Below are 60,948 nucleotides of genomic sequence, written 5' to 3'. Positions count from 1 at the left end.
TCAAGAAAACACCCTCCAGAAGCTGTGTTGTGTGCAATGCAAGGAAGAAAAAAGTGACTCGGTATGAGTTTGAAAAAGTGCCTGGGGTGTTACACATCCCTTAGTGTTTTTGGGTATACCACGCCAACAAAAACTTCTAAATCACTATTATCATCACTCCTCATTACTTCAATAAATAATAAGGTAAGAATTATAAAAAGATTATATAATTGTGAGAAAAGTGTGTATGACAAAGTATGCTTATTTAAAAAAAAAATTAAATAGTAAATACAGTCTCGACTATGGGGAAAAATATTAGTAGGCAAATGGGTTAAAAAAAGTTAATATACTTAAATATAGATATTATTTTTCCTAGAATAATTTATTTTTAACAAAAATATAATAGCAAAAACAAGGAATTTTTAACAATTTAAATGTAAAAAATTTAATTTAATTTATGCTAAAATTATCTTTGATGAATTAAACAGATTACACTTTTTCAATCATAAATAAATAAGACTTTTTTAAGTCTTAATACATAAATTTACAACAATCGCGTTCTATAAAAACATTTGTACTTCTTTTAACGATTATGTAGTTTTATAATACACCGTAAGGTAACAGCACAACGCGATCTTTGTAAACTTCATAAAATCCATTAGAAAGGTCCCTCTACTAATGTACCTCAAAGAAAAACCGTCCCTCTGAAAATATTCAAGGGATTCTCCTAAAATTCATAATTAAAAATAAAAAGTAAAATATTATATTGTATTTGTGATTAGGCTTCTGTAAATTGTAGTAGATAATTATACACATAGATAATTAAAGATCAGTGTCCTTTTTTCTTAAAAAATTTTGGAAATAAACCAGATATCCATTCTACAGGAAAACATCATATCCTATAAAATATCTACATTTTTTAGAAGATTGTAGAAGATCATTGAAAAAAATACCATTTTATAAAGTTTAAATAGCAGAAACGGTGTCAAAATAAGGAACAAATTCTTCATTTATTATGCCAAACCAAAACATTCTCTTTAATTTAATCACAGGCAGTTGCTAATTCTTAATAGGGAATAATAAATTGTAAATTTAATTTAAATAACTAAGTTGAATTTTTTGTAAATAAATTTCTACATTACATTTGTAAGATAAAATTTAATAGTGGAAGAAAAAATTATGGACTAAATTATTAAAAAAGTAAATCATGGATTGAAATTATACAATTTAATTGATAAGGAAGACAGAAGTAAGCATTAAAAGAATATATCAAGATAGAAAGTAAAAGGGAATGGACTGAAAATAATAATGTTCAAGGGCAGTTAGTAAGCTTTCCAAGTAAAAGGAATGATATACCATCCAAAATTCTACTTGTGTGATTGGTTTGCTGAAGCTATAAATAGGTTAACAAATTGTGTACGAAAACCAATTTTGTTCATTATTTGTAGATGATTTTTCTATTTACATTGCATGTAGAACATTAACACCTGCCGAGAGAATGCTTCAAAACACAATAACCCGCTTACAATTTTGGTGTTAATCGACTAGATTCCTGTTTTCCCAGAAAAAAACGATGCATTACTTTTCCCGGTTGTGGGAACATGTTGCCCTCAAGGGTTTTTATACAGTGGTGTGATTTTTATACCATTTGAATCATGCACGCGGATTAGATTTCTAGGATTGTGATTTGACTAATGACTGACGAGAGTAACACATTTGAAATGTCTAAAAGTGTTGACATGCTGAGAATTCTACTTTTGCAGAGCCGATTGTATATGTATGTGTGCTTCTATTTAGCTCTGGTCCATTCCTGCTTAGACTACGGCTACATGGCTTATTTATCCACACAGAACATCGCTCTAAAGATGCTCGATGCACTCCATCATACATTTATCCATCTTGCTATAGGTGCATTTCGATCAAGCCCCATGGTAAGTCTACTAGTGGACAGTGGTGAGCCATCTCTTTGGAATAGACAAAACCAAATGACCTGCTCCTATGTAGCATACATTAAAGCAAAACCAAGTCATATATCTTTGAAGCGGTGTTCTGCAACCTGCATGTTAATCAATATGAGGAATAGTCACCATCTACTGCTTTGCTAACCATCAGAGCTCAGTGCCTTTTCTTAGCTCAAAATATACAATTACTTCCAGTTTTTACTTTGCTCCATGATATTACTCCCCTTAGCGGCCTTCTCTAGTAAATTACTGCTTTGTTCTTTGTTGGTGTCATAAAAAGAACACAAATCTGGTTAAATTACTGGAAAAATTCTGTAATCTTATAAATAGTGTGAATCCTGATTCTGTAGTTTATACGGATGGCTCTGTAAAAACATTAATTCTGTTGGTTGTGCTTTTGTGGTTGGCAACAGTACATACATGTTTGGCATTCCCAGCATCGTCAGTATTTTCATTTCAGTGCTGTATGGTATTAATAAGCCCTTAAATATATGTAGCCCAACATTTTGTCATGTACGCGTACTTATATGCCCAGATTTCATGAATGCCTTACAAACGATTAGTGACATGGTCTCCTAAGACACTCTATTGTCTGTAAAATTTATTGTGTCATTTCTCAAACATAATACAGCTATTAGCTTCAGCTGGATCTCCAGCCATTTTGAAATTTCAGGTAATGAGCATGCTGATAGTGTGGCAAAAGAGACTTGTTTCCAGCCTCCTTTTACTAATTGTGTTATTTCAAATGATCTAATCTGTTTTCTGAGTTCATGAGACAAGTGGCAAAGTGAATGGAATGCTACCATCAACAATAAAGTTCATCCAGTGAACAACACTGTGCCGGCCTCCATGGCGCGAGTGGTGGCGTCTCAGCCTTTCACCTGGAGGTCCTGGGTTTGAATCCCGGTCAGGCATGGCATTTTTCACACACGCTACAAAACACTCATCTCTTTCTGCGGAAAGAATTGCTTGACTGTGGACCCGGAGGTTAAACAAAAAAAAAAGAAAGTTAACACTGTGACACCGTGGAGCTCCTCATGCAGAAATAATCGTCAAGAGTAGGTTATTAATTGCCATTTGCGAATAGGGCACACTAGGCTCACTCATAGATATCTGATGACTCAAACAGATGTACCCATCTGTGCTTGCTGCAACTATCAGCTAACTTGCACCACATTTGTAGTACAAACAAACCTAAAAAAACTTGTTTTTTTCTCACCGAATTTTGTGTTTTACGTTGGATATCATAAAAACTACTGGAGTAAGAGTTCTGTAACCAGCATCTCTGACAGGGTTTACACCAAATTCAGTGAATAGCGGGTAACTACACTATTATCTTTCCAGTGTAGAGCACATATGTTGCTAATCTTTTTAACAAACAAGCCTTAAGTATCTCTTAGATTTGCTCATTTTTTTGCTACTTTGTAAAGGACATTTATTCTATTTTCCCTCACAGTCCCAGTATATGCACCCAGCTAATATCCCCTACTCTTACATTTGAAGTATCTACATCTGAAGTATTTCAAACGTAGACAGACTTCTAAAACTCCTAATCACAAAAATACATAATAATGTAATAAATTGTATTAATAGGTATGCAGTATACCTACAGTAATAAAAAATATAAAACTATTTTTTATAAAAAAGAACTTTAACAAAAAGTAATGTGTATAATCAATTTTGTATTTTAATAGTTATCACTTCAGTAATGTGTACAATACAAGCGTGTCTTTTATACTTGTGAAATTTAACTTTAGCACATCCAATTCTTGACACACCATCTAAAGCATTACAATAGCGAATAAGTTGTTAATTCTTTGAAGACATTTGTCTACCGGGTCCAACCAATGCCGGGTCCATTTGTACCGTTAATAACCAATGCTGGAATTGAACAACTGCTCTGATCACCAGGTCGTTACTGACCCAGGCTAAAATACATTTATTGTGTATGTACATACATCGAAACATTATAATACTATTTATTGATACTGTTATTTAGATTCATTGCAGATTAAATAAACATACCCCACCAGGTTGGTCTAGTGGTGAACTCATCATCACAAATCAGCTTATTTAGAAGTTGGGAGTTCTAAGGTTCAAATCCTAGAAAAGGCAACTACTTTTATAAAAATATGAATACTAGATCATGGATACCGGTGTTCTTTGGTGGTTGGGTTTCAATTAATTGAAACCCACACATTTCAGGAATGGTCAGCCTGAGACTATCAAGACCACATTTCATTTATATTCATATATATTATCCTCATTCATCCTCTGAAGTAATACTTTACGGTGGTTCCAGAAGCTAAAACAGAAAAAGAGAGAGAGAATTAGATAAATATGAAACATTGAACATACTAAGTAGTATATCATCATCTACTTACATTTTTCAATGATGATGCAACTGCAGTCATTCAAGTACACAACACAAACATATAAAATAGCTTTACAAAGCTAAAATAGCTTTACAAAATGCAGACAAGAAAAATCAGTGCTGTCTGTTGACAAAAACAGACTGATTTTTCTAATTTTTCTTGTCAAACTTATAATAACTTGAACTTATGATAAATTCAAACTTATGGCAAATAAAAAATATTGTGTAAACAAGCGTGTCTTTGCACAAAAAATATAATTATCCCCAGGCAGGAAATAATGGGTCAATATTCAATTTGATGGATCTCCAAGCTTCATCCTCAGAAATTGTGACATATCTGATTATTTGATGTAGTTGATCTTTTTTGCTGATGTCTTAAATTTGTACCTCTGTACAAATTTAATCTGATTCAGAATTGCCTTTTCAATGTTTTTAGATAAAAACTGAGTCAGTTCATTTTGAATTTTTGTACTTTTATAGTTTTCATTGTTGTTAGGAGCATTGATTATTTCCTTCAACACTGGATTATACTCACTTAAAAGTTCAACAATTGTCAAAAAATATCCACTGTTGTGCTAGACTATCTTCTCTGTATGAGCTCTAAAAGGTAAATTTGATACTTCCACTATAGTCAAAGTAACATTTACAATACGATCAAAAATTTAAGCCCATTTAGTTTCTTTTTTCAATTCAGATTCCAAGTTAATATCAACAGTGTGATTTTTAGCCCTAACAAAAATAACATATACATTCAAATGAGCAATTTCTGCTTCATGAGTTGTCACATTTTTTGGAAAGCCCTTTCCAGTCTTGAACACCAATTATTCAGGAGGAAGAAGATGATGTATTTTTACTTTCAGAAAATAGCCAACAGGCTTCAAAGAACATAACATCCATTTTTAAAGAATAACAAAGTCTCACTCTTGTACTTTTTTAACCCTGTTTTTATGTTATTTTCATAATATTTATTGGAAAATGATGTTATTTTGTTCAGATCTTTTGGGAAAGGACTTTTCAGTTTACAAGGACTACTTTTAAGTACACATTTTTTCATATCATCATTTAATACATGGGGGAAGTTTGTACGGTCTGTTGGATAATCTTGTATTTTATTAAATGCATAATATCAGTTTCAATTGACTCATCATGCAAATTAATAACAAAATATTTATTTTTATCTTCACTTATACTTTCCAAAGATGTAACTGCCATTCATTCTTGCAAAGATCCTTTATTTGAATTAAAAACACCATTCAAATCACATGCAATAATTTCTCAAAGGACTCAGCATCAGCTTTATCATTAGTTTTTTGGTCAATGGAAATCAAGAGAACAGGCTGTCTTAAAAATGAGTCTAATTTTGCAAGCGTCAAAGCAGCCTCTGTTTGTTTTCTTTTTAGTTTCCTCTATGGAGTACCACTTAAATATTCAGAACATTTTTTGAAAGGCTTCATTTTAATATAGGCTATCCCACAATATACTAAAAAAAAATTATAACAATTAAAAAAATATATAACAAAAAAAAAAGGAACATAAGACAATAACAATTGTAAAAATTAATAGCGGTAATTTAAATGATAAAAAATTGATGGATGTAAGTAAAATAATACACACATCAGTAAAACAGCTGCACAAATAATATAATTCTGAAGTCAATCAAAAAATACTGACAACTAACCAAATGTTTGGGTATGTGAACAAAAGATATGCAGTTTGCAAAACTGATGGAAGGGACAGAGAAAAAGACAGAAATAAATAACAATTCCTACCTCTTGCCACACGTCACCATTGCTCTTTTGGACATGTGTCCAAAAGAGTGCCACAAGGTCTATCACAACGTCACTATCCCGAGGTCACATGTGTGCAGGCAGCAGCCCAATAATTGCTACAGGCCCATAAAATACTGCTCTACTTTTCACTAAATTTAATGTTTGTTTTAGAGTACACTATCTGGTTTTGTAAAAACTACTGTGAAAATAAGTACTTTACACTAAAAAAATTATAAAAACTTATTTTTAGTAAAATTCATTGTTTTGAGAAAATTCTTTAAAAAAAAAGAACCTTCTTGCTCAGTGGGCCTCCCAGCATGTTAGGGTCTATGGGGGCAGCAGTTATATCATTGTTAAAAGCCACACATAGAGTGAGGTTATACAATTTAATTGAGAAGAGACGGAAGTGAACATTAAAAGTCCATATCAAGATAGAAAATAAAGGGGAATGGACTGAAAAAGTTATGTTCAAGAGCATTGACTGATCTTTTCAAGAAAAAGGGATTTTATACACCATCCAAAATTCTATATTTTTATAATTGATGTGATTAACATTTAGAAAATGCCTCATACATGCATATCATTTCTAGTTTTTAATGTGTTTGTAACTCAGTGTTTGAATTTTTGGGTGATAGTAATTTCTTTGGTTGTTTTCCCACAAAAAACATAACTTTTATTAAAGAATTGTTGGAATTAGATAAAATGTTTAAACGATTAAATAATTTTTAACAATTAATAATTGTTATGAAAATATGTAACTTAGGAAACATGTTAAAAGGTCATAATATCTTATGTTTATTCACATAGATTCTTAAACAAAATTATAAAATATAATGGCCTGCAAGAAATCCATAAATGTGGTAAATCTGGGTGCTAAAACTATAAATATAGGAAAGGAACCGCTGAATAAAGGTGGTGTACCTTTAATACCTCCGCCACCATCAACACACATCAAAGTTTGCACTCCAGAACAGGTAAAAAAAAATTAATTTTCAGTAAATATCATCAAGTTTAAGGAAAATGATATGCATTTATTTAGGTTAATGCTTATGGCTAACAAATCTACAATCTAGTCATCACATAAACTTCATACTGATGACACTTCCATTCAGCAACTAAATCCAAGTAGTATATTATAGTATACCTGGTTGTGTGATTGAGTTATCAGAATAAATGAAGTATTAGATGGGTAAATTGATGCATATTATCAGCTGTTATAAATGCCTTTAGATCCTATGTAAGGTAATTAATGTTAGTGGCTAGTTCCTTTCCTTCTTATAATTATAAACAACCAGACTGATGTATTAGCCAAAGTAATTGAACAATTTTTTTCCCAAAATAAATATAATTGTATTTCAAAATTAAATACCATATATGAAAGCATAAACAACCGACAACTTGTTAATTTATGTGAAATTATAACTTTCCATTTATAATTTATAGTTAACATGCCACACAATTCTTGAAATGGGCAGGGTTGTTCTTTAAAGAACCTGTATTTTCCTCTACTAAATCTTAAGATATGGAGGAAGAGCAAGTTTTATTGTAGATATTTTGTCTTTTTGTCATTTGACTGGTTTGATGCAGCTCTCCAAGATTCCCTGCAATATAAGTATAATACTGATTATAAAAGTAATTTTGAAATTTTGGAAATTTGTAATAACAATATAAAAATGAATATACTTGAAAAACATAACATTTATAAATTTAAATGAAAGTATGAAATGGACCAACAGGTCATATTTGAACAAGTTTTAACTAAACATCTGGGTTCTTTAATTTAACATAGTGGGTTACAACCCATTATGTCTTTAACAATTTTTACCAATGTAGATGTGTGACATTTTAAATTTACATCATTCCAGTATTGGAATGACTAACTGAGAACGACTTCTCACTCAGAATGACTAAAGAGAATTAGTAGATCTTGATATGATAAAGTGGCAAGGCTGCCTGCAGACTAACCTGGATGCCCTCTTTCCTATTTGACTACTACACAATCACTCTAATAGCTATTGATTAAAGCTAGACCATAAAATACAACAGATGTTTTAAGACTGGTTGGTTAACTACTAAATTAAACTGCTACATGCTTATGTATTGAATTTTTATACTGTTGTAGGAATGCAAACTAAAATTGCATTTATAGCAAAATGTCTATAAATTCTGTTTAGATACTTTATTTTTTCTTTCTCTTTAGTATGAGTCATTTTAAAAGAAGTGTAACACTGAAATAAAATCTCCTTTTTGATGCAGCTCTCCAAGATTCCCTATTTAGTGCCAGTCGTTTCATGAATAAATTAATATAATTATTAATTTATTCATGAAGTAATTACAGGCAGTTACTCAATAAGTTATATATTTTTTAATGAAATATGAATTTTATAGCACATAAAAATGTTAAACATGGCCAGTGAAAAGCACATAAAAATCAAGCATTACGTATGTTAGATCAGAAAATGTATGGAATTCTAAACTACAGTATTTTCTCTTGTATCATCTCATACCATCAACATGGAAAAGTTATAATTTGGGGAAATTTAAAGTATGTAGATTTAAATAAAGCTTTATTATCTGATACTGTTGATTACATCTTCATCTAATTTGATTATATCTATATCTTATATTTCAGCTGCGTTCAATACGTCCACTACATCCATGTGAGCCTCCAGTTATCCCAAGACCTTCCACAACAGGAGAAAAAGCTGTCAGAGGAATTTTATTTTTTTCAAAAATTCTGTTATTAATTCATGTTATTAAATGGACTGATGATTTGGGTATATGGGGAAGTACTGAAGAATCTATGCAAATAATTAATGATGCTTTTGAAAGATTTTTACCTCTACTTAGGGAAGGCAAAAAAGATGATACCATAAATGGTGATAATTATTCAGGACGTGTAAGTTTTAAACGCTTTTATTTATACTAATAAATTATAATTATTTTTCATATTAATGATCAGGGAAGTATTATCCATAGATTAGAAAAATTTAAATATATTGAAAATATTAATCTCTTTTATTTGACTTTTTTCATTAAGATACATTATTCTAAAGAAAAAGATAAGTTTTAATTAAATGAAATTAGTTGCATTAGTAATTACTGAGATTCTAATGAATAATAATGGTTTAACAAAACAGTTTTTAATTAGATGCTGGTACAAAATTGAAGTGAAGTAATAATGTATAATTCATAATAATAATAATAACAATAATAATAATAAAACATAATAATATTAATAATTAACAAGTACTATTCTTATTAAAGAAAATACCTTTGTATTATTTCTCATTTAAAGTTTACCTAAACCCTAAATTATGTAAATATCTGAATTGGTTTAAATGAAATAATAAACCATTTCAAAAAATAATACAGGTTTGCTTACTGCTTTTAATTTTTATTAATAATTACTTTCTGAATAAAAAGTCACATTACATGAAGACCATAGACAAGATGATAGATTATTATACAAATAAAAATAATTAAAAATGTCAGTAATAGTTCTAGAATAAAGGCTCAAGATACACATTTTATGAAGCTACTTTAATGGAATTAAGATTCATGACAGGTTGAGATCTGGTCATAGAAATCAAAGCCTTAACTACATTCTGATAAATCAAATTCAACATGAGAAGCACCACTGTATTGCCAAAAGACTTAATTCCTCTTTACTTATCACCAAACAAAACAATACCTCACTTATCTTTGATTTGTTTTGACCTTCAGTATTCATCCATCTTCTAAGCACAGTAGATGTAAACTCAGCTATCTGTTCCACTTTCTTTCATCGTACATTCCTTTCACAGCTAAGTTATTGGCCATATTCTAAAGCCATATTAAAGGATAAAAATTTTGAGGGGAAACTTCATGATGTTTGTCTTGAGACAGAGTCCTCAACAAAGTGAGCAAAATAAAAATAAATCCTTGCCTATAAAATTAAATCTAGATCATAGAAATGAAATAGTCAACAATATTACTGAAATGGTAAAACTAAAAATTCTTTGATTTATTCAATTATTTGTAAAGGCAGAAGGAACATCTCATAGTTTATGAAATAAGTGAATTTTTAAGAAGATTTTATTGGAATTTATAAACCTGTAATTTATGTTCCAAGCTAAAGCTTGAACGTACACTAAATATCTAATATTAAAATTGTGGTTCTTCTCCAATAATTAAAGTTGGCGTACCTGTTCTCATTTCATGATGTCACTTAGGTGTGTTATTGCCCATATTATGTAAAAATTAAAAAAAAAGAAGAGATAAACTACTTCTGCGTTAAAAATGTTTTTCTAAAACTGTAAATTATCAAGAGTACATAAATGTAAAAAAAATTTATCATTCATTATTCTATATTCTATTTGGTATTAAATATTTTCCTTCAGATTTTATCATAAACAGTATTAAACTGGCCAGCTGGAGTTAATTCTAATCCTGGAAACTTTCCCCCAAATTGTTTCATCCACATCTTCTCACATACACATTTATAAACTGCACATTTGGTGTGCAAAGAGTACTAAGAAAGATTTATAATACAATGGAACGGATAATCACAGGCGGTTACAAGTTAATGTATGTTTAGACAGGTCTTGGTTTTTAGCTATGTTAGTGAAATTAGATAGTGATGTCATTGTGGTCGATAACTTAATACTGGGAAATTTAATACTATTATTTTGCACATCAAGTGTTGATTGTGTTTGTAGGAAATGATTCTTGTGCTTGGAGAGGACAGTTCTCATCAAGCAATATATACTTAGGTGGTACTGAGAGTTTGAAAGAGGAAATTTTGGCCTTGAGGATGCTCCAAGGTCAGATCGACCATCTTTGTCTATGACTGAGGGAAACATTGTTGCACTACCAAAAATGCTTCAGACGGACAGGATTGGCACTACCACCAAATAGGGTGTCCTTGAGCATTTATGCAACAGCAGTTTGTACTATTCTGCAGCATCACCTTCAACTAAGAAAGCTTTGTATCCTTTGTTACAAAGCTACATAACTTGACCAATGAGCAGATGGCACATTGTGTTTCAAAGTGCCATGAAATGCTGAAAAAGTCTGAAAATAGGAAATTTCTCTATGTAAACTGCATTGTGAAAGGTGAAGAAACTTGGCTATATTATTATAACGTCCTGACCAAGACTCAGAACAAATTGTGGATGTTGTTGATGAGGACCCCTGTGGCTGTTTGAAAATCCACATCAGTGAAGAGAATGGTGGCTGTATTTTTAGTGTGAGAGGAATTTTAGACTGAGTTGTGTTGGATACTCAGAAGACAGTTACAGGAAAATGGTATATCAAGGAATGTCAGCCTAAAGTTGTCAAAGCTCTCAAAAACCTGTGCCGAAACTCAAGGATGACACATGGTTTCTTCACCATAACACCATGATGACACTCCAGCATACCACTCCAATGTTTGCTCCGAGTATTTGGCCAGCACGGGAATAAAACAATTACAGCACCCTCCCTATAGCCTGACCTCATTGTAGTATGACTTCACGGTGTTTCCCAGCTGAAGAAACACTAGGGAGGACAGCTGAACGATAGGGAGGAAGTTTAGCAATGATGACCTTATAAGGGCTTGAGAAGATTTGTACTCAGCTCTGTGATGAAATATGGCAGGGTTTTTTGAAGACTGGTTTCAAAGGATGGAAAAGTGTATGTGTTACGTAAATTATTCTGATAAATTATTAAAAAAAAAGTGTATTACAAAACTTTCCTAGTATCCTTTGTATAAAATAAATTTAAAAAAAATATATATATATAAATTCAAATATATATATATAATTCAACTTAAAAAAAAATATATATATATATAAATTCAAATATATATAAATAATTTAACTTAATCTACCCAAGTGACAACTCTTACCTTATTTGCAATTTGTGGTGATCACAATTTTAATCTTTTAGTCATTTAATATGTAACTATAATTATCACACCACTGATGATGCGGGATTCCGTGAAAGTATCTTTCGTTAAAAATTATAAATTTATAAGTACTTAATCATTTTATCATATGATTTGATTTGATAAAGCACATTAAAGTATTATGTTCTGTGGCAATTGTGAATCGTTTGCATAATTATAACCCTTACAAACAAGAAATAAACTGCAATTTATAACAAAAACAACATTTTAAACATGTAATATCACATAATTTTCTATATACTGAACCTTTTTTTTTTGCAAAACAGCAATTAAAAGATGTATTGTACATGAACAAATAACATGAAAGCCTTCATGAACTGAAAACTTTCAGTTCATATTTAAGAAATTTTCTTAACTGTTATATTACAACAGAAAATTTTATTTCCATATATTTTTTTGTATCTCCCTGTCTTGAGAGGTTACAAATTTGACAGATGTGTTGTCACATATACTATTTCATTTTTATTTCTCATAACTTAGTTGAAAATAAAACATTTTCTGCTTTTCTTTGTCTGTTCAAAGAAAGAAGAAATGCATATATTTTACATCCACTCCATTTTAAATAATAAAAATGTTGAAAAATTATTCTTAATAATTCATGAGGTGCCTCCATACTAAATTCCTAAACTCAAAAAACAAATAATTAGGTGATAAGAAAATTTCATCCCCCTATTAAGTTTCCAAAATCCTAATTCAGTATATAAAACTAATTCATATCTGTTATTAAAAAAGATTTCTTGAGTGCTCATTCATGTGGAAACATGACCAGAAGTGAGTGAGTCAGTCTACAAGAACTTCTGATGTACATAAATTTCTCTGTAGTCTGTTAATGTAGTCTTCCCACTGTGTATTCCAACTAAATGGCACCTAATATGTCTTCTTCTTTTTCTTCATTACAAGGATTAGACTGTCTAGACCTGTTGCGGTACCCATCGTTTCCTCAGTCACCCCACATCTCTTCTCCCACAGGTTGATAAGCTAAGATATCTGCTGGTATCCTATAACACGTCATCCTACTCAAGTGGTTGAATCACCTTTGTCTATTACATTTTATTCTAAAATATAAAGGTTGCACTAAAAGCTGTCTTTGTATGTTCTCATTTCTGATCCTATCCCTCTGAGTGCAACCATATACACCACATAAAAACCTCATCTTCGCCACCTGAATTCTGCTATCCAGCTTTTTGGTGTGTACCTATGATTTGCTACTACATAATAAAGTGGGGATGGCTATCATGTTATAAAATTTAATATGTGTATCTTTCCTTTTTTTATTTTTCAGATGGCTGTGTAGTTCCATATTTAAACCATTTAATCCTGAAACCTTCAGGGTTATTTTTGTTTATTATGTTAACATTATATGTACATAACTGTTTCGTGTTGAATGTACTCGTACAATATACAAGGGCTTTAGTAGCTTTGTACTAAATAGATATAAAAAAAATAAAAAAATAATTTTTTTTTCCTTAATATATACAACCATTATTAAATCATCATAAATTATTACTATTAGCAAACTGATAAATTTGTTTTTCTATTTCAGTCTTATGGATTAACATACAACCTAGCAACATTGTGGAACAATACCGTAAGCAACATTTTCTATGCGCTAGGCATATTTCCAGTTGAAGTGTTTAGAAAAATATTTCATCGAGAGGAAAAAGAAGAAGACGAGGAATTAGCAGAAGCTGCTCAAAACGTTTCACTGCAGAAAACAGAATTAAAAGTTCAACAACCAAGTTGAACTGTTTACAGAAGTTAGAGAATAAACGCATAAACGCATACCAAAATTGTTACTTTTTTTGCGAGAAGAATTTGCATAACATTAAAGAGAATAAATAGAATAAGAAATAAATTTATCAAGATCATAAATTTTACTTTTTTTGCGAGAAGAATTTGCATAACATTAAAGAGAATAAATAGAAAAGAAATAAATTTATCAAGATCATAAATTTTAATAAAAATAAAAACTTTTTTAACAACTTTTATTAAGAAAAATTATTCTCACAATTTTTTTTTTCAATTATTTTTTGTTAATTTTTATTCCTTACGTATTTTTATATTTTTCTAACAAAAATGCATCTAAGAGAAAAGATTTGTTTTTAGAAAAAAAATCCTAATACCTTACAGAAAGGCAAATGCTTCTTATAATCTAAATTAAAAAGTGCCCAGAAGAGAGACATGTCACAAATTAAATAATACAAAATTATTATATGACTGCTTTTAAACTAAATTACTCAGTTCAATATTATAAAAGCAAGTCTATATTTAATGATTTTAAAGTGATATCCTTTTTTGTGTGGCTGTTTAGTAAAAATAAGCATCATTGATTTTATCACTTTCTACATTTTTACAATGTTGGGCATAGATAAATACAATTTGTAAAAGTGTTTTTTTTTTTTTTTATAGAATAGAAACACAGCTTAAAATTATGTCTAATTACATAATAGAACTATTACAGATTAAATTTTACAAATTTATTGGTCTATTCACGTGTTTGTTTTACAGAAGAACATAAAAGTTGCAGATTTTACGCAATAAACGACAAAGTATTTTATGTTGACTGGAGCTCATATATTTGTAATATGTAGAAACGTTACACGATTGATTACAATTAGTCTAAGGTATTACAGTACAATTTTCTTTTACCGGTCCAACTGAAAAAAAATCAGGTGTTTGTATCAATTTTGTTAGAACACCTATGTTTATGACGTGTAAACTATCTACTTCGATCGCTTTCTCACTTTGAAATTCCCTTTAGATCTCATTTACTCTCTGAAACTTACATTGTATCTGCGTTGTCTTGCAAGCATACACAAACTTGGAAGTTTTTAGAAACGAAAACTGATTTTGAAAATTATGATTTTTTTTAAATTCTAACTTAAAAGCGAAACATGGAGCATATGTAGAGCAAGTATAAATTAATCTTTAATAGAGATATACTTGTATACGTTCTGTGTAATACTTCGACCCACAAGGCTGTATTACGCTACTTTTTTTGGAGAAGTAATAATTCTATTGATGAGGTTTTGCGTACTCTGTCAATATACATTAATGAACGCATTTAAAATTATTTTATTATATTGATGTTTTATTTTATTTTACCGCCACAAAATTACACCTACATTATTTGATGCTAATAATATTAAGAATTAATATAAATTATAACGACGTCTTGTTTTATTAATAAAGTACTTTAATAAAGTCACCTTTAATTTTTTTCTGTTTCTGTTATCACATATTTGCTACATTGTTGTTTTTTTTTCATTGTTCTAAATTGTTTTAGCGTAATATATCTGTTGGAAAAATAATAAAATAAATTCATTAAACCTTAAATTACGCTCGGTTGTAATCTCTTTATAGTTTTTTGCATTCCTTTTCTTACATCAAGATGTAAGTTTTCATTTTCTTTTTCACTTTCCTGAGAACGGCTTTTTTCATTCAGGTAGTATTTTTTATGGGCTTACCCACTGGTATTTAAGTAATAGCAAAAGTATAAAATGAAATTTAAAAATAATACAAACGTAATCATATTTAAATACACTTTAAAGATTTAAAGTCAATCCAAATTTCCCAAAAAGTCAAATTCTAAAGAAGAATAGAAAAATTTTTTTTTTTATTGTTCTTTTATAAGTCGGTTTTATTTTTCGGTTTTAAGTTTGTTTTTTAAATATATCAAAACATTCATCATATCTCCGTTAATATAAATTTTAATACAGTAGTTTTCCACTCAACGTAAATTTAACGTATGATAAATGAGTGAATTTGGTAATTATTTTCATACTGGATGAAATTAGATCATTAAGAGAGGGTTTGTAATTTAAATCGTAGTTAATCAGTTTACAAACAATATACCATATCAAGCACTTGTTATTCTTCATTGTTAAAAGTGTTTGATTTATGTGGATATGTATGCATGTATGTATACATACACGAGTGTGTGTATGTTCTGTAAAGAGAGACTCGAATATGTACAGTTCACAGTTCAGTTACAATTGTAACACTGTTGTATTACAAACTATTGACTCCATTAACATACCACAATAATTTAAATGAATTAGACTAATGCCATTACAAATTATTACAAAATATATTATACCAAAAGAAAGACATTTACACTATAAATAACTATACCTCATACGGTAAATACAATCTGATCATAATTTACAGATTTATGAAAAATATTATTTTAATTATTACAAATAAAATAATATGAGTGTTTAATATCTTTTAAATAATCAGTGTTCAGTGGCTTTTTGGAAGACTAGAAAAGACGAAGACAACCAGCTATTTAAAAAAAAATGAAAAGCGTATATCTAAGAACTCATTAGAGATTTTTGATCAAGAGTAATTTTTATGAACATTGTATTATCTGGGCAAAGAGAAATTATCTGGGCAAACATTAAAAAAGAAAAGCTAGCAGTCTTTTTTACATCTTATTCAACCAATCAGAACCATGAGTATTTCTACAAAAAACACGAATCCAAAATTTGAGTTGTATTTTTGTGGAACTACAGGGTATCCCATATAAAACGCAACCCAACCTTATATTGGTAGGTATTGAAATAATAAAAAGGCATGTGTAAATGTTGGAAGTTCCAACATTTAGAGTAAATGTTGGAAGTGGCCGCCATCTTCTTGAATACAAGCTTCAATTCTTTTTACAGCGTTTCTTGCAACTTTTTTCAAAGTTTGTGGCTGGATATTTAATACAGCTTGTTCAATATTGACTTTCAATTGTTCAAGTGTTCGTGGTTTGTTGCTGTAGGCTTTTTCTTTGAGGTAACCCCATAGAAAAAAATCCGCCGCAGTCAAATCTGGAGATCTTGGTGGCCGCAAGCCTCGACCGATAACGCGATTACCAAAGAATTCTTCGACGAAATCAGAAGTTGAACCTGCGTAGTGCGATGTCGCACCGTCATGTTGTATCCAGCAGTGTCTGTCTTCCTCTTCCAAGAGTGCAATGAACTGAAATAAAATATCCTGATATCGTTCTGCATTAATGGTGTACTCGAAAAAAATAGGACCGATTATTTTCTTCCATGATATCGCGCACCACACACCCAACTTCTGCGGGTGTAATTGTTTTTCGTGATAGACGTGGGGATTTTCAGCATTCCAAGTTCTACTGTTTTGACTGTTTACGTAGCCATCCAAATGAAACCGTGCTTCATCTGTGAAAAATAACGAATCCTTAACATTAATTCCCTCACGCAGAAATATACGGAACCGTTGACAATATTGTAGCTGTTTTTCTTTGTCGGGCTCAAGAAGTCGATGAACCGTTAGAATGCTATAAGGTCGTAATTGTAATCGTTTGGTCGCCCGATGAACAGTTGATTTAGACAAATTAATTTCAGCAGACAAACGTCTGATCGATTTATTTGGCGAGGCGAGTAATCGGTCTTCGATTTCAGTGACTGTATCTGTATTCAACACTGACGCAGATCTTTTGTGTTCCTTGTTATTAACAGAACCAGTCTCTCTAAATTTTGCAAATAACCTTAATACTGATGTTTTGTTAGGAGCTGGTTTATCTGGGTACTTATGGCGAAACAAATCTTGTACTGCAACCACTGATTTCGTACTGAAGTACGACTCAACAATGAAAACACGTTCATCTAGCGAAAACACTATCTTGTCTCTAGCAATACACTGAACGTTATGATTGCATTGTTGTTACTATCGGTAGTGTTCTACTGCGTCGCCGCGATGTTCAGATGTTGGACGAGTTCATTTCAGTAACGAGTAGGGGAGTAGGCTTGACTTTTGAAATTTCATGGATGAGTGATTGATGGGTTGCGTTTTATATGGGACACTGTATAATCAATTCGTATTGAATTCGACTTTTTAAATCAGTTGAATTTTTTATGGAACTATAATCAATTCAATATGGAAATTCAAATTTTTAATATACAAAATTATCAGCTAAAAACTCACATTTTGATCCATTTCCACTATTTATAAAATCATGTAATGTGATATTTCAAAATAATTGTGATTGAACCGAAATGAGTATGGAAGTGAGTGATGGAACAGAAGTCATTTGGAGTTAATAAACACTAGAAACAAAACTAAAAAAAAAAATCTCTTAAATGTATAACGTGAAACTGGTTACTAGGAACGTTTGTAATCGTTTTCAGTCCAAGTCTTTGGACACAAACAAATGGTTTGTGCAGTGCTTGGGTTCAAGAAAAATTATTATGAACAATAATCAAAATTTTTTGATGAGGCACACGAAAAATGTGAACGTGGAAAGTTTCATTCATAAGCTTTAATTCAAGTTTGTCTGATTATCTCAGGGGAATTTTTAGACAGGGGAAGTCCGCAGGGCTCCTTTCTCGGTCCCTTGCTGTGGAAACCTGGTGTTTGACGCATTTTTGGGACTGACATTCCCGGAAGGGGTCACGGCCGAGGCTTTCACCGATGACTGCTCCTGTTAATTCGTGGTAATTCACGACCGCAGCTAGAAGACAGAGTGCCGGCGGCTTTGTCAACCACAGAGGGCTGGATGGACATGTCCAAGACGAAGTTTATGCTTCTCAAGGGTGCAGAATTATCATACAGTCGTAATCCCTGCATTAAGTGCAAAGGCTGTGTAATCAGCCGAGTTTGAGTTCGAGTTCATAAGTACCTAGGTGTTTTGTTTGATAAGTTGCTGTTTAGCAACCACATTAGGCAAGTAGCGGCGGACACCGTCTCTGTGATGCACAAGCTTAGAAGGATTCTCGGAAGGATTACGGGCTGTCGGGCCGTCATTTATACATGGTGTACCGAGGTGTCTTCGAAAGTATGACCTCTTTCGCGGCGTCCGTTTGGGCGCGTAGGTTGGAAAAAAATCGAGCACTTATTCAAAATTTAAGGAGTGCCCAGTGCAGAGCCTTAATTGTATGCACTAGTGTTTTTAAAACAACCTCCTACGAGGCTACCCCTGTATTGGAAAAGGCTCTCCCAATCAATCTAGTGGTGAAAGTTCGGGCGGCTATGTGGAAATTGCGGTGAGGCAGGGAGGCCGAGGTATTTGGGATACGGTTTCGAGCCGGTCCTGCACCAAAGCGGAACGGTGATCTCAATGCACCGGTTGTAAATTTTGAACAGTTGCCCATCTCCCGCCTGCAAAGGAGGTTTTACAGCCTCGCGATGAAAGCAAGGCAGCAAGAATGGCACGCCACGACTAAGGGAAAGTCCTTGTATAGATTTATACAGGATCTGGGGGGGATGATATACCTCTCCATCGTTTTTAAGGACAACGGGAGCCCAAGTGCTCTCCAACCATGTAAATTTAAACCAGTATTTGATTCGGTTCCACTTCGCAGCTGATGAGCTGTGCGTCTGCGGGGAGGTCCAGTCGAACGAACACATGATTTTCGACTGTCCAGCTCTTGGGAGGGCCAAAACTCAGGCCACCCTGGAACTTAGAAGTCAAGGGGAAAATTGGCCACTCACAAGCGGCGAGTCAATGTGGCGAGAGCCGCGTTATCGGACTGTGTAGAGTTCCTTGATGCGGTTGCTTTGTTCAACCGACATCAATAGTTTACCTAATGGAAAAGAATCCTACAGCGCTACTGTAGGAAGCTAACCGAGAGATATGTCTGGCTACGAGCCAGATTAAGGCTCCAAGCGCTTTAATGGTGGACAGGTACTTGCTGGCATTCAGTCGTCTAGGTGTGGTAGCGAATAGCTGTTCTTGATATGTTTTAGAAGTTGACGGGGTGCGCCTAACCATTTTAGTGATATATAACAAGTGAGCGGTGGGACACGCAAGAGAGTGGTGTATGGTACCAAGGTTATTCCGCTCACGCTTTTAGGTTAGCTGTAGGAGCTAGTTAGAACTTTGGTCGCTAAACTGTTTAGTGGCTCAGTAGCCGTTTGTGGCACAGACAATAGGTCTTAGGCTATAGGGGGACCGAATGGGGTGGTGGCGGGAGAAGTGCCAATCAAACCATTGATTTCGGATCTTGAAACGTTTATGTAATTCTTTATCAATCAAAACAAACATAAGAATAGTATCTAACCTTGTACCTTCCCAATATTCCCTCTTAGAAATGAAATATTAGAATGTTTTCTTTAGAGTGATATAACTTTTGATAGAGATAACTATCATTTGTTTTCTTTTGATGACTTTTTGTCATTTCAGATCAGTGAACATTGGCAAATGATAATAAAAAAACTAACGCCGCAACAACGTTTACAAATTGTGGAATTATACTTCCAAAATCAATGTTCTGTTCGCAAAACTAATAGAGCACTTCGTAATTTTTATCGTGCACATAATCGTCTATCAGATCAGCTTAATCGTCGAACTGTTGATAAATTTCGAAAAACATATACTGTAATCAATGAAAAACCAACAAGAAGACAGAGATCTGTACGTACAGACGAAAATATCGGCGTTGTCAGTGATAGTGTTGAAGAAGATGTCTATTCGTCATCGTTTTCAACAACTTGGACTTTGTCCATCCACTACACGAAAAATTATGCGTAGAGAACTTGGTCTACAGCCACACAAAATGCAATTGGTGCAAAAACTGAAGCCGCAAGACCATAATAAGCGTCGTTTGTTTGGTAAATGGTGCCTAAATCAATTGGAAACTAAAGCCAGTGGATTATTTTCTTTGGGAATATGTGAAGTCTCTGGTTTATCTGCTGATAAACCAGCAACAGTTGATGATTTGGAAGCAAACATAATTCATTTTGTTACGAAATACGTCCCCAGTTACTTGAAAAAGTGGTTCAAAATTGGACTGATCGAATCCGGTTCATCAAAGCTAGTCGTAATAGACATATGCCGGAAATTATTTTCAAAAATTAAATGACAGAAAGTTGTCTTTCAGATAAAAACAAAATTGGCTTCAAACTTACCTTTTTATGTGATTTATTTAAATTCAAAGTTCTATCACTAAAAAACCACTCATTTTTACATATGAAAAGAGCTGGCCAACTGACTTTCCCATCTATTAATAATAAAAATAAAAAAGTGGGGAATAAGTTTAAAAGAAACAATCCTAAAAATATTCTTATACTGTTAAGATTAATAAATTTTTTAAAATAAAATTTTCTCTATATTTAACATCCGCATCAATAAAAGCTAAAATAAGGGAAAAAAAGAATTTTTAAAAAACTTTTCAATCTTTAAAAAAATATTTAAACCAAAGGAAAAAGAAGAGCAAAAGAACAAAAAAACATATATTTCAATTTTGAGAAGTGGAAATTATTTTTTTTTTTTAAATTTGCTTTAATAAAATTTCTCTGAAGAAAACTGAAATTGGGTTTTTCGCGATATCCCCCACGCCCTAAACGATTTTTTAAAAATAAATTAGTATGATTAATGCATCATATATTGAAATATTTAAACCAATTTGAAGGAAACGGTTCGGTTAGTTGGACTCTAAAACGTAAAGATTTACAAAAATCCCGTTACCCCATTTTTTATATTTCCCCTTTAATATAGCTATTCTAACTAAATTCACCGGGAAAGTAAAATGTGTGGGTTTCAGGACTTACTGAGTTTCTTAAAAAAAAAAGTTTTTTTTGTTTTTAAAACTGAGTTTTTTATCAGTAAAAACTACTATCAGTTTCTTTGAGGATATTTTATCATAAAATATCGCGTAAATCTAATAAAAAATAAAGTTTTTTTTCTTAAATTTCTCATAAAACCTTATTATAAATCAACTATTTGTGTAAAACCGAAACAAACCTAAGATCATGAAATTAAACATAATTATTTGAAAGCGCATAAAATTGTGTAACTGAAAAAATAACAAATATTTATTTAAAAATTATGTATAATGATTTATATCTGATTTGCAGAAAACTTTTTCGCTTGATCTTCACAGTTATCTTAACGAAGATTTTTTAAAAACATCATCCAATATTGACTGGACGATTTTTACAATTAAATGTAGTTACAAAAATGAAATATAAGAACATATTATTTTTTTTTTAATAAATATAATCCAAAACAAAATGTGAAAAGTAAACCCATATATTAAGGAAATGTTTTGCGAAATATCAACAACAAGAAAAACTAATTATTAGTGATCAAACTGAATCATTCTATCATTCTACATTTCCTTTCTTATTCGTTCAAATGGTATTAAAATGGAATCGAACGATTTCCTATCAAAAAACCAAATAAATAAGAAAATATGGAAGGTAACAAAATAAAACAAATTTTCAAAAACATGTTCCTCATCGTTCTTAACCGAAATAAATTGTATCAAAAAGAAATTAGTTTAGCAAACTACTACAGTGATTTAACACACTACAGTTTACTAGCAAAACTTTTTGGCATCAGTAATAAAAACACAAAAACTGATGAAATGCAGTCAAGATTTTAGCAAGTTCAATTATGTTTTGGAAGTAGTATGAGAAAACCATTTTCCACCAATCAACAGTTGAGGAACATACTATTTCTCTCAATCTTACTTCTCACCTTATTTATTCAAATGTTATAAAAACTAAATAAATTCACACATTTTGAAACTGTAGAAACAGTAGAATGAAACTAAAAAAAAAATGTCATACGTTTTCAGTCAAGGTATATCATTTTCTATTATTTTGTATTTTCGCCCTTCTTATACTAATACATTAAACGATATTCGAGTAAAGGTTTTTTTGAGACTTCATTCAATATTGTAACTCTCTCTTTAAGAGTCAAACTCAACAGTTTCGTATATATGTGTTTAATTATTAAGATGTCATAAGCTTATCTCATATTCATAAATTAAGTAAGTATAAATGCTGATCGATTGATATTAACCAATGAGATTTTCAGGAAATTTTATAAGAATTTTTTGAATGATATGTGATGATTGATCTTGACCAACCAACAATCTAAATCAGCGCTGTCCAACCTTTTTTCAACTAGGGGCGCATTCGAATGATTATAAAGATTGCGCGGGCGTCAGGATTCATTTCAACTCTTTCTACACTACTGCTGCTACTAACAAAATCAATAATTATTAATTATGTTAATGACGAAAACATTTGAAAGAAAAATCAATTATATTTACTCACCACACAATTAATGTGAAATTTGACACTGCATGCTCGCTGCAAGTTGAGGAAAGTCTGGTGTGTAGCTGGAATAAGTTAACGTGTCATCAAGGTGAGAGTCTGTAAGGGAGGATCGGTATTTGTTTTTGATGATGTTTATTGATGAAAATGCAACTTCACAAAGAAACGTTGAACCAAAGCACGAATACAATTTCAGTGCAACACTAAGGAGAATCGGGTATTTCTCTCTGCCCATCAGAGTCCATATATTGCTACACGTTGCATATGAGGATTTTAAAGAAAGGTCTTCTTGAAAATTTAAAATTTCCATTTCTAATTCTTCAATTTTATACTTTCCGAATACTTCACGCACCCTATTTCCAAGTTTACTAACGTCAGCGGAATCTAGTAGCCATGATGTATCATCAAGTTTGTGATATGGACCTCCTCGGTCCATATCAGACTTTTTGAAATAAGAGACTTTTTGAAATCAATTCCTCATTGATTTCAAAAAGTCTCTTATTTCATCTAGCAGATAGCAGAATCGTTCTAATGTTTTCCCCCTACTAAGCCACCTTATATCTACATGAAGAATTACGTCGCCATACTGAGTACCTGATATATTCAAAATATTTCGAAACAATCGATGACTTGTAGAAGACGATCTGATATAGTTCACCACACGAGTTACAACTTTCATGATATGTCCAAACCTTCAAATCCTTGTGCATAAAACTTCCTTGTGGATAATGCGATGATAAGAAATAAATCTTGGAAATGACTCATTCTTAGCAGAAAGAGAAAGAAATCCATTATTCTTACCAGCCATAGAAGGCGCCCAACAACAATCTGTTGTTATAGCAACAAGCTTTGAAAGTGGAAAGTTACTATCTTTGACAAGTTTAAGGAACTATAGGTGAGTAGATACTCACCTAGTTTGTCCATGAAGTGGCAACAGTTTGATGAACTCTTACTTTACTGTGAAATCATAGAAAACCATTCTAATAAATACACACAACTCGGCAATATCAGACACGTCAGTACGTTCATCAAACTAGAGTGAAAAATATTCACATAATTGCAAATCCTGACGCAATTGAGATTCCAAATTATTAGAAATATGTTCAACCCGCCCAGAAATAGTTTGGTGAGAGAATTGTAGACCTTTAAAGGAAGACATAAGCGCAGATTTATCTTTGTGACCTTGGAGCAGAGATTCAGCGGCACTGATCATTGCTTCTTTTATTACTTTCACATCGCTAAACGGTTTTTTCATTTTAGTTAATACGTAACAGATTTTGTAAGAAACTTCTGTCACGTTAATGAACAGGTTTTCCCAGAACAGGTTTCGTAAACACGGATTGTTGCAATTGTAATTTGGATTTAAAGTCTTTCACTTTGTGTTTTCTCAGTTCAGAATTCACAGGAAATTCGTTATTAAACTATTTGTAATTAGTCAAAAAGGTCGATTTACATTACTTCTTTTAGAAACAGACACGCTAGCATTACACAATAAATACACAGATTGTCCCCTGTATTCAGTAAAACAATATTAGTTCTCCCATTCATTGTTAAAGCTGTAAGTTCTTTGCCTTTTAGCCATGTTAAAACTACATTAGATATTATGTTAAAATATAGAGAAATACTGATAACATGTGGAATGTGTAACACATCCCAATACGAGACAACGTAATAAATTCTACCAGCAGAACGTATGCCTACTTCACTTCACAACTACCAAGTTATACTGAAGTTAAAATACAAGAATTGGTTGGCACTCAAAGAGTCAGAATTGTTAAAACGTGTCAAATTCATCTCCTTATTGGCTGAAAACACTTAATTATGTTGAAAGATAGAAGCTCATTGTTTTTTTTCAAAGTAACAGAAAATTCACTGGCAATACTCACATGCAAATTAATTCAAAAACTCTCTCTCACGAGAAAAATCTGTTCCTATTTTAGGAAGGTCAGGTTAAAATTTATTTAAATCGATGTTAGGAAATACAAATAATGAAAGGGACTCAGTTTTACCAAAGAACAGAAAAGAATGTCAGTTTGAAATTTATTCTAGTAGCTTGAGTGGACAGCAGACCACCAAATGAGTGACAATTAGGTATTTTGTTCTGTCGAACTAGACCTCCTGCTAGGAGGGTCTTGTTTAATGTTATTTAAGTTTAAATAATACGATTCCATAAAATAATAAACCAGAGCCACATGTACTTCTATGCAAAGCTCAGTAGTCCTAGGTACCGCTACAGATAATAAACTGCATTTTATTTCTCTACAAAGCAAACTGAAATTAATTTAGTTACATTTTGTATTAAATTATTACAAAAGTTTTATTAGCTAAAGACAAATGACCGAATCTTTATGATCATTTTATGAAATTATTCTTTTTTTTAAGTGGTGAGTTTCTTTTTTATAATACTGTGAAAGGATAAAGACGTCTGATTCTTTATGGGAATCGAAAACAGTCAGATGTGTAAAAAGGGCCACATGTGTCACAGTTCAGATGTGTCATTAGCCACTATGTTTTTAAAGGGCAATCATTAGCCACTATGTTTTTGACGTGAAGGTCTTTAAAATCACACCGAAACATACGGGTATCAGAACAGAAACTTGTATCTTAACGAAAAGGTTTATATGGTCCTGCCTTAATAACTCCTTATCTATTAGTCTCAGAGACGTAAATACGGTGTCATTTTATAAATTACATGATCAGTTCTCCGATACGACTTTGAGTTACCGTCTTTGCCGAGAGGGTTGGCGGGGAGGGAACACAGAGCAGATCGGCCAAAACTGGCGCTCTCGCTCATTTCCATTCATGTAGCTAAGAACGTAAACGTGATGGGGTGGTGATTCTTGTGTTTTTGTTTAGAGTTTGTCAAGATAGATCGATTTAAGTAATAATAAGTGTATTTTGAACAATATTTATGCGTAAAAAATTAAACATGTAAAAAGAATAAAAATTCAATATGTCAGCCTCAGCCTGCGCAAAAGCCAGCCGGAAATATAAATTATGCACATCGTTGGAAAGGGGAGGTTATGGCCACGCACGGGTACCAAAATGTCCGGTGCCGGGCAAGCGAGACTGTTTCGGAAGCGTCGCAAAGCTGACACGTCGCGCTCAATGAACGACGCCGACGGCGCGAGTACCTCTACCGCTGCTTATTATGCCTTATGTCCCCTACTTATCCGATTACAGACCGATGCTGAACAAAATTGTCGTCGAATATTAGTCGAAATCAATGTCATGTACCATTTAGTGTTTTATGTTAAAATTACATTTAGTAAATAGTCAATGTCTCATTTTTATTTCAATCCAATACACTAAAAATGACTCGCTGACATACAGGACGACCAATTTATCTGAAGAGTTGGCCAAATGAAGGAACTATTACTTTCTACTGGAGACTTTCAGTTTTGTTGAACAAAACTGAAAGTCAAAACAAAAACTGAAAGACAAAACTGTAAATTTACAGATAAGTTGGTCGGTCTGTAGTTCGGAGGAACTTCAATCAAGGTCAGTAACGTTTCACCTTAAACCAACAGCCGTCCGTCCCGACACAGCCCCACCCGATTTTTTTTCTTTTACATACACGTATTTTTTATGTTTCTTAGCTCACGCAGGATCCAAAGCAATAATATTTGCATAAATCTTTTCAAACAATCACCATCATTTGTTGGTTTTTAAAAATTTCAATATGTATATATATATTCTATTCAGGATTAAGTATTTGTGTAATATTTATTGTTATTAATTTGTTTTTACTTTTATTTTTAATTAAAAGAAAATCATTTAATTACTATTGTATTTTGCACTTTTTAAATGATAAATTAGACTGTTGGAGAGAAAAAAGTTTACCTTAGATCAATTTTTAAATAAATTTAGGGACTTCCAAATTGGTATTTTGCTGTTTTACAGTAACTGTTCTTACGGATGATATTTTTAGTATCTGAGGTACAAATAACACTAGTAAAAGTTGCTTTCTCTGAGGATAAAGATGGTAATTATATTTCTGTGTAGAGTGAAGATGTGCATGTAGAACTGAATATCATTTGATTTTCAAAAGTCTTAGCACGCTCATATACAATAGCATATCCTACAATGTAGAGGAAAACGAATGCTCATTCCTATTCCTTAATTTCCTTGTTAACCCTGGTTTGAGAAGATTGTATCTTGTATTTGGTTGATCTGATAATACCTAACATACACACGCACTTAATTTGATAATTCGGCATTACCACGAAAATATCTAGAAATATTTTATTTAGAATAATGTTATCAAAATCTAACGTTAAGTCCAGGTAGTGTCCCCTACCCTACTGTCTACCCTAATAGTTTATGAATGAAATTTATTGCATTATTTCTTTCAGTTACAGTTAAATAGTAACTTACGATAGTATTTTTTGTATACTTGGATTTACTCGTGGAGTCACCTTAGACGTATCGAACTTGATTCATGACTCTCTTCGCTGGACTGACGTCTCGCAGACTCACACCTGTGACGCTCCTCGCTGTACCGACGTCGAAACGTCTTTCTGGACTGGTTTGCAGAATTCTGTCGAATTTACACAACTCTTCTGCTGGACTGACGTCGTAACGTCTCGCTGGATAGATCTGACTATTAGCTGGTATTCCAGAGCTATTTATACTTCTAATCTCTTTAAATGCCGAACCGGACCCAACTGGAAGCGTGAAAACAACTGAAACCCATTCCTTGGATCCTACAAGTCAAAAAATCTAGAAAATGCTCAAATAATTTTGACGGATATATTAGACAGAAGATTTTACAGACAAAAAATTGGGAAATGGGGAGTACAGTCAAAGAATGAGGTCCCGAAGAAACCAGGAACCAAGTGAACAGAAAAGAAACAAAAAGAGAACCTATGGATAAAAAAATGAAAGCTCCACGGAAACACAGAAAATTGAATCGTAATATTTTTTTCGGGTTCCATCAGGGTCCAATCACAAATAATAATAATTATATGTATAGACCTTTGTATGACATTTTGTGGCTCGAAAATAACTATTTGATCAACTTCATTGAAATTTAAAATGATGTAAGTAGTATATTTATGCACCCAAAAATTTACTGAAGTTGGATTTACTGATTGAGTTGTTCTTAAGTTAAGTTCAATTTAAAGTCGAAAAAATTTCAGCGGGACAAGTTAGAAGCGTGATGTATTATGATGCTGCAACTTGGAACGTTGACGTTTTGTTTATCTGCGGTGTCTATTGTTAGCAGTACTAAAACAAATTAAAAAAATATTAAAACATTAAAACCAATTTAATTAATGAAAAATCGATCTTCTTGCGCAAAATTGCACAAGATTTTTTTTTTAATTTATTCCCCACTTCAAACAAAAAATTGCCTGTTTTTTGTCTAACTTTTTATTTTATATTTTTAAAAAAATATTTTTTTGTCATTTAAAGGATAATTAAAATTTAAGTAGTTTTGGCCTATATAATATACCCCGGACCCAAAATAATAAAAAAAATTTTATTACTATCATAAAATTTATACTTAATTTTTTCAATATTTTTAACCAATTCTTTTTTAAAATGTATTTTGTTTTGTTAAAGATCACTTCTTTATAAAAAAATCTATTCAACAAATTGTCTCCAAACAGAATAAGGGAGCCCCTAAAGCAGATATTTTTTTATATGAAATTTGAAAATTTTATTGCTTAAATCTTATTTTGGTAATCATTATAATCAATAAGAAAATAAAATCATTGATATGAGTGCTCCAATATGGGGAATTTTATTTTACTTGTATTTAAACATTTTTATGAAAATAAAAATAATTTTTAGTGATTCAATTGCAAAGACTTTCTGGCGAAGCCAGAAAGGTATTGCGGTGAAAAAGTTGAATAAGGAATTGTATAACTGTCATGAAAGTATTAATACGCACTACTTGTATCACATACATTTTAAAAAGCAGCAAATATTAAATGACTCATTTTTAATATTGTTCTTTATCCCGTTTTTCTCGTAAGCGATACCGCTACGTGACATCAAGGTAGCTTTTAATTTGTTTATAAAAAAAGAGATGTGTTAAATAACAAATAAGGTACAATTATTTTATGATTATCTGTAACAACAACTTATTTTAAAATGAGTTTGTATTCTAATTGAAGTTATTCTCGTAGTGCCACTATCTACACGTCATGTAAGCAGGTCTTTACTTTGATTAAAATAAAATTACCATAATGAAATTAAATAATTGCATATTTCAATTACTTTAAAAAAATGATAATTCTGAAATTTTAATTGTTATTCTTAGTGGTCCTGCAAAATTTTATGCCTGGCTAGACATTAATTAATTAATTCCACATTTTCTATTAATTAAATTTAAAAAATTGAACTAGAGAAATTTTTTTAGCATCACATTTAATTAACAGCTAATTCTTCAGTGTTAATATTTCCACTTTTATTTATTTTCGACAAATATATAAACACAAGAGATAGGTAATTATTTTTTATTGATCAAATTCAAAATACATAATGGCAATAGTTTCCTCTTAAAAAATTATTTTTACTAAACGTATAACAAAAATTTAGTTTTATACAAACGAAACTTTTCTAAATATTCTTTGTTAGTACGTACTTGTATGATATATTTTTTTACGACTTCCATCCTAAAAAGTAAAAATAAATTATATAGCTATAATTAGTTACGTATAAATTTATGAATTTATAAAGTTTAGTGATTAAACTTTTACATTAATAGCATAATTTAAAAACAAAACATAAAATATCATTTTGGAATTAATAAAATATTTAATTAATGTAAAAAGTATTACAATAATTAAACTACTATTATAATTTATATCGTTTAATTATAATGAAATATAATTTAATCATATAAAATACTTGCACTTTACAAACCCACATTTCATTACCGTAAATAATTATTTTACCTGAAGTTTCAGTGCCAATGTTAGGAGAGCATGTTATACATTCAGATTTAATATCGCATTCATGCACGAATTGTTCAAATTTATATGATATATTTTTCTTTTGTTTTCAATGAAGTATTATTAGCAACATGCTAAATTTCAAACATTCGCCAGGATGCTTCGAAAGTTTGTAAAATAAAAAGTATTACTGAATACTTCGTTCGTGTTATATTTTAATTCTACTATCGACTATGGCTCCAATAGTAACGACTATGGCTACAATAGTATGTTGACATTACTAATAGCCAACATTATTGACAACTTAGTCTATGATTGAAGAGATATATTAAATTTATTCCTTTGCATACACAAATAATATCATAACCAGGACTTGCTTACGAAGGGAGGCAGGGATTTAACTTATATTCTCTAACTCTTGGCTTCGTATTTTTTACCTATCTACTAATTTCTGCTACTACGTAAGTTCTGTTACGGCCGATGAGAGCACTGATAAGGACAAAAGTAGTCCTTGGTTGAGAATATATATTTTTTCATTTGGTCTATGACTGGTTTGTGGATATTCTACATACTTCTCATTTCTCTAAAATCTTTTTATTTGTTAAATTCTTAATTATGTTTCACATTCTTTAATCTGTATCTTCTATTACAATTTTTTCCTCTTCCTAACCCCTTATTACCCCTTATTATTTGTTTTAATTTTCAGTTGTTGAATTGAAATAAAAGTAATTTGATAATTTTATTTTTATAAAAACTTCATATCAATTTAATTAAATGACTATCACAATTAAAGCTTTATAATCCATCTGAGAAATTTCCATCTTAGGATTTCATAAAATATAAATGATATATATTTTGACCCAAAAATTGTCAAAAAAACTTTCTTTTACTACTATTTCTTTTTAGCACGTGTTGTATTATACATCAGCAGTTTTTATGTAATAATCATTCATATAATTCTATAGGTCTAAGTTGAAATTCAATTAAATTTAATTATACTTCATTAGCATCCCTTGTCGCGGTTTTTCTCGCGTTATATGCGTATAGAACTTAAAACATTGGAAATACTTTTTGAGACGTCATTTGCAGACTGTTGCTCTGAGTTATTCGCAAACTTTCCTTCTCTTATCTCTTTATCTCCAAATGATGACATTTAAAAATAGGATATAGAACTGTCTACAATTACCTAAGACATTTTTAGATAAAAGATATGTTTCCAAAATAATTTTTTTAATGATATTAGAACGGTATTGAAGCTACTTTTCCACCAGCACAGCAAAATCAGGAATTTCATCGTTCCATTTTTTGGCATTTCACCTATTACATATTTTAATATCTTTTAAAATCAATTTCAGGGTGATGGTCAAAATCTGATTTGAGACTAACATATTTCTCGAATGTTGAACTCGATTTTGACCCGAGCGTATACGTTGCTCTTCAAGTCTTTAATAACGCCCTGGTGGATCCTATTCTGGGGGTTTGAAGCAGGCGCAAAGTCAAATCCGACCGGCGGGCCGAGACGTGGAGACCCGTTAGAGTGAAGGACACCCCCCTGGGCTGTATAATACTTAATAATCCAACTGACAAATTTCCATTTTAGGATTTCATAAAATTATAAGTGATATATATTTTGACCCAAAAATTGTCAAAAAGATTTTCTTTTATTACTATTTCTTTTTAGCACGTGTTGTCGTGTTATATATTTGCAGTAGGGATCCGGCTTGGGGGAGAAGAAGAAAAAAAATAACGCTCTGATGTAAATTCATGTTTTCAACGTTCATAAATTCTAGTAGCCCTAGAAGTACTTCTTCCTATCTGTAACCTCACTGACCTAGGCATTATAAAAATATTATTATCAAACTGGAAGTCTATGACAATTAAGCGTATGCCTTACCCCGATTGAACCTGTTATTTCAGGTTATAAATATATACAGAGTGCTACTTTACTCGCGTAAAGTAGACGAGTTCTCATGGGTCGCCAACAGATTAAGACAACCACATTAAATTTAGTAAAATACAAAATCACTTTCTGAATAGTTCGATATTGACATCAAAATTCAATATTCCTTACACCGTCCAAATTATGTTAAGTATATAAATAGTGTCATTCACTTTACTTATATTAACTTTTTTTTTTTTTTTTACGTATATTACAATAATAATATAAACTAGTATTTTATAGACACTTATAAGTCTAGTTATTTCTATTTCTAGTTTATACAATAGTGATGAGATTGTTGAAGTTTGAACTGTGATAAACACCGCGGGATCAAAGAAAGCTACAGTTAAAATTTCGTAATGATTGGTTTAGAAGTTTTCCCTGTTATCGGGAACAAACAAAAAAGACGTCTCTTTAAATAGAAGTGAGATGGGATATAGATAATCAAATATTAGCACAATTTAATTTTTGAGAATCGTTTGAGGCCATTTTCTCAGTACCGGTTTTGTTTGTAGATGTGCAACAAAAGTAGCATAAAAATAATCTGGTTATATTAAAAAAAGTAGTCGGTACTAAATTCTTTTATAACAAAACTAAGTAAGTGAAAAAGTGTGTGATTTATAGTACAATAATCATAAAGATAACGCAAAAAGTTTATTTAATTTTTAAGATCGCAGACTTATTCTCTTGTACGATACAGGCGCTTTGCAACCGGATATAGATCAGAGGCAAAATCTGATTAATAGAAAAATGGTATAAGATAAATCTGAATGTAATTACCATCTTGAATTAAGTGGAAATACCCCCGAAAAATTATCACGATAAAATAGTTGGTTGATTATATAAATAGTATAAACGAACTATTTAAAACTACGGGAAAAATAAATTCAATCACTTTATAATAATTGGTTTAAAATTTTTGCCGTACAGTTTTGTTCGTTTATTTATTCCTATGAAGTTATAGAAATAAAACGAACTATTAGGTTTAAGCATTTAAACCTAACTTTTATGAACCTTTATCCCGTGTGATAAATGCCAAATCTGACCGAGATTCAAACCCAGTATTTTCTCTATAAAAAGAAAAGAAGTTCTACTCAGCCATAGAGGTTAGTGAAGCATTTATTTGACAAAAAAAAAAAATGTTTTTCTTTATATATATCCTTTTTTTTCTTATGTTTCAGATTCTTGTTAAGTGAATCTGAGGACACTAGAGTTGATTTTTCTGGAAGTAATATTATTCACTTCAGAGCCAGTCGGTTTGATGAACCGAGTAAATGCGTCAATTTAATATCGAATATCATATGAATTTCGATGGGCGTGGTGTAAAGATGTGGTAAAGTACATAGTATTCGTCTCGATGAAAAAGGCAAGAAAAAATGATTACGTTTATCACTTTCCCATTTGGCATTTGATGAATGGAATGCTACGCCATTTTTAAGAATGATTTTATCATATTAGAATGTTTCCAACCTTGTCTTACCTAAAAGAATGTGATGTGGACACCAGATGACGTCCTTTACGCCTATTAAATTACATATACACATTTTTTGCAGCACTTCATTTAAACTTATTTCATTTGAAACTGAGATACGATCCTCTAATTTTTTAATAAAGTGGACAGTTACACAACTGCTGAAATATTAGTTTTTATTAACATCAAATATTTATACAATTATTAATCTAAAAATCTTGCGTGAAATATTAGGGTAGAGTAAAAGTCAATTTATTACTCGTATTACTAGATCAGTATTATTCGTATCTTCCTGAGTTGCTGATTAACAAATATTTCAGATTTCTGGTGTGTCGTATAAATCAAAGTTAATAATAATTAAACTATTCCGATTAGTGAAATCCTGTATGCTGATTACAAATGTTAATTTCGACCTTGCGGTGTAAAATATTCGGTTTTTTATTATTGGATTATTTGGTGAAAAATCAAAAATGAAAAAGAAACAATCATAGAGGAAAAAGAAAGATAACATGAAGAAATATATCTCAGAAAACGACAAGATGATGAATATGAAGAAGAAGGAAATATTAAAACCAAAGAAAGAATAAATCCATTAAGAAAAAATTATAAATATAAAGAGGAAGAAAACGTTAATACCAAGGAAAGAATCAAAAGATTAAGAGAGAATAATGAATATAGAGAGAAAATTTGAAAACTAGAGAACGTGTACACAATTAAGATCAGAAAAATTATATAAACCAAAGACCGATGAAATGATTGGCAAAAAAAAGCAAAAAATAAACGAAATGATGATCAATTCCGACTTAGGGAGAATACTGCCCGACAATATCAGAGGAGTAATGAACTGAAAGATAAGAATTTTTTTGCAACTTATTAAACATCGGGCATGTATGCCTCAGTGTATATGTTCTTGCGAGGGTCTATTTTTCAGTCATTCTGTAGTTAACTTTAATGCAGATAAAATTAAACAGAAATTCCAGAATAATTAAATAAAATTACACAGAAATTTAAGTGAAAAAACCAAATATAATACGATTCTAGATTAAAATTTTAAATTAATATTAAATAATCAGATGTTTTACCAGATCTATTACATATACACATATGTAGTAATACCTATTAAATTACACATGCACATTTTTAAAAGTATATAACATTTTATTTCATTAATTACTCCTGATTTTTTTCATATTTTTTTATTATTATTATTGAATAATTATATATTGTAAAAAAGTTTTTACAATCACGGGTTAACAATTGTTAATAAATCAATATATTTAAATTTAAAAAAATTAAAAAATAAATTTAAAAAAAATAGTTAAAAAAAGAAGATGAAGTCTGATTCGAACACCGATGTGCCTTCCCTTGTAAGATCCCAGATATTTCATTAACTGACATTTTATTTGGCTATAACTCTGGAACCAATTAAAATAAGTGCCACTTATGATATATCGTTGAAAAGCTCTCAATGACTTCTTACTACAGTTAAGAAAAAGTGCAAAATCCAACGTTTTTCTGGATTTTGAGTTATTTGGACACTTTTGGTTCAGTCGATTATTACAATCATAAGGGGAGTTTCACAGCTAGATCTTACAACAGCCCTAAATCCAAAATTTGAACATCCTACAGCTAATCGTTTTTGAGTTATGCGAGATACATATGTACATACTTACGTACAGACGTCACGCTGAAACTAGTCAAAATGGATTCAGAGATGGTAAAAATGGATATTTCCGTTGAAATCTGAAAACCGAAATTTTTCGCTATATATTACAATAGTTTGGATAACCAGATATAGGAATAAAACTTGACCCAAAATTGCGTTTTATATATATATATATATATATATATAAAACATATAATATTCTGTTAATTATTTTAATGGTTAATTTTTATAATTAGCACATAATACGTTATTTTTTTTTAAATTTCAAATCTGATTAACTCTGAAAAAAAATCTGAAAATTTAAATGGGTTATTAAAAAATGTAAAATTCTATAAACTGAATAATGAATACAATAAGGGAGATAATTTAAAATCAAGCTTTATTTTATAAATAATAAATACATCATTTTAAATTAATAATAATAACAATTATTTTTATTATATTGAACCTTATTTAGATTACATTTTTATGAGAAACATTCAAGCTATCCATTCATTTGCAGCATGCATTCAAAATCAACACAATTATTTTATAATACATTTATTTAATTTATACAATTATTTACAAATAATAATAATGTTTTGTTACTGATAAAAATTTTTAGCTTAATAAAAATTAATATTTACAATGTCTATCACGACACCAACATTGGTACGCACTGTAAGTCAATGATGACGAGCACACGAGTTCCTTATTTATTCTAATATTTTTTTTTTTTAATTTTTAATAAAATTCACAGTTTTCATAAGATAAAATAAAAATATTAAGTAATCTAAATTTCATTTTTAAAATGTTAACACTTAAATTTAATTTCACAGCATGAAAATTTTTTATATAGATGCAAAAATAATATAAAAAATCATTAATTACACTTGTAGTTTTTATGTAATTCAATTTTACTTTAAAATCGTCATTACTTTACATTATAACTTTTAACAATTCATTAGAACAAAGTCAAGTATAATAATAGTAAAAATTATTACAATCTCTGAACTGTAAATTTATTAGCTATTATTTTAATTTAATATATTATGCAGTTTTAAAGAAATTGTATAACTCTGTAAAATCATTTTACATTAAGTTTAGTCAACATTACTTAAATATTTCAAACTATAAAACCTATTATGAAACAAGCTATAGCCTATAGAGTGAAACAAGAATATTATAAATTTTAAAATCGCGTAAAATTTTAGCAAATAAACCGTTCACATAATTGCAAAATTAAAATAATAAAACTACGCGTTAGCGGCTTTCAGACCGCATCGTTAAATTATTGAATGAATATAAGAACATATTTTATAAAATTTTGTCGCCGAGTTACATAATTGTTAATTTTTTTTACATTAATTTTCTTTAAGTTAAAATTACGCAAACTTATTAAAACCTTTTTTATTATTTTTATCTTAACCTGATGATGCAGAATAACAGCTGTGAAAACCCATTTTAAATTTTTACGTAATTTTTATATTTATGATAGTAATTTTTTAACATGTAATGTTATAACTATAAATATATGATCGTTAAAGCTGTAAAAAAAACTTATTAGAAGGGATGTTAGTACTGAGTAATCAGAAAAAAAGCTCTCTCTGTGTTAATCGCATAGCGAGACATTAAGTTTAGACCTACTCGACAGTTCCCAAATTAAAATAATATAATTTTTTTAAAAAATGATATTTTTTATCTGTTTTTTTGATGATATTCTAAAATTACCCAAGAATTAAAGTGTTCCATTAAAAAAATTTTAATTAACAAAATTTCAATACCGGTAAAACTTTTTGTCGACTTTTTAAATTATCCAATTTACATCTAAGAAAGAATTTTAAATACTGCAATTAAATAATAATAATAATTAAATTTAATTACTTCATTAAAATTAACATAATTTACAAATAATATATTTAATAAAATTATGACACAATTTTTACTATTTCTGAAATAAAAAATATTAACTAAACATAATTACAATAAACTTAAGAAAGAAATAGCTGATTAAATTTAAAAAGTATAGAAATAAAATAGTCTATTTTTATAATAACATTCTACATAATGAATGGTATACTTTGTATACAACGTGTATCAAGTACTTATTCTGTACCATTTTATCATAACAATCTATCACTAAGAAATAATAATAATAATAATACTTAAAAATCAAGAGAAATATGTAATTCTAAATCATATATTTAAATAAATATATAGAAAATAAAATGAACAATGAAATTAAATTAATTAATTAGCAACAAAAAATACTGTAACATAAAAAACTAACACATTTTATTTTGAAGTTTAAAACTTCTGTAAAAGTGTATCTGAGATCATTAGAAAGCTTTTATCTAAAAGCTTATACATTTCGGAATACTGCAAAAAAAAAACACAATACATCTACAGAAAATAAATTAATAAATAAATGGAAAAAAGAAACACGCGCACACAAAAAAAAATATATAAAAAATAAAATTATTCTAATAATAATAATAATAATATAAATAATAAAATAACGACTTTTTTTTTAAACCGGTATAAAACACAGATGAATAGAAACAAGCTTTATAAACTATATACATTTTTTTTTTAAATTATTTGTATGAAAAATTTGGTATAACAGATTTTTACTAAAAAAATTACTCTATCAATAATATATAATAAAAAAATTAATAATTTCTAGATTTGAATGCCCATAAAAAATTATCTTTAAAATAAATTTTAATATACACAATTACAACCTAAATATTTTTTATTTATTTTTATTTTTAAAGAAATTAAATAAAATTACTTAAGTAAATAATGCCCAAAATTAAAAATTCTTGTAATAAAAAAAATAATAATTTTTCTATACATTATTAACAAGAAAAGAAATAATAGTAAAAAGAAAAATAAACATTTTAAAATATATATTGACAATAAATATTAATAAAAATATAATAAACTTTTGTGCCGTTTAAATCTAATTTTATTGGATTTTTACACAAAGATTATTTACAACAAAAAAATAATTACATAATATAAAACTATATTTATTATTTTCTAAATCCGTAGACAGTTATCGCTTAAATAATTTTATTAACAACTGTGTATAATATGTTTTACCAAAATAAAACCTATCATTAAATAGATTCATCATAAAAATATTCATCATTAAATAGATTTGTAAGTACGGTATGATTTTTTTTTTTCTTTTAACCAATTATTACAGTTTGCACAACGTAAAAAAAATTTCATCTTATGTTACATTTGTAATAAATTTTTTAGATTTTTTTTAAACGTAGAACAGATTACCATCAACCTAGATTTGGACTACCAGTCGTTCTGCACAGCTATTTAACATGTCGTCAAAGCATTATAACTTGATCGATTGTTTTGATAAAAGCAATCAATTGTAACGGGCTAAAATGCTAAGAGCGTTTAAAAATAAGATCGTAAACTCCTTTTTAATAGGAATAAATTCTAATGAACTATTTTAAAATCATTCATTCATTATATTTTAATAATATTTATTACTATTACAAATTTTATTTCCACAACCTAAAATACACTTAAAAACGATCAATTGCAGATTCTAATAAAATTATTTCAAAATAATAAGCACTTTGGCTGATTTTCGTTAAAAATTTAAAAACTGAATACTATTTCTTTTTTTAATTAAAAAAAAAATTAGAATTTTATTGTTATTATTAATATAACATTTTGAATTTCGTTTATACATAGTTGTTAACTAATAGATTTATCGTTGTTGTCTACGGTTCACTACTGTTTGACTAGATATCACTCTGACTGAGGCGATTTATAAATAAATTGCGCCTAGACTAGCATAACTAAAGACTAGAATAAAATACTATTTAAATAAACTGACAAGATTACAAAATAATAATAATTATATATTTAATAATAAATAATGATTTGTTTAACATTTTATTTTATTTTAAATCGCTTTATTTTAAAAATACTCTATACATATATATTTCATTGATCAATAAGAAGTAAACAAAACTAAAGATAATAAAATTTAAAATTTATTTAATGGTTTCTACTAAAACTATAATTCGTTAATACTAAAATACCAAAATATTAAACTTTTTTAATGGTATATTTAATTTTAAAGATTAATTAAAATGTTATTTTGGTACGGTAAAAATGTGCCTTATTTTGTGCGGTTTGGTTCATTTTTAAACAAGGTAAGAATTTTCTTTAAAATTATTTTAATAAAATATTTAGCTTTCTAAATTGACAGAATATATGTAAATTCCACACTAACTAAACTCCATAGTTTATTAAGTTTATTTAAATTCCGTAGTTTACTTCAAAAGTGATAAAGATTTTGTTTGTATTTTATTAAAATTTAGCCTAATTTTGCTTTAGGAAAATGAAAATAATCTATCTAATCTAAATATCTATCTTTAAAATGTTATTAAAAACGTAAATAATACTAATTTAAAAAAAAAAAGAGATTAATAAAAACTAAATAGAATTCATTAATAATTTTAAAATAAAAATACTTATTATTTAAAAAATAATAATTTTAAAATAAAGTAGTTAATACTTAATAAAAATATCTACTATATCGGAAATTTATCACAACTTGATAAATAATTTGAATTTATATTTAATTTTTGACAAAAATTACAATTTATTTTCTCTACATTTTCAGTGATATTCCATTAGAGTCTTCTGAATATATGAGAAAAAAGTTTAGGATAAGTATAATTTAGTTAACAAATATATTTTTAAATAAAAAATAATTACTATCAAAAATTTGTTTAATTTTATTTAGTTAAAATTTTATGTAATTTTAGGGAAGAGAATTTAATTTTTTTTTAAATATATATAATTTTATTATTATCTTCTCGTTTTTAAATCAAATAATATAAACATATTAAAGCCTAAAATTGTTGAACGGAAATTTTTTAACGATAGAATTATTGATACGATTTTTTTACTCCTGGGACCACCGTTAGGTATTGCTTTAGAGAATGAGATGAATGGCAATTTTTGTAGCGTGTGAAAATGCCATGCCTGATCGGGATTCGAACCCGGGATCTCCGGATGAAAGGGCGAGACGCTACCACTCGCGTTACGAAGGCTGGCTATCGATAGGATTTATCGATGTAAAGTCTCTCATCAATTTTGAGATTGTGTGTTAATAAATTAATAAATAAAATTTTAAGTTTAGTTTTTCTCTAATAAAAAAATAATCTAAAAATTGTTTTAACCACCTTACCAGCAAAAAAGATGTATTTTCTCAAGATTTTTCGGTTTTTTCAAACCATAATCAGGAGATTAAAAATATTACAATAAGTTAAAAGGTAAAATGAGAATAGTCATGACTGAATATTAAAATATACTCACTGCCTTTTATTTTAAACGAAAACAGTAGTATGCTGCTTACATTCAGTCATGACTGTATTCTCATTTTAATTTTTGACTTATTATAATATTTTTAATCTCCTGATGATAGTTTGAAAAAACCGACAGATCTTGAGAAAATACATCTCTTTTGCTGGTAAGGTGGTTAAAAAAAAGTTTTTAGTTATTTTTTATTACTAAAATATATCACCGGAAACCATGTTTAAGAAATTTATTTCTTCTATTTCATTGGTAAACTGGATGAGTACACTGAAAAACATTATTTTGTCCGTAAAATATTTTTTTTTATAAGCTAATAGGTGAAAAGAGCGTTTATTTATATTTTTAAAATCAAAATTGTGTAAGCTTTAGCTGTAATTTTCTACTTTCATCATTTTTATTTTTTAAAATAAAGGTCTGAATAGCACAATATTCATATAAATAATTAATTCAAAAATATTGATAAAAAATTAATTATTTAATTTTAAACAAGAATGAAGAGTAAAATTGTATTTCTCTTTTAAATAAATTGTTTAAATTTATATTTCATAATAATTATTTGTGTTTACAATTATTTAGTCTTTTCAATTTGGTCTAGATGACTGGTCAAAAAAACACGACGTAACGATTGTATTATAGATTTGGTCCGTTTTTAATTATTGATCCTTGATTGTGTTTGTTCATTCGAATGATTATTGTTTTCATTGTTCCGCTACTTAAATTTTTAAAAAATGAAGAACAAACCTCAAAAAATCAAAATTAATAATAATTAATTTTTTAAACGTGGTTCCGCTAGTATATTTTAATAAAATAAAAGTAATTAATAAGTTATATATCCACCTATAAGCATATAAGTGTTAAGTCCTCGAGATCTTTCGGTTTTTTCAAACCATCATCAGGAGTTAAAATATTAAAATCAAGTTAAAAGTTAAAATACGTATACAGTCATAACTTTTGCATGTTAACAGTAAACTAATCATGCAAACTTGAGTGTACTGTTAAAATGCAGTCATGACTATATACGTATTTTAACTTTTGACTTAATTATAATATTTTAACTCCTGATCATGGTTTGAAAAACCCGAAAGATCTCGAGGACTTAACACTTATATGCTTATAAGTGGATATATCACTTATTAATTACTTTTAATTATTTTATTAATAATAATTATAACTCAATCATCAAAAAAAGGCATTAAAGAATTTATATACGTAACATTGATAAAAAAGAAAAGATTGAGAGGGTTCAAAGAAGAAGCAGTTAATTACTCACATTTGTTGGCATTATTTTCGGAAAAATTATTAAATCACGTAGATTAGCTTTTTTTAAATAATGAAATGTAAAAATATACATCAATTTTTAATTGATATTATCCATTTTAATTAATATAATATCGGAATATTTTTTTTTATTTATAATTTTACTCAAATATTTACCGAACTGGTTGTGTTTCTCAGTTTTTCTTAATTGATAATATAAATTATTTAAAAATTACAATATATAATTTTAATTATATTTAGTGTAGCATTGTATATTTAATTATTTTTTTAGAAATATTTTGTTTTAGAAAGTAAAACAAGATATCTAAACTATAAAATTGTTAAATAAAATGTTAAACAAATGAAAAAAAAAATTATATAGATGCATAAAAGAAAAAAAATATTTATTATGACTAGTGGAACGACTAAATTGTAATACAATAACGCTATTAACTATTTTATACAGAAGGAATGTTTTATATGGAAAATAACCTTAAGATAGACAAACTATAAACATACATTTTTTACAAATATTAAATCATTATTCTATAATATAATATTATACATTAAATGTATATAATATTATTTACAAATACTAAGCTCTTGTCCCTTATAATTCTACACAATAAACAATATGTTTGTTTTAATACAATTATATATAGCTATATAGTCATATTTAATACAATAATATATATATATAAACATTTCTAGGTTTTTTTTTTTATTTTTAAATACTATATTCTAATAAATTACAACTTAAACACTATAATAATTTTAATATTTAAGATATCACATTAAATGCATTTCACCTTTTTTATATATTATACAAATAAAGTAAAATTAAATTTTAATAATTACAAAATAATAATTAATTATGAACACACATTTTTTTAAGTACGTTAATATAATTTAAAAAAAAAAAAAAAAAAATGATTCATCATTTCTTACATTACAATTAATTTTTTGTGGGGTTCATTTTTTTCGTAAATTTTATTAGAATTTTTATGAATCTTAATTAAAAATGGAAATAACTGTAAAATATGAATAATATTTTATTTGTAAAATTTCATCACGGCCTATTGTTTTTGAAATTATTAAAAAAAAAAATTAAATAGTGATACTAAATGTGAATAGTAATGAAATGTAATACAAATGTTTAGACACAGGCATCTCTATTTTTCTGTTTAGCTTCCGAAACCACCGTAAAGTATTTCAGAGAATGATGTCTATGAAGTGTATGAATGTAAATGAAGTGTAGTGTACAGTCTCAGGTCGACCATTCTTGAGATGTGTGGTTGATTGAAATCCAACCACTAAATATCACCGGTATCCACGATCTAGTATTCAAATACATATAAAAGTAACTTCCTTTACTAGGATCTGAATCTTTATAATTTCATATATGAAAATTCAATTAATTTGAATTAAACGAAAATGATTACCCGTTAAGATGATGCAATTATGAATTTAATATTAATAAAATTTACTGTTTTATAATTTATAAAACTTCATTTGAAATCCTTCGTTTATTTAAGCTCAACAGTTTTAAAATGTAAAAATACTGGACTATTTTTAATATGAAATTCATTATTAGATTCCTTTGTTTTAAACGTAGGATACTTCTTAAAAAACCACCAAAGAAAAGATTACTTAGAACGTTAAATTTTTCAAAATGTTTAAAACAAATAAACGTATACTGCAACACAATAACTTGAATCTTTTTTTTATATATGTATATATAATGTGCTACGATTTATTATATTATCTCAATTTTCTCTCACAACTACGATTTACGTTTCCTTTAACTCTAGAACAACTGAACCGATTCTGAATAAAATGTTTGAAACCCTTTACTAAAAGAATTAAGTATAAAAGTAAATTTGGTAGTAAAAATATAATAATATAAATTATTATATTTTTACTACCAATCATAGATAAAAAAGAAAGTTTTCGATAAAAAAATTGAGAATGTTAAATTCTCAATTTTTACGATAAATCAATTTTTACGATTTTATTTACGATAAAAAAATTGAGAATGTTAAATTCTCAATTTTTTTTTTAAGTAAAAAAAATAAGATAAATTAAGTAAAGAAAGACAGAAAGTATATGATTATTACAATTAATTTACTAACTAAATACAAAAGAAGATTTAGTATACGCTTCTATTGGTGTAGAATGCATTGGAAACCGATGTTTTTGTATAAATTTCAGGATACTAAATAAGAAAAGTTGGGGGAAAATGAGAATTAAAACAACCAAACAGTTAACCAGTCCTTGAAAAGTAGTCACTTTGATACTGCTATGGAAGGGGTACCCTACGTTACTGGGAAGAAACAAACAGTTCTGAACGATTAATTATAATAAAAAATTGTGAATTATTTTATGCTATAAATCTTGACCTCGTTTTAAATTTTTTGGGAGACTACGTTAAACTGAGTGTGTCTCCTACTATGTGATTTTATGACAGATTTGGAATTATCCGAGTAGCAAAACCTTGTTATTTTAAATTTCTGGAATTCAAAAATAAAAAACACAATCGTAGCTATATTATTTGAGGGGCTACTATTTCTTTTCGTCTGTAAATTATTTAAACGTAATAATAATAATTTTGATTAAAACAATAATAATTTAGTATTAAAAATAAAAATAAATTATTGGTCAATACAAACAAAAATTAATAAAAAATCTTCGAATTTAATTTTAAAAAATTAAGCAGTTTTAATAATATTATATCAAAATTCATAATAAAATAATGGTAAAGCCTTGCACCAGGCAGTAATTCTCATTTGTAGGCGTGGTATCTCTTTTTTTTCCTGTTTAGCCTCCGGTAATTACCTTTCAGATAATACTTCAGAGGATGACATGTATGAGTGTAAATGAAGTGTAGTCTTGTACAGTCTCAGTTCGACCATTCCTGAGATGTGTGGTTAATTGAAACCCAACCACCAAAGAACACCGGTATCCACGATCTAGTATTCAAATCCGTGTAAAAATAACTGATTTTACTAGGACTTGAACGCTGGAACTCTCGACTGCCAAATCAGCTGATTTGGAAAAACGTGTTCACTATTAGACCAACCTGGTGTGTTGTGAGTTGTAACCCAGTTATAAAATAAACTTACGATAAAAAAATACTTTTAGGTGATTATTTTTTGTAGCAATAAAACAGAATAACTTTACGAATTAACAAAGCAACAAAAAAAGTTTGCTAAGTTTATAGCTATTTTTTTTAAATCGACAACCCCCTCTTTTTTTATTTAAATTGAATTAAGTTTTAACTAAAATATAATTTTTTTATCAGTAAAACATACAAGGTATGAAGTTTTTAGGTAGGTTATATATAAATGTAAATCCAAATATAAATGAAACAAACAAATTTTACTTGTCTCAGATTATTTATAAATAAAATTCATTCTGACAGATCTGTTTCAAATGAAATTAAATAAGTAAAAATATCAATTTCATCCCATTTGTTAGTAAATAAGATCATATTTTATTAATAAAATTAAAAGTCAATTCATAAAATAAAATTTATAAAATAAAAGTCAATAGCCTTTTAGCTTATATTTTAGTAATAGACAGAAGCTATACGATATAAAGTCGGTTGTTAAGTTTACGAATCACGAAACTTACTTAAGGATCATAGTGTTTTAATCAACTGTGGAAAGCTGAATTACTACTTTCTATACCCAAGGGAGAAAAACCTGTATCAGTAATCATTAAAATAACACAGTACAATACTTGCATGTCATCCGGTTTTAATTATTACGAAATCTGATTTTACTGAAGATAAAAAATACAAATTTTAATATTACATGATTATTTTTTTTAAATTGTAGATTTAATCTGTTAATTTCTTTTCATTCGGCTATTTTTAAGAGCTTTTTCGATTTTCATTTACATATGATGCTTTTTTTTATTATTATTAAAAATTTTACTAAATAATAAATTTTTGAATTATTTGTTAACTAATTTTGTATATCTACTTGATGAGGAATTTAAGATCTTTTATTAAAATTATTTAACAAATTTAAAAAAAAATTATATTAATAATAAAATAAAACAAAAGATTACTATTATTTCAAGGATTCAATAACAATATTAAAATGAAACATATTTTTAAATTAATTATTATAGAATTACGGTTTTGTAATTTAAAATTAGAAAAAAGTTGTTGAAATATATTATAAAAAAAAACTGAACAAATACGATGAAGAGTTTAAACAAAGCAAAAACCGAATGTTAATGAAAGGTGAGCAGTTAACCGACAGCTGCCTCCACGATTTAGTATAAATCTATTTTCCTTCTGTTCAAGATAAAACTGATGACGATTTTATTATAACTATAATACTAACAACAAAATCATAGCTATTATTCCTTTTGTTTATTAATTAAACGAACGAAATTTAGATATTTTAGAAGGACATAAATTACATTTTTTCGATATCCTTTTTCATGTTCAGTTTTAATTTTAAATTTGTGAAATTATGAATAAAACGTTTTTGGTAGATTACACTTTACTATTAGTGTTATTACTATTATTATTCACCGCTATAGCAAACGTTTCATCTTCTTTTAAATCAATATGACGCATCCTCTTATCAGGAACATAAAAGTATCCGATTTTAGACCACGAACAAATAAATTAATACATTATATTATATTAATACAAGTTCAAAGTTCGGAATAAAAAATTAAAATCTTTATGTTTTCAAAGGGATAATGGTTTCCTACATTATATTAAATTAAAATAAACTTTAATTATTTTGTTTCAATACGCAGATTTATTAGAGTGCGCATTTTTAAAGTATAAATTGCGAGACTGTTCCATCAGTTTTTAAAATTCATAGTACACATGAATTTGTTGTGTGATTACACCGGAACTAACTGTCAAAACTTAAATATGTAATAAAATTATTTGTACGAAATTTATATCGGAATCTTTTTATCGAACAATGAAAAAAGTCGATAGTTTTACCAAGTAAAATATCAATTTTTTGGTTTTTTTTTTTGCTAATATGTATGTTGGAATTTGTTCAACTAGTGAACAATAAGCAAGCACCCCTCACGGCCCAATGAAATTAGAATGAAATGTATGACATATAAATGAGATGTACTCTTCTACAGACTCGGACCGAACACTCCTGAGACGTGTGGTTAATTGAACTTCAACCAGAAAAATACACCGGTATCCACTGTATAGTATTCAAATACGTACAAAAGCATCTAAGCTTTTCTAGGATTTGAACCTCAGAACCTTCGACTTCGAAAATCAGCTGTTAAACAACTAATTTTCTACTACGAGTTAACGACTATACAAGCCGGTGAGCTATTTTTACTGATTAAAAATTTATATCTTATTTTTAAGAATAGATTTATGTAGCATTGTTGCATGCTGCAGTAAACTATATTATCCTATCTCATAAAATTTTATGTTGCTGTAATCTTCTCTTATTAAACAATTTTTAGAGTTTGAACAACAATATTTGAAGTTTCCTTGTTATATGAAACTTCAAAAATGTATTTGTAATAAGTAAAAGGTTTTTTAAATTTTATTTTATTTTAGCAAACGAAAACAATTTTTTATCTTTAAATACACCGCTTCCACTCTTCTACGTTAACTGATCCAAAAAAAATTTCTGTTGACCTTTTATTTTTTTTTATTATTTTGGAAGAAATAATAGAAATAAATAAAAAGAAACTGAACAGCAATAAAAAAGATAGTAAAAATCAATAATTCGTATAATTTGAGAATTAAATCATTCCAAAAAAAAAAATGTAATCTATTTACTTACACTTGCAAAATCTTTATATCATAGCAGCAGGCATATATTTGACAGATTTAAATAAAACTTTCACTTTATTTATTCATTTTTATTACCTTGTACACAAATATTTTCATACATGAAACATAAGAAAAAAAGAGATTAGAAAAAACAAAAATTTTGAAATAAAATTGTGTAAAATTCTCCTCGACTCAAATTATAATTTAAATTCTATAAAATGATAAATTTAGTTAAATGTTATCTTTGGAAATAAATCAAAACCAATTAATTTAACATTTTAATTACGGCGTTAACTATATTTAAAAATGAAATATTCCAAAGTATTTATAAAAGTTTATTATTTTTAGATATACTCTTCGAAAAATCTCATTCCATTTTCGAAAATAGAATAAATAAAAAATTAAACTTTTTTTCCAGTAGACTGAAAAAAGTTTATTGTAATTGAGCAACTTAGAAGTCAAAATTTACATATCAAGCCTATAAAGCTTCATTTAAGTTATATTTAACTCTTTGCTTATTTGTCACAGGCAACACAATTAACACAAACATATTCTGAGAACATTTTGATGAATTAGTTTTCCTAATAAAAAAAAATTAAGAATTTTAATTCAATTTGCATTAAAATTTAGAAGGACGTTATTCAAAACTGATTATATAGAGAATTGTAATTTTGGTTTTATTATTAAATCGGCAGGATAAAAAATTATTTTGGTAATATTTTAACAGGAAAATTAATAAACGAAAAAACAATTTAATTTCTGATATTTATTAATTTATTTGAACTGGATGAACCTTATAAATAAAGAATATTGTAATAAATATTGTAAAAAAATCAATATTGTCATATTTATAATAAATATTGTAATGAATAATATGTAATCGACAAAAAAGGAATTAATGTATCTCATTATCAGTAGTGTTAAAAGACCAAGACTTATTTGGTATATAGGCTAAATATATATACATATAGGCCTCTTGTGAAACAAACCCCTCATTAGTTAGGGTAGCTTTATTAGAAGTAGGCTATATAACCTGTTGCATCAAAACAGAACAGAACAACACAAGCAAACAACCCTCTTTGATTCAATATCACCCTCGTGAAACATCCCCTCGGTATTTAACAGTAGTATAAATACGTATCCAATTTCACAATTTTATGCATTTTTAACCCAAATTTTACGATGTAAGTTTTATACGTTACAGTAAATTCACAAATGTTAATTTAATTTTTCATTATATCGATGAAATAATTCACTACAGAAGTTTACAAAGAAGCTTGTGAGTGGAAATATGAAAATAGAAATTTTTAGCGTATGAAAACTCCCATGACTGACCGAGATTCGAACCCGGGACCTCCATCTAAAAAGGCTGAGACGTAACCACTTCACCGCGGAGATCGGCAAAATTTATTTTTGTATTTATTCTTTAAAATAAATTTAATTTAAATCTAATTTTAAAACAAAGTAAATGAATGTAAATTTAGCTCTATATAAATATTAGACGGCATTAAAGAGACAAGGACCTTCTAAATGTAAGCGTTATAAAATAGGAAAGCGTTTTCTTTCCTCTTAAGCAGCAACTGAATTTTGTGTAATTGATACATTTGCCAGATAATAGATTACATAACTGTATAAATTTGCCTGCATTTTTGACACTATCACTAGGGATTGCTAGACAACTAGATTCATAGCCAAATCCACGAGTAAAACTAATTATTTAATAAAGAACAAGACCCTATAGTTATATTTCTTGGTCGAGTATTATTTATTTCACTTAATTTTTTTATTTAAATTTTGTAATTTTTTTCTTTAATTAAAAACATTTCTTGTTTTGTTATCAATATTGTTTTTTTTCTTTTTTTAGTGGTATGAATGAGGTTTAAATCTTATTGTGTAATTCTTAAATTACTTTCTCAGATTATTTATATTATGAAACGAAAACTGTAATAAAACAATAATTACTTAACCGTTAACAATAATTAATAAACGTATTATTATTTAAGCTAATCTACAAAAAGCTAGGTCTAAAAAAAAATTTTTTATGAGATATGCGAGTATCGACTGGTGTAGGTAATTTAGCCCAAATTGAAATTTGTAGTGTATGAAAAATGCCATACCTGACGGGGATTCGAACCCAGAAGCTCCGGATGAATGACTGAAACGCTATCGCTCGCGCCACGGAGGCCGGCGCTAGGGATGATTGTTTAAAGATAAAGATTTAACCTAATTTATTACCAAAAAAATTGGTGTATAGATTTTAAAAAAAATTTATAACAGGTTTATTCGCTCAGATTTTTAAACTAATGTATATTTATATATTTATGAATGATGTTAATAAAATAATAATCCTTAATAGATTACTGTAATATAATTTTGCAATAACACACAAAAACGATTTTATTAGAATAAATCTAATTTGAGCATGTTATAATTTGTTTCAGCATTTTATATTACTAATAGATTGAGTATATAATTTAGCTTAAAATTAAGAAGGATAAGCGTTATACAGTTTAAAACTTTGAGCTTAAAACTGATTACTGAATGCTAATTGTAAAGTTAAATTTGTAAAAAATATCAACTATTTATAAAAGCTTTAATTGCACAGTCTTAAAGCTGTAATGAAATTCTACAAAATTAAAATACCTTAATATATATACTAAAGTAATTAAAATAAAAAATCGAAAAAATCATTGTTTAAGGAATGTATTTAGGAATAGTTTTAAGTTGAATGTTACGTCTGTATTTTCATAAACTTATATCTTAATTAAACAATTAATTGTAATGTAAGTTAATTAATTGTCATATTTGTTTAAATATGTATATTAATTACAAATGAATGAATCATGATTTGTTGATATAGTAAAATTATATTATATCTTATAAAAAAATTAAAGGGTTTTATACTACTACTATAATACAAAAACATCTATTTACATAAAATAATTTATCAATTATTATTAACTAACTATATATAGACTACTTTTATTATTATTAATACTGTTTAATTTCTTAATGTAATTGTTTTTAATTTATTTTTAAAAAATTTGAATAATTCAGATTTTGATTTTAAAATTTTCTTTACTATTAAATTATTTGTACATTTTTTACGATTAAGAATAAATGTAATCACCTTAATTTGATTACTAATGCAAATATATAAACTAATTAATTCAAATGGATTTAAAAAATATTAATTTACTGTAAAAAAAAATTGTAAAAGCGTAACTAAATAATTCATTACATTTTAAAATTTTGTTTTTTTAAATTAAAAGAAAATAATAACCGAATGTTAATTATGTAATAATTTTTTTAACCGACTAGAAATATTAAATAAACAATTAAATATATACTTGTATGTAATGACTAGAAACTGACTAGATTTTATTTTACATGACTAGAAATCAAATTTAAATTAATGTAATTTTTATATATTAATAAATATTTTTGACTAGATTTATTAGACTAGTAGATACGACTAGATAAAATTTCATACATGACTAGATTATTAAAAAAAAAACAAAAAAATGTTTTGACTAGAATATAGACTAGAACTTGTGCGGCCAGCAGTGACTTACCAGTGCGCAGAATGTGTCGGTCGAGTGTCAAGCAGTATGGGTCGCTAGATGTTTACGTAAATATGCCTGACGTCGAAACATCTTATGACAAATCGGACAGGGTAGATCAGCAGCCGGATTCGATGCGGTATCCTGTGACGGTCTTGACGTAGGTTGTCGTGGACGATGCCACCTTCGATGCGATGCTAGATTGGCCGGACAGTTGAAGACTTTTTCGCATTCCGGACAGCGGTATTCGACGTGAACTATACGAGAACAACGGTGTTGCGCTAAACTAAACGCATCTTCGTACATTTCCTTACAAAGTCGACATATATAATCTCCGATACGATTTTCTATCTTAGCTAATTCGGCTTTTGCTTCCTCGGTAACTTCGACGAGGTTGTAAGCAGGATCGATGTCACCCTTTCTAACGACCAGAGGTGGTTCGTCGTCTCCTAGACGTCTGATGATAGTACCGGAGACAGGTGATGTGTTATCTTCGTCGAAATCTAATCTTCTCACCGCTTTATTTTTCTTTAAAGGTATTTTACAACTAGTAACAGGTGGCGGTGCCGATTTCGGTGGTGGATTATCACATTCCTCGCTCAACGTCCGTTTCCTTGGCGGTGTACTCGGTAAAGGTGAAGAAGGAGGTGTGATCGGAGTGGCAGATTTTAAAGAAAGATCTAAAGGTGGTGGATCGGCGTAAAGGTACATTCGAGGATCGAACCAAAAACTCTGCACGACAGGATGAAATGCGCTCAGCTCGCAGGGCGAGCGGCGGCGTACGAGAAACCCTCGCGGCATCACTCATCGCCTCTGCTGACACCGGCTAACTGCCGAGTGCGCGCCCCCAGTCGACACCCGCCTTATAAGCTACCCAATGACAGCTTGCACTCCACGCATGCGCAGTCGATCTCCCGCTCATTGGTCCACCCTTCCTTCGCATCGTGCAGTTTGTTTCTTGTTTTGAACGTCAATTACAGAAGACAATTTAAATATTGTATCTCACTGATACAGCGAGACGTATTTATTTTCTATAATACAAAGTGAAATAAAAATAAAATAATTGCAGTACGTTAATAAATAATAATGCACCAAACGAATTAAAGGAAGTTCTTCGATAAAAAAATAATTACAATATAAAATATACATAATACTTTCTTTCGCAGGGATGATAATCATTTTCGTCAAAATTAAAAAAAACTAAAAATTAATAAACTACACAATTTAAAAACTAGTAGTTATACTGGTTACAAATAAATGTACTATGAAAAATAAATTTCAGAACTTAAAACATTATTGAAATATTTAAACAAAAATATACTTAATTTAAAAGGAAATGGCAAATATAAATAAATATATATATATATATATGGTGTATTTTAATTTTTTTTTTTTTAAATAATACTAATACCTAAATTTTATTTACTTAAAAATTTTTGAAGGTTTAAAAACAAATGAATTACAGAGTATCTCCAACTTCTAGATAGTCGTTTATCCAACCCTCCCATAATCAGTAAACTAACAATGAGGTAAAGATTTATGTACAACGATTTAAAAAATAGTAATAAAACGTATTCAAAGAAAATATTCGTATTTAAACATTTATGAAAAATACGTGCACCCCGCTGTCTATCGTGGGGTTGTAAGTCGCATTCAGAATTAAAATATTTATAACTGAATAATTTATCGATATGAAAAACTTGTTAAAAGTTAAGTAAAAATCCTAAAAAATTGTTATATCTGAACTACTAAAATAATACGAAAATTAGACTTAACAAAAATTCGTTAGATCTTACAATTATTAGCAAGCCTGTAATTTTTTTCTAATAAAATCACATAAGAACAAAATAATAAAAATTGGTGAAATTGTTCACATTGTACATCAGTATTATTAATAGTATACGGCTTATGTTAATTTTCAATTTCTTTTTCGTAAAATTTTCCAAATAAATCATAATTGAGGAAAAAATATTATCAAATAAAATTTTAAATACTCATAATTCAACGCATAAGAAAAAAAAAATTAGGAGTTTAAGACAAAGAACTACTGATACGTTTTTATAATTTTTCACCAAATAACCTAAGTAATAATTTCAACTTTTGTTATAATACAATTTAATTATTTTAATTAAAGATGATTAATATCTAACGACTAGGAAGATTTTGCGGTAAAACATTAAATCTAGTTTTATTTTCTTTAAAAAGTCATTAAAAAACTAAAAAAGTATTTTTAAGTACGTTGTACTTTATTTTAATGAAATTAAATTACAACAAAATTTCAAACTTATATCATTTTTATTTGATATTGTAGAAAATTTTGAAGATATTTTGTTTACAAGTAAAATTTAAAAGTCTGAAAAACTGTATTGCAAAAGATCGATTTTTAATTTGTATATAAAATGTTTATTTTTAGCACTTTTTCAGAATAATTTGTTGAATATTTTTAATGTTTAGAGCCATTTGTTTTACAAACAGATATACTGTAATATAATTAAATAATTAATAATGAGATACTGAAATAAGGAGAGGTAATTATCTAGAATTTTTAAAAGTTTACAAGTTTTTAATTGAAAACGAATTTGATTCTTAAATATTATTTCCAAATAAATGTTTTACCTTTACGTAACTGTTTGCTGATAAATATTTTAGATATGATTTCTTGAACGTAGCAATACTTTGTAAATGGATTTTATTATTTATTTGTTATACTGAGTATCGCTTTTTAACAAAAAAAAAAATTATATTAAAATTGGAATTTTTATACTGATTCTAACATACATCTTATTAAAAGTTCTTTTAAATTTTTCATTAAAGATCGGACGTATAAAACATGAAAACTATGTAGCTGTATAATTATGAAAATAATTATAAGTTTGAAATATTAATTCTAACCAAAACTATAATGTATTTATTAACTGTTTTTATAAAAATAGCCCGATTCTAAATCAAATATGATAACATAAAATCGTCAACTGTTTAAAGACCGGCTATTTTATTACATTTACAAACACAGTTTATTTATCATATATCAAATTTTACTAATATTTATTGGCTTGTTTAATTAAATTTAAAAGACACAGTTTTTACTATGGCATTGCTCTTAAGTAGCACAGTAATTTTATTGTGCTGTAACTTTGCCCATTAATATAATAATATTTATTAAAAATAATATTTCAAAGTTTAGTTTAAAATAAAGTATAAAACTAAAATATCATTAAGATAACTCAGAATATAACGCTTATGAATCTACAAGTAATTTAAGGAATGCGTGCTGATTGAGACGTATTAATTTTACGGTGTACTGAGTACAGTGTATAGTTTATAGATTGCCCCATTAAGTTTAGAGATATCGGGAGACCAAAAATTCTTACAGCCCGTAGGGAAACATTAGAAGACTGCCAACATCAGGAAAGGAATGTCTACTCTATTAATTTTCCCTCGGTAAAGTCCTCCTAAATTTTTTATACCTTTATGGTATATTACGCTAACAGCAATAAAGAATTCATGATAAATTTACAGATTGCTAGAAACTCTGTTAATAGAAAATACAAGTTTATGTTATTATTTTTTTTATTGTTACTATTATTATTATTGTCTAAAAAATAAGATAAGACTTTAAAATCATTTTTTATGCAAAGAATGCGCTACGCTAACTGGTTATTTTAATTAAATAAAAAAATATATATATATTTTTTTTACAGAAAGCAAGAAATTAAAACTTTATGAGTATTTCAACTGTTAAACAATCGTTAGCACTAAATATTAGAGATTTATTTTATTTTATATTCCTAATGCGTACTTTGCAATCTGCTCAACTTGCAAACAATAAACAACTCCAAGGCCCATTGAGATGAAGATTAATATTGCATATAAAGGAGATGTTATCTTGTGCACACTTAGGACGACCATTTTTTAACCCCGACTAACAAAGTACAGCGCTATTAACAGTCTAGAAGATATAAGATTAGTATAAAAATACATATAATTAAAGAAACAAAACTTTAAAAATAATTAATCATAATAAAATATGTGTTACCGATAAAAAAATAATAAATGAGATTTATATAAAATATATTAACAATAAAAAAATGTTCTATATTTGTAAAGACATAGAACACCTCATTTACATATGATAAAATCATCCTCATCTAATTGGGCCTGGGGAAAGGTTGTTTATTGTTCACTAGTATTCAACTAGTGATAGATTGCAACGTACACGTTATGAATAATAATGATTAATAAATGTTTGTAAAAAAAAGTAAAATTCACTTAGATAGATATACTTTATATATAATTTCGTAAATTTGTCTATTATTTATTTGATTTTTATCATTTTTCTTTTAGTATTTATGATAGGATTTTTGTTTTTCCTTGTGGGGGATTTTATAGTATTCTGTTTTATACAAAAATAAATATTTTCTTATCTCAAAAATTCTCCATTAAATCATTCTTAAATAAAAAAAAAATATTGTAAATATATAATTTATATATTCTAAGTAGATTTTACAGTGCGACACAGTTTCCTTAGAATTAAGATAAAGTATTTGAGGGAAAGATTTCACGATATTACACAAAGTATCTTCCTTGAAGTTGTTTCTGTCCTATATTTCATACTCTATCAAATTTCAGTTCCATCTAAGAGTTAAAATTTCAGTATAATTATGTTCTACGTTTAGCACAACTAAATTTAAAATCTACAACTAATTCATAGTTACAACATCCATTTATAATTTAGGTTCGTTTCAGATTAATAATTTAAATTATATTTTCGATTATGATTGAATTTTAGGAATTAAATAAGAAATAAAGATGTACTAAACGAAAATCATAACGTTTCCCTTAGAAGATATATTCCTAATAATTTATTTTACATTGACTCTTCTTTTAAAATTATTATTTTATTATTTAATTTATTAAATAATTCAATAATACTTTACCCTGGACATCTAAATAACACATAATTGTACAAGAAGACACAGAATAAGATCCTTCTAAAATCTGTATAAATTTTAACAAATTAAATAAGGTCAATCTATCTTCTAGTTTCTATGAAAAACTACGTCCTTAATGAGTTTTTAACTTAAGAGAAGGGATGTAAAAGAAATTGATTCAAGGCCCTATAAAAATGGAATCTTTGTATGATTTTAATAGGAAATAAATGGGATTGCTTACCCTAAAATCCCTTAGTGGAATGATGAATTAGAATAAATAAGCAACTGTAAGTTTTCGTACGTTACTAGATTTTAAAACTCTAATTCCCTTATCTTATAATTTTTATCTTTTATGCCTAATTTTCCTGGTTGTGAGGAAAGCTTAAAGGAAGAAATTTCCTAGATTTTTAAGCCCTATTATAATAACGGCACTAATTATTATTATAATAGCTGTACTGTCTCCAGTGAAGTTCTAGTTGAATGCTTCAAAGCACCACATAATTACGAGTATGGGCTGAATTATTACGATAATAACCCGGAAATCGTTCTCATATCCTTCTTCAATTTCTGGAGGGAAAACATTTTTTATTAGTGATATATCTCAGATTGTTAACGCAAAATCTTTGATAAATAATGTGATTTGTCTGTCTTTAATATACGAGGAACCTTGAGTTTGTTATCCTGAAGTTCTTCCGAGGATATACATCTTCCTCATTTCTTATCCTTCATCCTTCTTCAGATTTTTTATTTTTGTAGGTGTAGATCTGACTATTGATTGTGTCAATTAATACTGAGGGTATTAGAAGCTATAAAGGCCAGTATCCTTGGTGTAATCTGTTAGAGGGCGCTGAATTTGTGTGAATTCATACACATACGGGGATTCTGCTTCCTGTCCGGTGACTACAGAATAAGTAAAACGGTTATAGTACCTTACATTGAAAAATAAGGATTCGAATTTCTTCTAAAATAAAAATATATAAATCCATTGTACATAGAATTAAATTTTAAATCTTATCTTGATGCTATATGAAAAAAGGTCATTACAACATACTCAATATGAAACCATTCACTAATCCAAAGAACTCTATTTATTTTTTATATAACTATATCTGAATTTCAAAACTTTTCTTAAATGACAAAAGATTGTTCATAATATTTATAACAATCTAATTTATAGTTAATAATTACAATAAAAAAATTCGTAAATAAGAAGAACCACTGTAAATTAGAATGATTAATTAAATAAAACAACTAAATGGAAAATGAGGTAAAATGGTTGATAAGACTTGTTTTAAAAAAATATGTCATGTTATCTTGTATAAAAAAAAATTACGTACGATATTAATTAAAATTTGCATTCGTTTATAATTACTCAATTTTTTTAATAATATGTATAATAACATCTGATAAGTTACCTTTATCCTTCTGGTAAAGAAATAAAATTCATAAACAAATATTAGAAAAGAAATCACGTAAAATAAATTGCATGTAATATTTCTAGATTTGATAAAAGAAAACGTACACGAAGAATATTTTGTTAATTTAAATAAATCTTAATTTATATATTAATCTTTACAAAGTAAATATTTTTATCATTCCGCATGATATACTAAAACCATTGATATATATATTACATAAAAGGTGTGCTTTATAATTATTATCTTTTTTTCATATTCCCATTTTTTTAAAAATTATTATACCAGTAATAGCAAAGGTATCATAATTGTGAATAGCCTTTTTATTATACATAAACATACCCTAAACACGCAAATAAATAATTCATTTGTAGCCGTTTTCCAAGGTCGACCTAAATGTAGAACATTGTGTCTACAAATTTTAAATTTATAGTTACGTTACTACTTATTTATAGATATATTTTCTAAATTTATACTTAAAAATATACTTAACAGATATATTTAATATTAAAAACAAAGTAGCTATCATAAAAGGAAATTTATTAGTTTAATTTTAAATTAGGTCGAATAGATATTAAAACAGGCAAGAAAACATACTACCATAATTAGATTTTTTTTTTTTATTGTTGAGAATTAATTTTTATAACTATTTCTGATTTCACTAACCTATTTTTATAATTTATTAAGAACATATAAATTTACTCGTTGTATCGCAATTATATATTTATATTAATATCGATATATTTTAAAAAAATGAATTTTTTACCATGTGATTGATTTCCAGTACATTTATATAAATTATTATAAATAATAATAATAATAATAAATACCTGTTATTAAGTAATATTGTGATGCCCTCCAAAGAAAATAAACTCTTAATTTTCATCACGTAGATTAAACATCAGTTTTTTTCCTTTTAGTAAAATTCTAAAACAAACAAAAATATAAATTAATAATAATAATAATTAATTCCTTTATTAACAAATATTAATTTTAATATTAAATAATAATAAAATAACATAAACACTCGACTTACTTAATTAATAGAAACAAATTTATATGGGCCTACAGTTAATAACTTCTCAGATTTTCTATACTTTATTTACCAGTAAAAGGAATTTCTCAATACTATAATGAATTGTAACTTTAATTACAGATTACCCTTACTAAACAAACACGTTACTGAAAAAAAACTCTTGAAAAAGCTTAAGTGAGACGTTATCAAATCGAAAAATTCTTTAATATCATATTTACTTTAGGACAAAAATGATTAAAATTTTGTTGTAAAACTTCATAAATATTTTGCTTGAAACTACTTAACTGAATTTTTCCGTTAACTCATTCTACATTTTTTAACATTCATTTTCTCCAATGATATAAAGGTATTTTTGTTACTTTACAGTATCTGTTTCCAGCCTTTCTTATTTCTGTGACGAATTTAAAACATCTGAGTCACAAGTAACTCTAGCCAGAATTGTTTTCCCTGTAAGTAATGATGAAGTTCATTATATATATTTAAACTCTGTGATATCAAAATTAATTAGTGAATTCCTAAGCTAAATATCACCTGAATTTTCGTGAACTTGGCTTGCAACAATATATTCGGTTTCAATTAACCATACATCTCAGAAATAATCCACCTGAGACTGTAAAAAACTACATTTACATTCATACATATCATCTTCATTCTCTGAAGTAATATCTTATGATGGTTCCAGTGGCTAAAAAGAAAAATAATATATTCGGTTTAGTGTTCTGGGAGCGATCAGTGTCTCATGTCAGATTAGTTTTTAGTTACTTATATTAATAAGTTTAGATATCATAAGAGAGATATCCTCGGATAAAAGTTATAAGACAGTTTGCAACAGTTCCTTTCCTTCTGGTAAGCGTTCATTATCAATTAATTGTTGTTCGTTTGATTATTAATTCTTTCTTCGTTTTAAGCCTTAGCAGCACAAAAGTATCTTCAGATATCGTTACAGCACAATGGCTTTTTTCTCCCAGCCAGTTAATACTGGTTATTAACTAATGATTAAAAGAATAGCCTGAACTCTGTTTCGGTAAAATGATAAACCAAAATTATTTTTTTTATTCAGTTTTAAATACAATATAATTATTAAATTAAATTCCCTATCTTAATTATTGCTTTCTCTTAAACTAAGAAACATGTTTAAAATGTTTGAGTGAATAAAATACAGCAAATAAGATTTAAACAAACAAATGTTTTTTTTTTTTAAATATTCACTTTTAATATAAATAAGTATTCTTTTATTACTTTGTTTACTAAACTTTTTTCTACATATTGAATACAAATATAGAATATACCTCGTTAGTTGTGTTGTGTTTCACTTTAGTAAAATATATCTACCATTTCTTTTAAAGTTTCTATATTTCTATATTTTTGTCAAATTTAAACCAGATTTAAATAATTAAGTTTTGTAAACGCAATTACCAGAGATTAGTTCACTGGTGTCCATTCTGTTCAAACTAAGTACCCTTAATATTTTTACTTTAATTAATTTTTCCTGTTGGTTTTCAACTAATAAAAACTATTTTTTTAAATATATTTAAAAAAAATTTAACTCTCATAATTTATCATGAGATTCTTAAAACTCCAATAATCCAGTAGACCTATTTAATTTAGAGCATTTTCTAGGGACAAGATTAGTTCCTAAAATGCAATTTTACATCTAGTAAGATAGAATAATTTACTTTAATAAATATAAAATTCTAAATCTCCTAAAAATTAAACAATTTTATGTTGTCTAACTATATACAAGAACATAAAATATTAAAATAAAATTGTTATATTTCGATTAGGGACTTAAATTTAATTACATATTGTAGTATTTATTTTAATTATAACTGTCTAAATCGATATTTTCTTGTGTCAAAAATTTTAGAAATAATTTTATAGAATTAATAATTATTATTTGTTTGCCTTACTAATATTTATTATAATTATTTAATCTATAAATTTAATTTACGAATTATTTCATTAATATTTACGAACCGGTATTTATTTTTAAAAAAACGGTGATCTAATTTAAGATATTACGTTAATGTTTTGTAAGTGATTTTTCAGCGTTTCTTGTTTTTCAATTATTTATTTAAATCAATTAACATAATTTTGTTTTTAAAAATATATTTCATTAAATTTTGATAGTGCATTTATATATTTTATAACCATAAGTTTGAGCATTTTAGTGTTTTAAATAATTTTTATTACATAATCTGAGTTGCATGCATTTTTTCAAGTCCGTTTATTTTTTTATGGTAGAAAATTCATTGCGGTAAGAACAAATAATAAAAAATAATTATAATTATAACAATATTTTATAACCTTATTATTCATGTTAAAAGATAACATTGTACCACATATCTACTGTAATTGCTGTACAATTTCTAATTACATTATGTTTAGGGCATATCTTTAAAAAAAAAAAAAATAATAAGTAATGTTAAAACAACCATTAAAGTAAAAGTAGTTACGTTGAAAAATAGGCGTTCATATTAGCTGTTCAGGAAAGTTTACGTTTAGACATATCATACATAATATATTTAGTGTAATTGGTCAAATTATAAAAGTTTAGAGTAATTTTTTTATGTAAAAAAATAAAAGATCAAAGAGTAATAGGTCTAAAA

General features: G+C 28.0%; 2 protein-coding genes across 2 annotated transcripts; both read right to left on the bottom strand.

Annotated features, from left to right (window-relative positions):
* Positions 1–23,038: 23,038 nt before the first annotated feature.
* Positions 23,039–23,467, bottom strand: LOC142325720 (SCAN domain-containing protein 3-like). The gene has a single exon (XM_075367752.1). It carries the CDS (start codon positions 23,465–23,467, stop codon positions 23,039–23,041), a length of 429 nt encoding a protein of 142 aa, XP_075223867.1.
* Positions 23,468–50,996: 27,529 nt separating this feature from the next.
* LOC142325719 (insulinoma-associated protein 1-like) lies at positions 50,997–51,758 on the bottom strand. Its single transcript, XM_075367751.1, has one exon. It carries the CDS (start codon positions 51,756–51,758, stop codon positions 50,997–50,999), a length of 762 nt encoding a protein of 253 aa, XP_075223866.1.
* Between the last annotated feature and the right edge of the window lie 9,190 nt (positions 51,759–60,948).

This window comes from Lycorma delicatula, chromosome 5 (assembly GCF_047948215.1).
Source record: "Lycorma delicatula isolate Av1 chromosome 5, ASM4794821v1, whole genome shotgun sequence".
NCBI lineage: Eukaryota > Metazoa > Arthropoda > Insecta > Hemiptera > Fulgoridae > Lycorma > Lycorma delicatula.
Note: the sequence above shows the minus strand (reverse complement) of the source record. Positions and strands in the feature narration are given on the sequence as shown.

Excerpts from the sequence above, each read along its gene's own strand:
- LOC142325720 (XM_075367752.1), bottom strand. The coding sequence starts at position 23,467 with ATGGACCGAGGAGGTCCATATCACAAACTTGATGATACATCATGGCTA.
- LOC142325719 (XM_075367751.1), bottom strand. The coding sequence starts at position 51,758 with ATGCCGCGAGGGTTTCTCGTACGCCGCCGCTCGCCCTGCGAGCTGAGC.